This window comes from Sciurus vulgaris (genome assembly GCF_902686455.1).
Source record: "Sciurus vulgaris genome assembly, chromosome: 3".
NCBI classification, from domain to species: Eukaryota; Metazoa; Chordata; class Mammalia; order Rodentia; family Sciuridae; genus Sciurus; species Sciurus vulgaris.
The window spans coordinates 173,745,770-173,817,858 of record NC_136463.1 but is presented as its reverse complement, the minus strand read 5'-3'; the positions used below and the strand labels follow the sequence as shown (position 1 = coordinate 173,817,858).

The 72,089-nt window shown below is 38.5% G+C and overlaps 1 long non-coding RNA gene across 1 annotated transcript; it reads right to left on the bottom strand.

Moving 5' to 3' along the window:
- Nucleotides 1-38,596: 38,596 nt before the first annotated feature.
- Nucleotides 38,597-69,517, bottom strand: LOC306658330. The gene is made up of 3 exons (XR_013763028.1): nt 69,459-69,517; nt 40,930-41,095; nt 38,597-40,395 (listed from the first exon to the last, which is right to left on the bottom strand). It is a non-coding gene; the product is annotated as an uncharacterized lncRNA (long non-coding RNA).
- Nucleotides 69,518-72,089: the final 2,572 nt, after the last annotated feature.

Genomic DNA, 72,089 nt, shown 5'->3' with positions numbered 1-72,089 from the left:
TCCCTGATAAATTCCATTTTGTCCCATCATCCCTGATTTGGAATACCTATAAAACTTAAACACAATATATAGAACTATATTATGTATACTATATGTATTATAATTATTATATATTATTACATAATATAATATATGATGTATATATGTTATATATGTATAATATAATTATATAAAATAATCATAATTTTATCATATTGATTAATATTAATGTCTTATATATAAACTCTAGATTATCATTTCCAGCTTATTTTAATTCTCTGTGTTAATTTCATTGAACTTTGAAACACTGAAAACTGGGTTTCAAGTGGGTTTAAATTTTACTGGTAACATCCTGTCATTTCTGGCAGATGTCTCAAAGGGAGTTAGTCAGTTTATTTACTGGCTATTTTAATAAGGAAGTTTGCGTGACAAATAATTAACCAAATGGTGCTTTATAACCTTGCATTTGGTTCTTTCTCACTGCCTGTCACAGCTTCTTTATTGGGAACAATGCCCTATTACCAATAATGCTGAGGGGCAGAGTGATCTGGAAGGGTAGGTTTGAGTCAGGCACGCCCAGGTTCAAAGGCAGATCTTAGTCCTGGGTGACTCTCTTCTTTTCTCTGTGCTTCTGTTTACCCATCTGTAAAACTGGGGTAATATCATGCCTTACCCTGCTATGGCTAAAGTGATTATTGTGATCCTGCTCCTCCCCTTCCCTCCTTCTGCTCCTCCTCCTGTGCTAAGCAAGTGCTCTCCCACTGAGCTACATCCCTAATTTTCCCCAGCTCCCCCAACTTTTTTCCTTTCTGCATCATCATAGACAGTTTAACCCACATCATTAGGCTAATCTGCAGTTGAAGCTACTCTGCTGGGTGAGATAAAAAGCTTGTTCTGCATGCCACAAAACTGCTTATCACTGACATTTGTGGTCAGAGCATAATGAAGGAGCATTGTCAAAGCGTTAACAGGAGGTTAACAGGACAATCATACACACTCTGATTTCTGAGCTGCATATGTTCCCCCCAGGTTCCAGAGTTTTAAATGCTTACAGCTTTTACAATGTGTTTTATGGTAGACGTTATGCCCCACTAAAATACCACTATATTACTTGGTTAATAAATACCATGGAGCTTTATAAACTCACATTCTAGTCATGAACTGAGTTTGTTCACCATGGTGAATACCCTTTGCATACGTGTAGTAATCAGTATTTGGATTTGCTGCCTATCAGACCAAATGCTGGAGAATCCTTGTTGTTTTTTTCTCCTGGTTTCACATAAATGAGCTAGTAATTCATAAGAACCAGGAACTTGTTCCACTTCTCAGTGATTGCAAAATCTCGCTAGGCTAGTTTAAACTTTCAAAATTTTTCCCTCCTGGGTTAACCCTTGCCTTTGGTGGTTAGAGCCAGGGAAATAGCATAGTAAACCTATTCAAATGTCACTATCAATGGTAAATGTGACCCAGTTCACCAAAGGCCTGAGAAGCAGGAAAGCTGATGGAGTGGTACAGACGTGGAAATGCCACTAAACCAAAGGTCTGGGCTCCTGGAGCATAAAGACCCTTTGCAGAGTCAACAGGTCCCCATACCACCTGCTGGTATCATCACAGCTGAGACTGTGCTTCTCTGATGTGTGCAGGGAGAAGGGCATTTTCTTGTTTTTGTTATTCAGGCCAGTGGGATTTCATCCCATTGATTCATTTCTTTTATGCTTTCTTTATGATCATTCTAAATGTTCCCTTTTGTCACAGGGGTTGGTGGGCTAAAACTACATTTCCCAAACTCACCCTCCCTGGCGGAGTTACAGTTTGGATTCCTCCACTGGAGACACCGATGCGATGTCGGGGAGAGGATAGCCTAAGCCATCTGCCCTGCTGCACAGGCAGCCTACAGTGGGGGCTTCCGCAGACCCCAGACACAAGGCTTGGCCAGCAGCTTCCAGCATCTTGCTATGAGTCACCCACTTCCTGTGAATCATGCTGAGGTCCTGGAATTCCTTTATTTCCTGATTACCTAAATCTCAGCAGCTGATTCCATCATTTATGTTCTCCTAGTCATTCCAAAGGGTAATGAGCATCTAGTTCCTGTATTAAGCCCCTTTCTACTTCAAACATCCAGACTAGTGTGTTAGAGAAACAACCAACAGGCTGTACATAGAAAGATATTTATTTTAAGAAATTGGCTCATGCGATTATGGTGGCTGGCAGTCCCAGGGTCTGTAGGGTGAGCTGGTTAGTCGAAGACCCAGGAAAGCCAATGGTGTAGTGTCCACTGGAGTCCTGAGACCTCAAATCAGAACAGCCAGTGTCACAGTTCCAGTGTGAAAGGTTGGCAGGCTTGCGACCCAGGAAAGCATTGATGTTTCGAAGATAGGAAAAGCTGATATCCCAGTTTAAAGGTAAAGAGGCCAAGAGACTTCCTTCTCTCTTACTTGGGAGAGAGTCAGCCATTTTCTTCTGTAAAACTCTTTGGTTGCATCAAATGATAAAGAATATTACCTTTGATGGGGCGATCCAAGATGGCAGACTAGAGGGTGACTGCATCTCCAATCGCTCCAGAACCCAGGATTCAAGAAGGGGAGGCATTGAGAGACTCGGACTAAAATAGAGCCTCGGGGTGAGTCTCCCCCACCGGGTGAAGCGGTGAAGTGCTGCCCGGGCGGCAGGCCCCCATTTGGGTGGCTTATTAGAGTAGGGCAGAGCAGCTAGAGTTCTCCCCAGGCGGCCCTGCCCACTCTGGCGGTGGGCTCCTCCCACAGGGCCAGATTCTTCAGCATCTTGGAGCAGGCCCCCCAGTGAGAGCCTTTCTGCACAGAACCAAGCTTTAAGTCCCTGAACCAGGGCGGCGAGTTCCTGCCCAAGGGTTGCTTCAGGGACCAGGACAGGTCAGCTCAAGCAGCCCCCAGCCCAGCCCCCTCCAACGGGAAGCGCCTTTCCAGGCTAGCTTCTCGGAGCAGACCCCCCAGTGAGAGCCTTTCCACACAGAGCCAGCTCCAAGTCCTGGAACCAGTAGAGGACTAGGGGCAGCTTTCCTTGCAAGCACTGCATTATCAAGTTACTCCAAGATTTCAGGCTACTGAAGGCAGGAAGGTGATACACTGGAAATCTACAGGGACAATATAAGCCAATATAAGAATTATGAAATATCACAAAGTCCCACTGACATCTGACCAATATGAGAAAACAAGGGAGAAAATGTCCCAAACAAACCTAGATACTATATCAATAAAACCCAATGACAGCACAGCAGAAGAAATGTCAGAAAGGGAGTTCAGAATGTACATAATTAAAACAATCAGGGAAGCAAATGAGGAGATGAAAGAGAAAATGCAGGCATTAAATGATCGCACCAATCAACAGTTAAAGGAGCAAATACGGGAAGCAAGAGATCATTTCAATAAAGAGTTAGAGATACTCAAAAAAACACCAAACGGAAATCCTTGAAATGAAGGAAACAATAAACCAAGTTAAAAACTCCACAGAAAGCATAACCAATAGGATAGAATACCTGGAAGACAGAACCTCAGATATTGAAGACAAAATATTTAATCTTGAAAACAAAGTTGACCAAACAGAAAAGATGGTAAGAAATTATGAACAGAATCTACAAGAATTATGGGGTATCATGAAAAGGCCAAATTTAAGAATTATTGGGATTGAGGAAGGCTTAGAGAAACAAACCAAAGGAAAGGACAATCTATTCAATGAAATAATATCAGAAAATTTCCCAAATCTGACGAATGAAATGGAAAACCAAGTACAAGAGGCTTATAGGACTCCAAATATACAAAATTACAACAGACCTACACCAAGGCACATTATTATGAAAATACCTAACATACAAAATAAAGACAGAATTTTAAAGGCTGAGAGAGAAAAGAATCAAATTACATTCAGGGGGAAACCAATAAGAATATCAGCAGATTTTTCAGTCCAGACCCTAAGAGCTAGAAGGGCCTGGAACAACATTTACCAAGCCCTGAAAGAAAATGGATGCCAACCAAGAATCTTATACCCAGCAAAACTTACTTTCAGATTTGACGATGAAATAAGATCCTTCCATGATAAACAAAAGCTAAAGGAATTTACAAAAAGAAAGCCAGCATTGCAGAACATTCTCAGCAAAATATTCCATGAGGAAGAGATGAAAAACAACGATGCAAATCAGCAACGGGAGGAACTAGCCTAAAGGAATAGCCAAATAAAGGAGACACCAAATCATGTCAAAAAACAAAAATGAGTCAAATGACTGGGAATACAAATCATATCACAATAATAACCATGAATGTTAATGGCCTGAACTCATCAATCAAAAGACATAGACTGGCAGAATGGATTAAAAAGAAAAATCCAACAATTTGCTGCCTGCAAGAGACTCATCTCATAGAAAGAGATACCCATAGGCTAAAGGTGAAAGGATGGGAAAAAACATACCATGCACACGGACACAGCAAAAAAACTGGAGTATCCATCCTCATTTCAGATAATGTGGACTTCAAGCCAAAACTAGTCAGAAGGGATAAAGAAGGACATTACATACTGCTTAAGGGAAGCATAAATCAGCAAAACATAACAATCATAAACATCTATGCCCCGAACATTGGCTCATCCATGTACGTCAAACAAATCCTTCTCAATTCCAGAAATCAAATAGACCACAACACAATAATACTAGGCAATTTTAACACACCTCTCTCACCGCTGAATAGATTGTTCAAACAAAAATTGAATAAAGAAACCATAGATCTCAATAACACAATCAACAATTTAGACTTAACCGACTTATATAGAATATACCATCCAACAAAGAACGAATACACCTTCTTCTTAGCAGCACATGGATCCTTCTCTAAAATAGACCATGTCTTATGCCACAAAGCTACTGTTAGCAAATACAAGAAGATAGAGATACTACCTTGTACTCTATCAGATCATAATGGATTGAAATTAGAAATAAATGACAGAATAAAAAACAGAAACTTCTCCAATACCTGGAGATTAAATAATACACTATTATATGATGAATGAATAACAGAAGACATCAGGAGGGAAATAAAAAAATTCTTAGAAGTAAACGAGAACAAAGACACATCATATCAAAATCTCTGGGACACTATGAAAGCAGTACTTAGAGGAAGATTTATTTCATGGGGTGCATTCAACAAAAGAAGTAGAAATCAACAAATAAACGACTTAACACTACAGCTCAAAGCCCTAGAAAAAGAAGAGCAGACCAACACCAAAAGTAGTAGAAGACAGGAAATAGTTAAAATCAGAGCCGAAATCAACGAAATTGAAACAAAAGAAACAATCAGAAAAATTAACAAAATAAATAGTTGGTTCTTTGAAAAAATAAACAAAATTGATAGACCCTTAGCCACACTAACAAAGAGAAAGAGGGAGAAAACTCAAATTACTAAAATTCGGAATGAACAAGGAAATATCACAACAGACACGAGTGAAATACAAAACATAATTAGAAGTTATTTTGAAAATCTATACTCCAACAAAACAGAAAACCTCGAAGACATCAACAAGTTTTTAGAGACATATGAATTACCTAAACTGAACGAGGAGGACATACACAACTTAAATAAATCAATTTCAAGCAATGAAATAGAAGAGGTCATCAAACGCCTACCAACAAAGAAAAGTCCAGGACCAGATGGGTTCTCAGCCGAGTTCTACAAAACCTTTAAAGAAGAGCTCATTCCAATACTCCTCAAAGTATTCCATGAAATAGAAGAGGAGGGAACCCTCCCAAACTCATTCTATGAAGCCAATATCACCCTGATACCTAAACCAGAGACACATCAAGGAAAGAAAATTTCAGACCAATATCCTTAATGAACATCAATGCAAAAATTCTCAACAAAATTTTGGCAAATCGTATACAAAAATATGTTAAAAAGATAGTGCACCACGATCAAGGGGGTTTTATCCCAGGGATGCAAGGTTGGTTCAACATCCGGAAATCAATAAATGTCATTCACCTTATCAACAGACTAAAAGTTAAGAATTACATGATTATTTCAATAGATGCAGAAAAAGCATTTGATAAAATACAACATCCCTTCATGCTCAAAACACTAGAGAAAATTGGGGTAGTGGGAATTTTCCTTAACATTGTAAAGGCCATCTACGCTAAGCCCATGGCTAATATCATTCTAAATGGTGAAAAACTGAAAGCATTCCCCCTAAAAACTGGAACAAGGCAGGGATGCCCTCTTTCACCACTTCTATTCAATATTGTTCTTGAGACTCTAGCCAGAGCAATTAGACAAACCAAAGAAATTAAAGGGATACGAATTGAAAAAGAGGAACTCAAACTATCCCTGTTCACTGATGACATGATTATATATTTAGAGGAACCTGGAAATTCCACCAGAAAACTCTTAGAACTCATAAGTGAATTCAGTAAAGTAGCAGGTTACAAGATCAATGCTCATAAATCCAATGCTTTTTTATACATAAGTGATGAATCTTCAGAAAGAGAAATTAGGAAAACTACCCCATTCACAATAGCATCGAAAAAAATAAAATACTTGGGAATCAATCTCACAAAAGAGGTGAAAGACCTCTACAATGAGAACTACAGAACACTAAAGAAAGAAATTAAAGAAAACCTTAGAAGATGGAAAGATCTCCCATGTTCTTGGATAGGCAGAATTGATACTGTCAAAATGGCCATACTACCAAAAGTGCTATACAGATTCAATGCAATTCCAATTAAAATCCCAGTGGTGTTCCTTACAGAAATAGAGCAAGCAATTATGAAATTCATGTGGGAGAATAAGAAACCCAGAATAGCTAAAGCAATCCTCAGTAGAAAGAGCGAAGCAGGGGGTATCGCAATACCAGATCTTCAACTCTATTACAAAGCAATAGTAACAAAAACGGCATGGTATTAGTACCAAAATAGACAGGTAGATCAATGGTACAGAATAGAGGACATGAACACAAACCCAAATAAATACAATTTTCTCATACTAGACAAAGGTGCCAAAAATATGCAATGGAGAAAAGATAGCCTCTTCAGCAAATTGTGCTGGGAAAACTGGAAAACCATATGCAACAGAATGAAATTAAATCCCTATCTCTCACCCTGCAGAAAACTCAACTCAAAATGGATCAAGGACCTCGGAATCAGACCAGGGACCCTGCATCTTATAGAAGAAAAAGTAGATCCAAACCTTCAACTTGTTGGCTTAGGATCAGACTTCCTTAAGAGAACTCCCATAGCAGAAGAAATAAAGCTAGAATCAACCACTGGGATAGATTCACACTAAAAAAAAAGCTTTCTCTCAGCAAAGGAAACTATCAGTAATGTGAAGAGAGAGCCTACAGAGTGGGAGAATATCTTGGCCAATCATACTCAGATAGAGCGTTAATTTCCAGAATCTATAAAGAACTCAAAAAACTCTACACCAAGAATACAAATAATCCAATCAACAAATGGGCTAAGGAAATGAACAGACACTTCACAGAAGAAGATCTACAAGCAATCAACAGATATATGAAAAAATGTTCAACATCTCTAGTCATAAGAGAAATGCAAATCAAAACTACCCTAAGATTTCATCTCACCCCAATTAGAATGGCGATTATCAAGAACACAAGCAACAATAGGTGTTGGCGAGGATGCGGGGAAAAAGGTACACTCATACATTGCTGGTGTGGTTGCAAATTAGTGCAGCCACTCTGGAAAGCAGTGTGGAGATTCCTCAGAAATCTTGGAATGGAACCACCATTTGACCCAGCTATCCCACTCCTTGGCCTCTACCCAAAGGACTTAAAATCAGCATACTACAGAGATACAGCCACATCAATGTTCATAGCTGCTCAATTCACTATAGCCAGATTGTGGAACCAACCTAGATGCCCTTCAGTTGATGAATGGATAAAGAAACTGTGGCATATATATACAATGGAATATTACTCTGCCATGAAGAATGATAAAATTATGGCATTTGCAGGCAAATGGATGAAATTGGAGGATATCATGCTAAGTGAGATAAGCCAATCTCAAAAAACTAAAGGACGAATGATCTCGCTGATAAGTGGATGAGGACATATAAGGGGTGTAGGAGGGGTTAGTGTTAGTGTTAGGGTTAGGTTTAGGGTTAGGGATAAGGAGGGTGGTAAGAATGGAGGAAGGAAGGACTGTATAGAGGGAAAAGAGGAGTGGGAGGGATGGGGGGAGGGGGAAAATAACAGAATGAATCAAACAACATTGCCCTATGTAAATTTATGATTTTTAATTAAAATTAAAAAATTTAAAAAAAGAATATTACCTTCATTTAATCTACTAATTTAAGTGCTATCCTCATCCCAAAAATACCCATGCAGAAACACCCAGAATAATTTTTGACCAAATAGAAACACCCAGAATAATTTTTGACCAAATATCTGGGGACCCTGGGGCATAGTCAAGTTGGCACATAAAAGTAACCATCACAAGAAGTGTTGGGTTTTGGTCAACCTGTGATCGAAACATATAACCTGTGATGGATACATACATGCTTCTCCTAGAAGAATGTTTCTCCTCTTCTACCTAGAATCATCTTTTTTTTTAACCTACATTTTATTCCTGGTGAATTTTTATAATTGGTCCTATATAGAGGGTGGGGAATGAATGTATTCAAGAAAAAGTAAGCACTAGTGAATAGATCACTTCTTCCTCCTTTCTTCCTAAAGGACCATACAAATCTGTAAAAAACGTTCCTCATACGTGTCTCTCCTTTTCCTCACTGTCCCTCTCAACCTCAGTCAGAAGTTTCTATTATTATTATTTTTGTTCATTTTAGGTATACATGACAGTGGAGTGTATTTTGACATATTATACATACATGGGGTATACCTTATTCTAATTAGGATCCCATTCTTGTGGTTGTACATCATGTGGGGTTTTACTGGTCGTGTATGCATTCATGAACATAGGAAAGTTATGTCCTATTCATTCTAATGTCTTTCCTTTTCCTATGGCCCTCCCTTCCCTTCATTCTCCTTTGTCTAATCCAATGAACTTCTATTCTTCCCTCCCCACCCTGCTTATTGTGTGTTAGCATCGACATATCAGAGAGAACATTCCATCTTTGGTGTTTTGGTATTGGCTTATTTCACTTAGCATGATAGCCTCCTGTTTCATCTATGTACCAACAATTGCCATAATTTCATTCTCTGTGGCTGAGTAGAATATTCCACTGTGTATATAAACAACATTTTCTTTATCCATTCATCTGTTGAAGGACACCTAGGTTGGTTTCATAGTGCAGCTATTGTAAATTGAGCTGCTATAAACATTGATGTGGCTGTGTCACTGTAGTGTGCTGATTTTAAGTCCTTTGTGTATAAACCAAGGAGTGGGATAACTGGGAAATGGTGGTTGCATTCCAAGTTTTCTGAGAAATCTCTGTACTGCTTTCCAGAGTGGTCGCACCAATCTGCAGTCCCACCATCTATGTATGTGTAAACCTTTTTATCCTCATCCACCCCAACATTTATTGTTACTTGTATTCCTGATAATTGTCATTCTAACTGGAGTCAGATGAAATCTCAGTGTAGTTTTAATTTGCATTTCTCTAATTGCTAGAGATATTGAACATTTTTTAATTTGTCTATCGATCATATTTCTTCTTCTGTGAAATGCCAGTTCAATTCCTTTGCCCATTTATTGATTGGGTTATGTGTTTTTTGGTGTTAATTTTTTGAGTTCTTTGTGTATTCTAGAGATTAATTCTCTGAGGTGCAGGTGGCAAAGATTTTTTCCCATTCTGTAGGTTCTCTTCATGTTCTTGATTTTTTTCTTTGCTATGAAGAAGCTTTTTAGTTTGATACCATCCCATTTATTGGTTCTTGACTTTACTTCTTGTGCTTCAGGAATCTTGTTGAGGAATTTGGTTCATATTGCTCTATAGTATAGTTTAAGTTCAGGTATTGTGGTACCTCTGGCTTCATTCTTCCTGCTAAAGATTGCTCTGGCTATTCTGGGTCTCTTATTCTTCCAAATGAATTTCATGATTGCTTTCTCTATTTCTATGAGATACATCATTGGGATTTTAATTGGAATGGCATTGAATCTTACAATGCTTTTAGTAGTATGGCTATTTTGACAATATTAATTCTGCCTATCCAAGAACATGGGAGATCTTTCTATCTTCTAAGTTTTTTCTTTAGTGTTCTGTAGTTTTATTGTAGAAGGCTTTCACCTCTTTTGTTAGATTGATTCCCAAGTATTCTATTTTATTTTTTTGAGGCTATTGTGAATGGGGGTAGTTTTCCTAATTTTTCTTTCACAGGATTCATTACATATGAATAGAATGCATTAGATTTATGTGTGTTGACTTTATATCCTGCTACTTTGCTGAATTCATTTATTAGTTCTACAAGTTTTCTGGTGGAATTTTTTAGATCCTATAAGTATAGAATCAAGTCATTGGCAAATAGTGATAGTTTGAGTTCTCTTCCTGTTCATATCGTTTTAATCTCTTTGGTTTGTCTAATTGCTCTGGCCAGAGTTTCATGAACTATGTTGAATAGAAGTGGTGAAAGAAGGCATCCCTGTCTTGTTTCAGTTTTTAGAGGGAATGCTTTCAATTTTTTTTCAATTTAGAATGATGTTGGCCTTGGGCTTAGCATAGATAACTTTTACAATGTTGAGGTGTGTTCCTACTATCCCTATTTTTTCTAGTGCTTTGAGCATGAAGGGGTGCTGTATTTTATCAAATGTTTTTTCTGCGTGTATTGAAATGATCATATAATTCTTAACTTTAAGTCTATTGTCTTTGGTTTTGGTATCAAGGTGATACTAGCTTCATAGAATGAGTTTGAAAGGGTTCCCTCCTTTTCTCTTTCATGGAATACTTTGAGGAGTATTACTATTAGTTCTTCTTTTCATGTCTTGTAGAACTCGACTGGGAATCTGTCTTTTCCCAGGTTTTTCTTGGTTGGTAAGCCTTTCATGGCATCTTCTATTTCATTGCTTGAAATTGGTCTGTTTAAATTGTGTATGTCCTTCTTATTCAGTTTGGATAGATCATAAGTCTCTAGAAATTTCTCAATATCTTTGAGATTTTCTATTTTATTGGAGTATAGATTTTCAGAATAGCTTCTGATTGTTTTGTTTTTCAATAGTGTCTATTGTGATATTTCCTTTTTCATCACACATTTTAGTAATTTGAGTTTTGACTCTGCTTCTCTTCATTAGTGTGGCTAAGTGTTTATCAATTTTGTTTATTTTTTCAAAGAACCAACTTCTTGTTTTGTCAATTTTTTCAATTGTTTCTTTTGTTTCAAATTCATTGATTTCAGCTTTGATTTTAATTATTTCCTGTCTTCTACTTTTGGTAGAAGACCCTAGAAAACCTTTTTCTAGGGTTTTGAGATGTAATGTTAGGTCATTTATTTGTTGACATTTTATTCTTTTACTGAATAAGTTCATGCAATGAACTTTGCTCTTAATACTGCTTTCATAGTGTCCCAGAGATATCGATATGTTGTATCAGTGTTCTCATTTACCTCTAAGAATTTTTTTAATCTCCTCCCTGATGTCTTCTGCTATCCATGCATCATTCAATAGTGTATTATTTAGTCTCCAAATGTTGGAGTAGTTTCTATTTTTTATTTTATCGTTGATTTCTAATTTCATTCCTTTATGATGTGATAGAATGCAAGGTAGTATCTCTATTTTTATTTTTTTTGTATTTTCTAAGAGTTGCTTTATGGCATAACATATGGTCTATTTTAGAAACTGTATTCACTTGTTGATGGATGGTATATTCTATATATGTCTGTTAAGTCTAAATTATTGATTGTATTATTGAGTTCTATTGTTTCTTTGTTCAGTCTTTGTTTGGAAGATCTATCCAGTGGTGATGGAGGTGTGTTAAAATCACCCAGTATTATTGTGTTGTGGTCTATTTGATTCCCGAAATTGAGAAGGGTTTTTTTTTTTTTTTTTTTTTTTTTTGACGCATATAGATGCTCCAGTTTGGTGCATAAGTATTTATAATTGTTATATCTTGCTGATTTATGCTTCTTTAAGCATTATGAAATGTCCTTCTTTATCCTTTCTAAATAATTTTGACTTGAAGTCCACATTATCTGATATGAGGATGGAAACCCCTGCTTTCTTACTGGGTCCATGTGCATGGTATGTTTTTCATCCTCTCACCTTCAGTCTGTGGATGGCTTTTCCTATGAGATGAGTCTCTTGAAGGCAGCATATTGTTGGGTCTTGTTTTTCAAAAATCCAATCTGCCAGTCTATGTCTCTTGATTAATGAGTTTAGGCCATTAACATTCAGAGTTATTATTGAGATATGATTTATATTCCTAGTCATTTTGGCCTATTTTTGGTTTTTAACTAGGCTTGTTTTCTCCTTTGACTGACTTTTCCTTTAGTGTAATTCCTCCCTTTGCTGACCTACATTGTTGTTTTTTATTTCCTTCTCATGGAATATTTTGCTGAGAATGTTCTGTAGTGCAGGCTTTCTATTTGTAAATTCTTATAACTTTTGTCTATTGTGGAAGGATTTTATTTCATCATCAAATCTGAAGGTTAGTCTTGCTGGATATAAGATTCTTGGTTGGTATCCATTTTCTTTCAGAGCTTGGTATATATTATTCCAGGCCATTCTAGCTTTTAGGGTCTGGGCTGAGAAATCTGCTGATATCTGTATTGATTTCCCCCTATATGTAAGCTGGTACTATTCTCTCATGGCCTTTAAAATTCTATTTTTATTTTGTATGCTGGGCATTTTCATTATAATGTGACTTGGTGTGGATCTGTTGTGATTTTGTACATTTGATGTCCTATAAACCTCTTGTATTTGATCTTCCATTTCATTCTTCAGGTTTTGGAAATTTTCTGATATTATTTCATTGACTTGGTTGTTCATTCCTTTGTTTTGTATCTCTGTGCCTTCCTCAATGCCAATAATTCTTAAGTTTGATCTTTTCATATTATCCCATAATTCTTGGAGGTTATGTTCATGATTTCTTACCATCTTCTCTGTTTGGTCAACTTTATTTTCAAGATTAAATATTTTGTCTTCATTGTCTGTGCTTCTGTCTTTCAAGTGATCTAATCTGTTGGTGATGATTTCTATTGAGTTTTTAATTTGGTTTACTATTTCCTTCATTTCAAGGATTTCTTGGTTATTTTTTCAGAATCTCTATCTCTTTATTGAAATAAATTTTTGCTCCCTGCATTTGCTCTTTTAACTTTTTATTGAAGTGATATTTTGTTGCCTGCATTTTCTCTTTTAAATCATCCTTTACTTTGTGGATCATTTTGATTATGTACCTTCTGAACTCCTTTTCTGACATTTTTCCCTATGGCACTGTCAATGGATTCTATTAATGTAGCAACTTGGTTTGTTTGGGGCACTTTCTTCCCTTGTTTTTTCTCGTTGTTTGCGTATCTTCTCCTCTAGCAGTGCAGATCCAAGGTACAGTTGCCACCCTATAGATTTATAGTGTCCCTGCAAGTTTTTAATACCTTGCCTTTAAGGGGAGATCAATATTAACAGCACCCTATGGAAACAATATGCAGCCTTAAACCAAATAGCCCCTATTAAGATGTTAACAGTATTGTCATAATAAAGAGAGATGGTGTGTTCGATTATTATCTACAGTATAAACAATAGGTTTGCAATAAAGTCCATGATCTAATGGTGGACAAAGAGGTTGGGTGATGAGTATAGGGTATAATGTTAATGAAGTAAAAAGTGAGAATATAGAGGTACCAGATCATAGCAAGAATGAAAGCAGAATCAGAAGAAGTGGTTGTTAGCATGAGAAAGAGACTCCAAGGAAATAGATAAATAAGAGGAAAATAGAGACAGTGAGTGAAAAAAAAAAAAAAAAGGATACACAAAAAAACTGTAATATACCATTCAAACCTTCCAGTCTTCAGTAGCCTGATGTGTGAAAGGCACTTGATTTCAAAGATGATGGGGATGTGAGAGTAAGAAACAAAAAAAGCAAAATGAAAAAAGCATGGGGGAAAAAAGAAGAGAAAAAGAAGGAAAATTGAACAATTATTTCTATTGGAGTTCAAAATCTTCTCTGCTCCCTTCTCTTCTGATAGGTGGGGTTGTCTGGAGTTTGCTGGTAACTCTACCCTCAGGATGAAGACAGTTACTAAGTTGGGAGGATTAGATTTGGAGGTGGGACTCCTGGAGGCAGGGCATAGTGATTGCTAGTCCACCCGAAAGACTGCACCCCAGGGCTCTCCTTTGGGGTCCACGTGTGTGATGCAGGAGTCTGTCTTAGCCCCTTCCCTCACTTGTGGACCCCACAATTTCTGATCTAAAATTTAGTCTCTCAATTGTATCTCTCTTGTCCCTGCCCTTTCGACTTCCCAGTCAGGAACCTCTCTCCCCAGGAATCCTGAGGGCTGAGTGTCTGCCTTGGAAAGCTGTTCTGTATTGGGCAAATCAGGACCAGGTTTTGAAAGCTGTGGGTCAGACACATACCTGTAGGCACTGGGCCAGGTTGGTGGCTGGGGGATGGTTGGGAGACTGGGAATTGAGGAGCTGGAGGGCCCTGTTGATTGTCAAACTGGCAGGACCAGGTGATCAGTGGAGTCACAGACCAGGCTGATATTGGGACCCAGCAAGACCTGCCTGAGTTGTCTCTGAGGTCCAGGTGGGTGCCAGGCTGGTTGACTGTACAAGCCGGGATCAAGATGCCCTCACACCCTTTTTCACCTACCAACCCCTTGCAAGTTTCTCTCCTTCCTCTGCAGCAGGATGGTGGCTATTAGCACACCTAGCAGGGATACCTCAGATGTAACCAAGTCTGCAGGGCCCTTGGTAATGATCTTTCAGGTCCTGGCTATTATCTCTGGATGTAAGCAGCCACATCTGAAGTTAGTGGCAGCAACAGTAGTGGCTAATCTGCAGATATCTTGATAATGAGTTATTCTTTGGCAGGTGTCCCCAGATGAAAGCTACCTCAACTAAAGATGGTGGCAGCAGTGGCAGGGATAATCCAAGACGGCAGTGGAGGTGTCCCAATGTGTTGATAGATGGGAGGGCACAGTGCTGGTGATCTGCCTTTCTCTCTCTTTTTTTGTTAGCTTGGCTAAGGGTTTATCAATTTTATTATTTTTTTCAAAGAAACAACTTTTTGTTTCATTGATTTTGTGAAATTTTTTGTCTCAATTTCATTAATTTTTCCTCTGATTTTAATTAATTCCTGTGTTATACTGTGTTTGGTATTAATTCATTCTTCTTTTTCTAGGGCCTTGTGTGTAATATTAGGTTATTTATTTGTTGACTTTCTATTCTTTTAATGAATGAACTCAATGCAATAAACTTTCCTTTTAGAACCAACTTCATAGTATCCCAGAGATTTTGATATATTGTGTCACTATTGTCATTTACCTCTAAGTATTTTAAAATTTTATCCCTGATTTATGCAGCTATCCACTGGTCATTCAATAACATGTTATTTAGTCCCCAAGTGTTAAAGTAGCTTTTATTTTTTATTTTATCATTGATTTCTAATTTTATTCCATTATGATTTGATAGGATGCAAGGTAGTACCTCTATTTTTTTTTTATTTTCTAAGAGTTGCTTTGTGGCCTAAGATATGGTCTATTTTAGAGAAGAATCCACATGCTGCTGAGAAGAAAGTGTATTAGTCATTCATGGATAAATATTCTACATATGTCTGTTAAGACTAACTTACTCATTATATTTTTTAGTTCTATAGCTTCTTTATTTAGTTTTTGTTTGGAGAACCTATACAGTGATGAGAGGTGTGTGTTAAAGTAACCTAGTATTATTGTATTGTGGACTATTTGATTCTTGAAATTGAGAAGGGTTTGTTTGATGTATGTAGATAGTCCATTATTTGGGGCATAAATATTTATGATTGTTATGTCTTGTTTATGTGTAATTTCCTTAAGCAGGATAAAATGTCCTGTGTCCCTTCTGATTAGCTTTGGCTTGAAGTCCACTTTATCTGATATGAGAATAGAAACCTTTGCTTGTTTATGAGATCCATATGAATAATATGTTTTTTTCCCATTTTTTTACTTTCAGTCTGGAAGATGTCTTTGCCTATGAGGTAGTCTCTTGGAGACAGAATATTGTTGGGTCTTGTTTTTTAATCTAATCTGCCAGTCTCTGTCTTTGGATCGATGAGTTTAGACCATTTACATTCAATGTTGTTATTGAGATACGATTTTTATTCCTTGTCATTTTGAGTTATTTCTGATTTTTAATTTGAATTATTTTCTTCTTTGATAGACAATTCTTCTAGTGTAGCTCTTCCCTTAGTTGTTTTTCACTTTTATATTTCATTTCTTCTTCATGAAATATTTTATTGAGTATGTTTTGTAGTAGAGGCTTTCTAGTTGTGAATTCTTTTAACTTTTATAATGAAAGGTTTTTATTTCCTCACCAGTTTTGAAGTTTAATTTTTCTGGGGATAGTATTCTTGGTTGGCATCCATTTTCTTTCAGAGCTTGGTATATATTATTCTAAGATTTCTTAGCTTTGAGGGTCTGAGTTGAGAAATCAACTGAAATCCTGATTGGTGTCCCTCTAAATGTGACCTGTCATTTTTCTCTGGTATCCTTTAAAATTCTATCCTTATTCTGTATATTAGGCATTTTCCTAATAATGTGCCTTGGTGTGGGTCTGTTGTAATTTTGCATATTTGTATCCTGTAAGTGTCCTATATTTGATATTCCATTTCATGCTTAAGGTTTGGAGAATTTTCAGATATTATTTTATTGAAAAGATTGTGCATTCCTTTGGTTAGTATCTCCAAACCTTCATCTATTCTGATAAATTTTAAATTTGGTCTTTTCATGTTATCCCATATTTCTTGGAACTTCTGTTCATGGTCTCTTAACATCTTTTCTATATGGTCAACTTTATTTTCAAGATTACATATTTTGTCTTCACCACCTGAAACTCTATCTTCCAAATGGTCTAGTTTGCTGGTGAGGTTTTCCAGTGAATTTTTAATTTGGCTTATTGGTTCCTTTGTTTCAAGGATTTCTGACTGATTCTTCTTTAGGATCTCTATCTCCTTATTGAAGTGATCTTTCATTTCTTGTATTTTTTCTCTGATTTCATTTTTATGTCATTGTTTACTTTATAGATCAGTTTAACCATGAACTTTCTGAATTCCATCTCTAACATTTCCTCCACTGTGGCATCCAAGGAGGCTGTTGTTGAGGTATTCTGTGTTGTGTGGGATGGTTTGTTCCCTTGCTTTTTCATATTGTTTGCATGTGTACCCATCTGAAAGGATCTGAATCTGTAGAGTTTCTAACTTACAAGTTTATAGTGTCTCTCTGTATTATGAGTATCTCACAGATTAGAGGGGAACCCAATAGTAGCAATAATCTATGCAAATAACATATAGCAGTAGACCAGGTACTTAGTTCCTATTTTGATATCTATAGTGTGAATTCATACAATATACAGAAATAGAAAGATCAGCAATTTCCATCAATAAAAACAGAAAATAATCTTGAATTATGTCTGGCATAAAATCAAACAACAGTTGTTGTCTATGCCTTCTACCATATTAATTTTTTTTACATTAATTATTGCTGTGGCATTGGTGGTGGGGGCAGATGTTATATACATCAATTAGTATTAAGAGGTGTTAAGGATAGAGTTGAGTATGAGGAAAGAAGCAGAGATAAGAGATAGGAGGGTAGAAAGTGTTTGCAGTTTCAAAGGGTGAATAGGGAAGATATGGTGGTAACTTAGGATATGTTGTTAATGAAGAAGGGGAGAAAAAATAGAAGGAAGAATATAAGGTAGGAGAGAGAGAATGGAATTTGGCTGTCAGCAATAGAAAAAAGAGAGAAAAAGACTAGGGAGATAGAGTAGTAGTGGCAAAGACTATAGAAAAAAATCAGAATATGCTAATCAAAAACCCTAGCCCTCAAAAAACAGAGCATGGGAAAATAATGCCTTTTAAAAAGGTTAGAAACCAGGAGAGAGAAACAAATATGTATATGTATAGGTGTCCTTGAATCAATCACTACACATTCAAATAAAACAAAAACCAAATACAGAAAACCAAAACCAAAACCAAAATAAAACAACAACAGCAAAAAAAAAAAAAAAAAAAAAAAAAAAAAAAAAAAAAAAGGGGGGGGGGGAATCTTGGTGAAAAATTAAAAAATAAGGAGTCATTTCCACTATGGTGGACAAGAGTCAGTGAGCATGTGTGTTGGCTGGCTGTGCCCAACTGATTTCTTTTCATTTCTTCTTGAGGTATGAACTGAGCGAGGTAGTGTGAGCTGTGGCCTGTGGAGTCCCTCCTTTTTATTGTGTTGTTCACTGAGTTGAAGGTTGGGGTTTAAGACTTCCCAACTTCCCTGCTTGGGAGATAGATATGGGCGTGCCAGACTGTGACCCAGTGGCAAAGCCGCGGGCAGGGGCAGGTGGCCTGGCAGTGGAGTGACCCACCAGGCAGGCTGGGCTGCAGCTGGGCATCATCACAGGATAGTGGTTTGTCCAGTGGGCCTAGCTTAATGGAAGAAAAGCTGGTTTTTGTCCTATAGTACATGACTGTTCTTTACTAGTTAGACACTCTAGTGAGTTGGTAATTACTGATAATGGAGTGAAATCCTATTTTATAGTAAGTGGTCTAACTCTTGAAAAATCTCAGTTTTCTCATTTATCAAATTGGAAAATGGTAACTTTTCCTAACCTCTCAGTTGGTATGCTGATTAGAGATAATGTTTATATAAGGTCAACTCAGAATAGTACCTGGCATGCAGCAAGCACTCAATAAACAGTGGCTACCTACAGGTTGTATGAGGATGGAATTTACTATAGAATCATTTGATTTTATATTTTCCTTTATTATCTAAATTTTTCTATATTTATCTATATTATATATATTTGTCCACATATTTTATTTAGCAAAATTATTTATGAAGTGGGACTCTGATAACATTTTATTTAGTATGAATTTACAAAGAAAATTATTCAAATTAGCACAGACACTGAACTACATGTATTGCTTTCAAAAACATGAAAGTTAAAACCTTAAGAACTAGAGTAAGTTCCATGTACTAATGAAATACCTTAAAAATTGTCTTATACTTGACCCAAATCAAGGGCCAGTAACACTGCATGCTGATCACATTAACAAGGAGTTTTTAACATAATGATTATGTGCTTGGTTCATGTGACACCTCCAAATTGGATTAAGCTCCATTTTCTTCTCAGATGGTTTGGATCTAAATATGTTAATATTAAAGTATAAAAGAAAAAAAGCTTCAGAGTAACAACTTTAATTCGATTATCAAAGGTTAGACAAATAAATCTTTTACCTCAGCTATATTAGTTGGCGGAACTTGTATAGCTTGGAGAGAGGATATTTGCTCTAAAAATGATCGTAAGGAAGAAAAATGTGTCTAATGATAGGAGTGGAGCTCATATGGCAGCTGGTCGACTAATGGGTCCTGTAATTGGCAGAGATTGGCTTCTGCAGATAAAGGAAGGAGCCTAATGATGGTGCTAAAAATATACATCAGTGTTTGGCTCTTAGCAAATGGGCTGACCCAGGAGCATATGCATGAAGCTAAGAATACCTTGCAGAATAGCTGCAGCCAGGCGCCCGGGGACACAGTCATAATAATAGACCACTGTTTCTTGGCTCTCAGACCCCTACTTGACAAAGCTAAAATATCATGTATGGCTTTTGCATTTACCAGGAACATCAGAAGAATTAATACAAAATCATCAGCATGGCAATGGAAGAAACTGCTCATAAAAACGTGAGGCCTGAGGATCAAGAAATGCAGACGACTGTGTATCCTCAGAATGGCTCATTGTAGCAGGGACCAGGTATTTTGATATAGTAAGACCCGATTCACCTGATTGTAATTTAGTATCACTGGACACTTGATTTTCAATGATAGTATCTAAGTAGCTGTATTACCTGGAGATGAATCCACATCATTGTTTCAAAACGTAGCTTTTGCATCCACAAATGGGGTTAATAAAAACACTGGATGCTGTGAATGTGGATTAAGATAAAACAGAGTATCTGAAACTGTGCTCATCTTTTTATTTTGAGTTTAAATTGAGTTGAGAATAAAACTGAACTGATGGACACATGACATTATTTTTCTTATTCCAAAATAAAAGAAGCATTAAGAGAAATCTCTTTGCAACCCATCAGATGTCTTGGATGTTGTAACCTTGGTGATATTCTGAAGCGCTTTTGAGATTGCTGCTGCTGCTATTGCTCTAATTAATCCTCCAGGCTTTTTGGTGGATATGGTATCGCGGGCCCTGACAGCAACAGAAGATACTCCTAAGCAGTGGACCTGGTGGGTCTTCTCCTGAGTATATCTTCCACTCATCCTTCCTAATCAGACCCTGGATTTCCTGGTCATGTGACTTGATGTAATGCACCATATAATTCAGATCCAGCCAATCAACATATGACATTTTCCTGGTTTCAGTGATTCACTGAAGTATGTGATCAAAATGTGTTCAATTAGAGTGAAACTTAATTCTTTTGTTTGGTGGTCAGGGTATGAAAATCGCTTTCTCCCCCTGTATGTGAATAAGAAAGTGTGTATCATCAATACACAAAGCTTGTTACAGATACACAAACTTGAAACAAACATTTAGAAAATATATTTTTAAATATTTGTGTGTGTGAGTGTATGTGTGTGTGTGTGTGTGTGTATATGCAGATGTGTATATATATATATATATATATATATATATATGCAGATGTAGTAAAAGACAAGCTACCAAGAAAAAAAAAAACTGACAAAATATGTGCAATACTTTTAATGAGAAATTTAAAATCTTAATTGAAAGACATTAAAGACCTAAACAAATACAAGTCATATTAATAAATAATGAAAACTCATAAAAACATTTCACGTCTAAGTTGTTCCATACCATTAACCAATTTGCAATGAAAATTCCAGCAGATTTTTTCAAGGAACTTGGTAGGTTGGGTACTCTAGAAGCAGATGGTGAAACGGAGTTCGGGGTTTAAAGGTGTTGCTCCAGGAGTCTGTGAAGGGAACAGGGAGGAAGCAGAATTAGGCAGAGGAGAAGTCAAGCTGAGGAGGAGCCTGGGTACCAGGCAGCCAACCCTGTGGGGAACTCAGACGCATTTCGCTCCTCAGAGGGTCCTCCTTCAGACCGAATGGCCCTCATTCCACTCAGTCAGCAGACACACACTCATTAGTTTGGTTTAGCCATTTTATGTCTTAGTCTGTTCTTGCAGTATAACAAAATACCACAGAGTGAGTGACATATAAATTATAGAAATTTCTCACAGTTCTGGGGGCTTAGAAGTCTTGAATTAAGGTACTGGCAGAGTCTGTGTCTGATGAGGGCTTGCTCTCTGCTTCTAAGATGGTGCCTTGTTACTGTGTCTTCCAGATTGATGGAAGGAACAGAAAAGGCCCTGCTAGCTCCCCTGAGTCCTTTCTTAAAGGCACTAATCCCACTTATGAAGCAGAGTCCTCACGACACCATTACCTCCCGACGGCCTCGCTTCTTACTACTATGGCACTGTGAATTTTCAACATGAATTTTAGAGGGATGCAAACCTCAATCCACAGCATGCAGTGTATACATAGTTCAATACCACTGGTTGTACAAGATAAATGCATTCAATTTTTGTCAATTTTAAAACTAAATATACATAGTTCAATACCACTGGTTGTACAAGATAAATGCATTCAATTTTTGTCAATTTTAAAACTAAATAAATTATGTTAAAAGGTAAAAAACATGGATCTTAGAAATAGTCTTAGACATAGTCATAATCCTAAGAGAAACTCCCAAATAATTCTGAAGAGTTTGTCTGAGGTGACTTAGTGGAGAGACATTATCTATAGCTAAGTATAGCCCTAACTCTTATACTAATGTATAATTAAAAGGAATAACAAAATATCCACTTATAGTGAAAAAGAATTGTAAATCCTATGGGGGCAGAAACCCACAAGCTACTTCCAGTCCCCTCTTTCCTTGCTGACTTCTGTTAAAAATGCTTGCTTTCCACTTGGAATGGACCCACCATTTGACCCAGCTATCCTACTCCTTGGTCTATACCCAAAGGATTTAAAATCAGCATACTACAGAGATACAGTCACATCAATGTTCATAGCTGCACAATTCACAATAGCCATATTGTGGAACCAACCTAGATGCCCTTCAATGGATGAATGGATAAAGAAACTATGATATATATATATATATATATATATATATATATATATGCACACACACACACAATGGAATATTACTCAGCATAAAAAATAATAAAATTATAGCATTTGCAGGCAAATGGATGAAATTGGAGAATATCATGCTAAGTGAGATAAGCCAATCTCAAAAAACTAAAGGATGAATGATCTCGCTGGTAAGCGGATGATGACACATAATGGGGGGTGGGAGGGGGGCCAGAATGGAGGAAGGAAGGACTGTATAGAGGGATAAGAGGGGTGGGAGGGGTGGGGGAAGAAAAAAATAACAGAATGAATCAAAAACTATTATCCTAGGTAAATGTATGATTACAAAAATGGTATGCCTCTACTTCATGTACAAACTGAGAAACAAGATGTATCCTATTTGTTTACAATAAAAATGAATTAAAAAAAAATGCTTGCTTTCCCACTTTCCTGTGAAGCTGGGTGGCCATATGTCCCAGTCCTGACCAGTGAGATCTGAGAGGAAGCCTGCTGAGGCTCTCCAGGGAGTGCTTTTGCTCCCTAATAAAAATAAAAGTGGGGGGGTAGTCAGGGGGCTGCTCCATCTTAGCTCGTGGAATGCATTTTAAAGAGAATGTGACACCGGAGATTGTCTATCTACCCTGCTACCTAGAAGGGAAGATGAAGAGGGTCACAGAGAATGGATAAACAAAATGATTCCTGTATGTTATGGATGAAACCTTGCAAACCCTGTGCTAAGTGAAAAAAGCCAGAAATGTCCAGAAGAGTCAAAGCAAGAGAGACAGAGAACAGATCAGTGTCTCCTGGGGCTAGGGAAGGAGACAGGAATGAGGAAGCACTGCTAATGGGCATGGAGCTTCTTTTATGAATGATGAAAATGTTCTAAAATTAGATTACAGTAATGGTTGCAGTACTCTGTAAATATACTATAAATCAATGAATTGTACACTTTAAATAGGAAAACTTTGTGATATGTAAATTATATTTTGATAAAAATGCTTAAGAAAAAAGAAATAAAGAATCATAAACACATTGGTCCAGAGCCTGGGCATCCTCTGGCTACTGAGCCAGCATCTGCATTAATGAACTATAAACAGATTTTTTTTTTTTTTGTGGGCATGGGGTGGGGTTTGGGGGCAGCGTACTGGGGATTTAACTCAGGGACATTCTACCACTGAACTAAATAAATTCCCAGTCCTTTTTACTTCTTAATTTGAAAAGGGTCCTCCTAAGCTGGCCTTGAATCTGTGACCCTACTGTCTCAGTTTCCAAAGTCGCTGGTATTACAGGTTTGTGCCATTGTGCTAGAACTCTGGCCCTTTTTTTTTTTTTTTTTTTTTTTTGTGGTACTGGGGATCGAACCCAGGCCCTTGTGCTTGCAAGGCAAGCACTCTACCGACAGAGCGCTCTCCTCAGCCCGAACTCTAGCTTTTAAAAAACCATTATTAGTCAGTTTTTAAAAATTCCTCTAACCAAAATTATTCCCTCTCTCTCTCTCTCTTTTTTTTTTTTTTGGTACTGGGGATTGAAACCAAGGATGCTTAACCACTGAGTCACATTCCCAGTCCTTTTTATTTTTTATTTTGGGACAGGATTTCAAGTTGTTTAGGGCCTCACTAAATTGCTGCGGCTGCCTATGAACCTGTGGTCCTCCTGCCTCAGCCTCCTGAGTTGCTGGGATTACAGGCATGTGCCATTGCACCTGGCCAGCCAAAATTATTCAAACACTCACACTTTACCTTTTCTTTCAACGCTTATTTAATGTGCACTATATAACAGGCACACATGGGGACCAGCGTTCATTGCATTCCACTATGTACCCAGTGACTTGTACACTTTGCAGCCTCGAAGACTCACAGTGGCCCTGAAAAGAACGGCCTCTGTCTTGCAGAGTTCTTTACCTCCAGTGACCCTGGAACATCTACCTCACAACCCTCAAATTGCACTAGTTAAGAATACAGATTCTTGACTTCATCTTGGACTTGCCAGAGCTGATCCCCTGGTAATAAATATTCTACAAAGTTGACCCATAAACATACTGTGATGGGCTGACAGATCTGGCTCCATGAGAATGTTACAGGCCAGACTCTAAGGGAAATGACTAAACAGACTCCATTTTGCTCTGAGACTCCGTGTTATATAGGAAATAAGCTTCTCCCATGGGAACACCCCGCCTCTGTACCCATCCTCAGTTACTTAGTGTGACATGTTTAGCAATACAAAATGACAATTCTTATGTAATGAAAAAATTGCTCTCTTTTGATCTCTATTGCTCTTAACCAATGTACCTTGTGAACAGTGATTATGTGGATGTTAGTAACCATTCTTTAGTTTGTACCTAGGTAAGGGTCATTTTGACCCACCTCCTCCTCTGTCAATGATCTCATGATGTTAGCTTGTAATTTCAATGATAGCAACAGACACTTATGATTGATGTGATTTTTGGTATAAGAACCCCTATAACCCTGTGGTCAGGGCTGTTCTCCCAATAACCGTTTTTGGGGCATCGTGAGAGACAGTCAGCCAGCCGGCTTAATAAAGACTATCAAATTTGGACTTTTCAGTGGTGACCGATCTGTTCTTAAGTTGCGCCCATAACACATACCTGGGTCTCATGATGCGTTCAACATAAACCTGAAACCGTAGAGATAAATAAACACAATTAGAACTTCTGACAGCAGAACAAAGGCACCCCCTGGGCACTGAAGTAGGAAAGGGAGAAAGTTAAGAAACGTAAAGCCCCGTCTCTGCCCTCGAGAAGGTGTGGGAGGCAGAATTCTGAGATAGGCTCCAGATTCCTAGCCCTGTGTACCCATCCCTCTTACTGTTTATTTAATTAATGCTAACCTGGAACTGCTGTGAAGGGATTTTACAGACACAATTAAGGTACCTAATCTGGTGACCTTAAAACAGGGCAATTATCCTGGTGGGCCTGACTCAATCACGGGACTTTTTAAATCAGGCTCTGTAGGGAGAGGAGGTTTGAAGCGCAGGAGGGATCTGATGTTGCTGGCTTGAAGAGGAAGGTGGCAAGGAATGTGGTTTTTCCCTGGGAGATGAGAGGAAGCCCTGCTGGTGATCAACAAGGAAATGCGAGCCTCCGTCTCATGAGAGCTGAATTCTGCTGAACCACATGAACTTGAAAGAGGACCCTGGGCTCTGGAAAGGTATGCAGCCCAGTGATGCCTTGGCCTCACCCTGAGCAGAGGACTCAGCTCAGTGGTAAACTCCTACCCCATAGAACTGTGAGGTAATGAATTGGTGTTGTTTAAAACAGCTGAGTTTACAGTAATTTTTATGTGGTAGCAGAAAACTCATAGGGAAGGAAGCTTGGGAAGACAAGGAAAGTCATCAACTGATGGGCATAGAGAACAAGAAGGTGGGAGGAAGAGCCAGAAATGGGCTTTGCTGAACCTAAGTACAGGTGTGTCCTACTGCTCTTCACCTTCAAGGGTGCTACTGGTAAGAAGTGCTTTGGCTGCAAGTTGCAGAGTTCTCAACGCCCAGTTTAAGCAATGTTCCCCTCGAGCTGGTGCAGATGCTTAATCATGCTGTCTTGCATTCTTCCTGTTTTTCTGAATCTCTGCCAGTTTTCATGCATTGGCTTTTGTCTTCCTGCGTTGTGATCCTAAGATGGCTGTCTGCCCCAGACTTTCTGCATTCCAGTCAGAAGAAAAGGAGCGAGCAGAGTGTTTTGCCAGCGGAGTCTGATCTTTTTCTTGGGAAAAGGGAATGCTTTCCTGAAAACCCCACTTGGAGAGCTTACTCACTTCTCCAAGGTTAGAGTTGGATTTCATGGGCACCTTTAGACCAGTGTTGGCTGAGGAGAATTGAATTGCTGGGACTACTTGAGACAATCTCAGTTTGTTGCCTCAAGCATGGCTCTCTAACTGAGTGAATCAAGGTTTTCTGCACAGGGCACTGGGCACAACTGGATATTGGCTAGAGAAGAGATGGTGTCTGCTCCAGTTGGAAAAAACATTTTGTCATTGATCCAGTAAACATTTGTTAAGCACCTATTAGGGCATGACCCAAGGTTTAAAAGGAGTATGTGTGTGTGTTTTAGGGAGGGAGGAGGATCAGGCATGCAAGTGAAAATTACAGTGAGAATCACTCAAATTAAAATAAAATCTCTACTTTTGTATTGACCAGACTCTATCCTTACCATAGTTACATCAGGTGAGCCACAAAAGCAGCAATAAAGGCCCCAAGAAAGCATCCATCGATTTGTACTTTTGAAAAAAAAAATGTTTTAACTGGCAGAGAACATATTCTGAGTAAATTTTTAAGAACTATTAAATTAAATATTGATCAATATCTTGAACTAAATCCAGGCAAGAGACATAACTATCATTTAAAATTCAGAACTGATAGAAACACAGATATGAAGTACTCCAAATGAGGTGTTGCAACCTGTCTCCCTTTTATGGGAACAGCAATACTGAGTTTCAATATAATTTGTACAAGAGTCTTGGGGACTCCACCCATTTTAATATGCAGTTAAGTACTTGGGATACATATATATCCTTTCCAAATAGTTAGCTTTTGATTCACCAACTTCATTCTTGTGAAACATCTGCACGGAAGCAATCATTTTTTTCTCAAACTCTAATTTGATGGTATGGAATATGACACTTGGGCTTATTAATACAAGAAAAATTAATTCAGTAATTAATTGTTCTGATATGGACTAGGCTCAAAGCTTGCTAACCAGTTTCATTCTAACATAATTAACCAGGAATTTGCTCCCATGTGAAACAGATGTTGAAGAAAGGAGCAGCTTGCTGTAGATAATGTGAAGGAAGAGGTTTACAGTTTTTATTTTTAGGTATAAAGTTTTAAGAGTTGGAAGGAAATTTTCTGATAATTTTTTCAGGTCCTGTTCAAATGTATGAGTGTTGCCACATAGACAGTAACAAGTATGACCATGTCTTTTCCAATGAAAAGTTACTGGATTGGAAGATTGTAATATAAGACACTGATACCAGACATGACTACAGGGCAAGAACTCAAATGGATTTTGCTCTGACTTTCAAAACCCCCATGATGCCTAAAGACATAGCATGGTAAGAGTAATGCTAGAATGCTTTTCAACTCCATGATGCTTTCCAAAGATTGATTGATTGATTGATTGATTTTTGCAGTCTAGGGATTGAGCCCAGGGTCTCATGCATACTAGGAAAGTGCTCTACCACTTAGTCGCATCCCCAGTCCTAAAGAATTTTTCAAAAATGAAACTGCTTATTAAAATAGCTAAGCATAAGCTTTCGGTGATGTTGCACGGGTTCTAACTGATTTTTTTGCACGGGTCCTAACTGATTTTCCTGTTCCAGCAATTTTCCTCCTCAGCGCTGAGCTAAGCCCTGCTCCACTCTCTAGGAAACAACTGGGAAAGGAAGGGAATCCTCATAGATAATGGCCAGTGTGAAAGGTTCACACAAACCTTTCAGAGACTGATTCACAAGAACGCAGCTCTGGGCCCGGGTAGCCCCATCGCCACGTGGCTGGTTTTCCAATTTCGCACACCCCTGCGGTCCAACTACGTCTTTGAGTCAGGCTTCACTAGAGGCCAATTCATCTGAGCACTTGAACTTTCTCTTTTGCAAATGCAATAAACTAGGCTTTTATTTTTTATTTTTTTGACTTAGTAACATTATTGAGCTTTGATTTACATACCATAAAATGTACCTTTTTTCATTTTCTGTTTTATGGTGCTGGAGATCAAACTCTGGAGTTCATGTATGCCTGCCAAGCACTGTACCACTGAGCTACACTCTCAGTACCTATCATTTGCTTTTCTTAAAACCTAAAAAATTTTATTGGTTCTTTTTAGTTATACCTGGCAGTAGAAATTCATTTTGATATAATTATACAAGCATGGACTATACCTTATTCTAATTAGGAGCCCATTCTTGTGGATGTACATGTGGGGGGATTCACTATGGTGTATTCATATATGTACATAAGAAAATTATTTTGGATTCATTCCACTGTCTTTCCTTTTCCTGTTTCTCCTCTCTTCCCTTTATTCCTCTTTGTCTAATCTACCAAATATCCATTCTTCCTCTCTCCCCACTTATTGTGGGTTAGCTTCCATTTATCAGTGAAAATATTTGACCTTTCGCTTTGGGGGACTGGCTTATTTCACTTAGCATAATAATCTCAGATCCATCCATTTACTGGCAAATGTCATAAAGACATTCTTAATGGCTGAATTATACTCATTTTGTATACATACCATATTTTTTTTATTCACCTGTTGAAGGACACCTAGGCTGGCTCCATAGCTTAGCTATTGAGAATTGAGCAGCTATAAACATTGATGTGGCTGTGTCACTGTAGTATGCTGATTTTAAGTCCTTTGGGTATAGACTGAGGAGTGGGATAACTGGGTCAAATGGTGGTTCCATTCCAAGTTTTCTGAGGAATCTCCATACTGCTTTCCAGAGTGGTTTACCAATTTGCAGCCCCCCAGCAATGTATGAGTGTACCTTTCTCTCTCATTCACAACAACATTTATTGTATTTGTATTCCTGATAACTGCCATTGTGACTAGAGTGAGATGAAATCTCAGTGTAGTTTTAATTTGCATTTCTCTAATTGATAGCGATATTGAAAGTTTTTTCATTTATTTGTTGACCAATCGTATTTCTTCTTCTGTGAAGTACCAGTTCAATTACTTTGCTCATTTAATGATTGGATTATTTGTGTTTTTTGGTGTTAAGTTTTTTGAGTTCTTTGTGTATCCTAGAGATTAATTCTCTATCTGAGGTATGGGTGGCAAAGATTTTTTTCCCATTCTGTAGGCTCTCTCTTCAACTCCTATTTCCTTTGCTATGAAGAAGTTCTTTAGTTATACACCATCCTCTTATTGATTATTGATTTTACTGCTTGTGCTTTAAGAGTCTTGTTAAGGAAGTCAGTACCTGAGTTGATATGTTGGTATGTATTGGGTCATTTGCTTTTGATAGAGAAATTTTCTTGTATTTTTGGGAAATTTTTGGTATAACTAAGTAACATTCTTATAATCCAAACTTAAGTATTACTATCAACAGACTTTTTCTTAAGAATTAAACAGAGGAAAACATCTGAAAGTAGTGTTTCTTATTCCTTAAAAGAGTTCTACTAAATTTTTACTCATAAATATTGTGTTCTGAAAATAACATAACTTTATATAAAGCACTTGGAGGTAATTATTTTACTAAAGTAGCTCATATCTGGTCCTGCACATGATGAACCAAGTTTTGCAGGCTAGGTTTTCTTCCTTAGATACTCATGAACATAGGAAAAAGCAGCCCAGCTGGGCATGGTGGCACGAGTTCAACCCATCTCAGCAATTTAGCAAGGCCCTAAGCAACTATGAGACACTGTCTCTAAATAACAATATAAAAAAGGACTGGGGATGTAGCAGTTTTTTCCAGTTGTCCTTTGTCTTTTGATTTTAATGATCTCATTTTTGCTATGCAGAGTTTAAATTTTTTACATAGTCTTATTTAACATTTTTCTCTCTCTGTGGACTTTGGATTTTGTAATGTATTTTAAAAGATCCTCTAGGTGGACACATGCCTGTAATCCCAGTTACTTGGTAGACTGACCTCTCAAGCTCAAGACCAACCTCAGCCACTTAGCAAGACCTTTTCTCAAAATAAAAAATAAAGAGGACTGGGGCCATGAGTCAGTGGTAGAGCATCCCATGGTTCAGTCCCCAGCACCAATTAAAAAAAAAAGGAGAGAGAGAAAGAAAAAGATCCTTCATATGTCATACTAAAAAAGTCCTTAGGGAGAAGAAAAAAAAAAAAAAAACCTACCCACCTTTTTTCTCAATCTTCTTATGACTTCAGTTTTTAGGTTTCATATTGATCTATCTAGAGTCTATTTTGGTATAGGGAAGGCCTACAGATTATATTCCCACTGCCAAATTTGTACTCAATGCTACCTTTTTCTACTCTCAGGCCAACATCCACCTTCATTGCTGGCTTTCTGCCTTGGCCCTCTCCCCTTAACACCCTGCAGTCTGACTTCAGTATCCACTGCTGCACTGAATGTGTTTTCTTCTTTTTCACATGCTTCTTTATCTGTTTCTGACACCAGCTTCATGCCTTCTTTTCAAAATTTAACTTTTTTGCTATCTCAGACCCAAGTGGCTTTCAATGGGGAGGAGGTGGAGGTGGGATTTTTGCCCCAAGAGGACATGTGGCAATTATGGGCATGTTTTTGGTTATTGTGACTGGGGGAGGGGTGCTCTTGACTGACTGGAGGCCAGGGATGCTGCTGACTATCCTACAGACACAGCATGGCCACCCCAGCAAAGAAGCAGGACCCCAATGCCAGTGTTGCCGAGGACAGGGAGCCATGGCAGAATGCTTTTAGGGCATCTGGAAACGTAAGGACCAATGGGATTATTTCCGTGGTTACAATGACCAAGTGACCAGGGAGGTCATAGGCATTTATTTTTAATTACATTTAAATTTTTTTTTTTTAGTTGTAGATGGACACAATGCCTTCATTTTGTTTACTTATTTATTCTTGCATGGCACTGAGGATCACACCTAGTGCCTCATGCGTGCTAGGCAAACGCTCTACCACTGAGCCACAACCCCAGCCCCTTCGTTTACACTCTATATGGGTGCATTATAATTGCGCATCATAGCGGGATTTGAAGTTACACATTCCTGTACCTGCACAGTGCCATCAGCATTTACACTGGGGACGAAGGACACAGAACATCCTGTAGGGTTGCACAGGCCCGTGCAATGGGGTACTGCCCAGCCCGAGTCCAGCAGCATCCTTGCTGGGCAGCCCTGCGATTCTGTCACAGATCCACATGCCTTCTCCATTTCTTTCTTTTTCTTTTCTCTTTTTTCTTGGTTTCCCCGGCTCACCTAATTATAGTGTTATTCAAGCCCTCAGTTTCTGGCTCTGCTTCTGAGAGCCCATCCTATCTCTAAACACATGGGATGACAATGGTGTCATTGGGCATCTATAAAAGACTACACTACTTTGACAGCTGGATATGAAAGCTTGGAGTTACCCTTTCAGCCTTTTGTGGGGGGGTGACTGAGGGTTACACTGTGGGCCTCGTGCATGCTAAGCTTGCTCTCTACCACTAAGCGACAGGTCATCTATTATTTGTATTATAAACCCTGCATAAAAGGTTTCATTTTCTCTGGACCCTTTAACATTAACCTTGATCTTTGATCTGTACTGTTTAATTACGACGTGCCCGGGTGTGGTTTTCTTTGTAGTTAGCCCATTTTGGGTCAGTTGAATTTTGCTGGGGTTCAGATCTAGAATGTCCCCCAGAGCTTCGTGTGTACAAGGCTTGGTTTCGAGTGCAGCGGTGTTTGGAGGTGGGGCTTTTTTGAATTGATGGGCTCATGAGCAATGGATCCATCCATTCGTCATATGATGGCATTGTTGGGAGATGGTGGAAACTTTAGGAGGTGGTGGAGGAGGCGAGTCACTGGGGACATATTCTTGAAGGATTTGTCATGCCCCTGGCCCCTTCCTCACTCTTCTCTCTGATTCCCAGCCATTATGAGGTGAGCAGCTTTGATCTGCCATGCCCTTGCACCATGGTGTTCTACCTTGCCACAGGCTCAGAAAGGATGAAGCCAACCAACCATGGGCTGAAACCTCTGAAACTGTGAGCCAAAATAAACCCTTCCTTCCTTAGGTTTTTTCCTCAGGTATTTTGTCACAGTGATGGAACGCTGGCTAACACAGGCCTCTAAGATCTGTCCTTCATCAGTTTTGGAATGTTCTTAACATTATCTCTTCACGCATTTCTTTTGTCCCATTCTCTCTCTCTCTCCCTTATCTCTGGGAATCAAATTCCATATATGTCACCCAGATCTCAGGTGCTCTGTCCTGTACTTTTCCCTTCACTCTTTGTGTTTCATTTGGGATATGTTCTATTGACCTGTATTCAGGTTCATTAATCTTTTCCTCTGATGGATCTGGTCTGCTATGATGCTTTTCCAGTGAACTTTTTGTTTCTGGTATGATATTTTTCATTTTTAGCCTTTCTTTTGGTTCTTTTGTATTGAGTCTATTTCTCTGCTGAATCTCCCCATTTCTTCACATGTGTTTTCTGTCTTCTCCAATATATGCATCAGTATTTTTTCTTATAGTTAAAATCACTGTTAAAATTCCACATATGAGCCATCTGTACATTTACTTTTATTGATTATTTCCTCTCTTGATTATTTTGCTCTCTTGACCACTGGTTGCATTTCTTGCTCCTTTGTTGGAGCTTTTACTGTGTATAGTTATTTTAAAAACAAGAACAGTAAGCGGGCTGGGACATAGTTCAGTCGTTGATTAACTTACTATGTGAGAGGCCTTGGGTTCAATCCCTAAAACCACACACACACACACAAAGAGAGAGTAGAGTAAGTAGTGATTACCTTGAAAAGAGGGCATACTTCTTGTCTGGTAGACTGCTAGAGAGAGGTCTGAGTCCCTCTGATCTGTAGTGGAGCTGGGTCTGGGTTTGGTTCAGTGTTAGTTGGACTAACTTCACCCCTGGCCTCGGGTATTTTGAAAATGGGGTAAGGACTTCTTTCCCTTCTGCAGATCTTGGGACTGAATGCTGGGAGATGCCAGACATCTCTATACTTGACCTCAGCAAGGTGATCAGCACACGTTCAGCTTGACGACCGGTTGCCAGCTTTGTGGTTCATTGGGCAGTTCTTTTTGATCCCTAGCCACACCCTTTGATTTTGGGGGGTTTTGAAGAACCTCTTTCCTCCCAGCTTTTAGAGGGATGCTCCATTATACTTTGTAACATCCCTAAAATGCATCCAAGCAGTGTTGCTGGGTTGTTTTTTGGTCTTTCCCTGCTTTTCTGTCCTACCCTATCATCAGTTGCTACAACCCCAGTGCCTCTAATGCTGCTTTTCAACTTTCCTACCTTGTCGCCTGCCTTCAGCAGCTGGAAGTCCAGAGAGCCCTGCGTGGATTTCTCTTGTTTTGTCACCATCTTTAGAGAGACCCCCTTTATATCAGATAGGTTTTCTCTCAGTTCTCCTGCCTTGCCCCAAACCTTCCATAGTTTCCCACCACCCTTGATGAAGACCCCTGGGAAAGTGTGGGTAGATGGGAGCAGATTCCCTCTACACTGAGTTTCCTTGGAATTCCCATCTCTCACGATTGTTTCATATGCCATCTGAGTTTGTTAAAAATTCAGCCGCATTCCTTTTCCTTAGTCTTCCCTTAAGGATAAGAACATCTGTGGGTCTCTTCTCTCCCAAACAGTGCCTATCTCTTTCTGGAATTTGGTTCCTTTAGATTTCTTGGTTTTAGATCATTGGTTTTCTTGAAAGTTTTAAAATACATGATTTTATAGCTTTTCGAGCTTGATTGGGTCATTAGGATGACAGCTCTGATCTGCTGAGGCTTTCTGTTTCCTAATTGGAAGCAGACATCGAACTGCAATTATCTTGGGGGCATCCTTTCTCTTCATCTCTGGCCCTCAGTAATCAAGAAGTCTTCCTGGGGTTGGGGATGTAGATCAGTGGGAGAATGTATGCATTAGCACATGTGAGGCCCTGTGTTTGACCCCAGCATGGCCCAAAACAAGTAATTAAAAATGCATTAACACTTCCTATAACTCTATGAACCAGACCCTAATATCAATAAGCTGACCGGAAGCCTTGTCTACTTCCACATAACCTTAAGCGAAATGATTTTAAAGTAACTTTTAAAGAATTCCTGAAAAACATTCTGCAAGAAGAGACAAACCCTAGAGAGAAGCAAACAGGAAAATTCTAATTTTATATATATTTTATGGCAACTGGATCGTACATCAGTTGGCTCTCTTTTAGTTGTTATAGACCTTAAAAGTCAACCTAAAGAAGAGAAACTCAATTAATTTGAAATGATTCATATTTTAATATAAGTGGCATAAATAAACCTAATTTTCTGAGATTGGTAGTAGCTACCAGTCTGCTTCTCCTCATAGGAAAAATAAAACCAAAATCTTAGTTATAGATAGTTTCCTATAAGTAGGAAAATATCTGGCTCACTGATAAACTTTATAAAACCCAAGCAAGGTATTATTCCATCCCATAATACTACCAAAGGGAAGAGGCTTAGGCCTTATTCTATACAAAATATGTTAACAAGGGAGAACAGTATCAAGAAACCAAAGTAAAGAAATCCAAATATTCTTTTCAAGGACTAAAATAGAATGTCTCCAAAAGATGGAAAGTATTTCCCCATCTCATGTGAAAGCAGTGGTCCGTGGCATTACTTACCTTGTGGGGCTGAGGAAATAACTCTAGTTTATTTTAACGTACCATGCAATCTGGCTGGGTTCCCATATTGTTCTGTGATCTTAACTGTGCAATTCAAAGGAAGACTGGAGCCAGTGTTTCAATGTCATCTTGATACAAACTTTCACATTTCTAAGCTCACCTCAGTAATTTGCTTTCCTTCTCCCCACCCCGGCTCCCTTTTATAAAGTTGAACCAATGATAATAAAAGTCAGTGAAATGAACACCACTGTAAGAAACACTAACCACAGCACCAGAGTGCACTGGACCAGACTCCCGGCCCTGGAAGGCCTGACTTCCAATGTGCTGGCATGGCGGTGCCTCACTGGGATTATTTCTTGTGGCCATTACTCCATCTTTTTTTCTGTTACTCCCTGAATTGTCCAGACATCTTGCACCCCTTCTGTGTTGGCTTGGGGTTATTTTTCTTCCTTGCTTTTCTCAGCCCAAGTTTGCCTGTCACGTGAGCCTTCCCCACTGTGTGGTGCTCGGTTTGGGTACAATAAGTTTGGAAGGGCATCACAAAATGAAAAATGACTTCTAGGCATGGGGGAGTGATTGGCTGTGACCTGGCCACATGGCCTTATCTTTGTGACGAGAAAGGACTGAGATGATTTCTGAAGCCTTTGACCTGATCTTCTATTTTAGAGACCTTCCTCAGGCAGAAGGCCTGTCAAAAGAAGAAAATGAAATGATGTTTCCCTGGTGTGAAGATAATGGCTATGCCTAGCCCCATCCTCAACCTGCCCATACCTTTCCCCAAATATTGGCTGCAACTAAGCCAAAAAGTATTTTTCACTTTCATGATTGTCTGTTGTAGTATAATCATTGGGTTCATGTCTTTATAGAGGTGGTTGGACGATTTGAAAGAATTTCCAACCTCACACCAGGAAAGGTGGTGCATGCCTATGATCCCAATGAATAAAGAGACTGAAGCAGGATGCTCTCAAGTTTGAGGCCAGCCTCTACCACTTAGCAATACCCTGTCTCAACACAAAAAATAAAAAGGACTAGGGATGTAGCTCAGTGGTAAAGCACCCTGTGTTCAATAATCCCCAGTACCACCAAAAAGAATGAAATAGGAAAAAAAGAAGGAAAACAAGAAGAATTTCCAACCTCACTTTTAGTAGTTGAAAAAAATAAGTGACTTCTGGGGTCAATGTCATAGATCTATAGGATAGTCTCTCAGTAATACTAAAGAGTGCTCCTGTGAGTTTTAATTGGAAAAATGCATTATCCAAAGATCATTTTTCTCATTTCCTGGCCTTAGGAGGACCTACCATATCAAGAACTGAAAAATTTTGTGTGTACACGAATTAATTGAAGAAAAATTCCATGGTGAAGAAAAGAGCCCGCATTACATGTCTGTCTCTTCACCAACATAAGCTGCAGCCCGAAATCATTTCCCATATTCAATTACCAGAGTCAGGACCGCGTCCAGCTCTAATTGACTCCAGGAATATTTTATTTTTTATTTAAAAGATAATTTAATTCTCTGCCATGTGTTTACTGGGGTAGTCCTCTGTCCTTGGCCCTGATGTTCCCTCTCCTCACCACCAGGTGTGGTTTCCAAGGAACCCAGAGACTCCGCCTTTGCTCTCATCCCCACCATTTCCACTGGCTGAACCTTCTTTTTTGGAACAACATTTATTCTTCTGTGGTTTCCCCTCCAGTGTCTTTCTCTTTTTGTAATCATTGAAGTATTCACGCTTGAATTGAAATAGTGAAGTCAGCTTTTAATGCTAGATCAAAAATACCAGAGAGGAGCTCCAATTTCATGGTTCACAAAGTAATGGTATCAATCTGGGCTGCTTAAGAGATACCAGAATCTCCTGACCTAAATGTAAACTCCATTGGCCTTGAAATAATTTTACTCATATCTGATGACTCAGGAGCCATATAAGGTTTTGCTTAGCGTTTTCCAGGCCAATAACTTATGTTACTGACTTTCTTCCTTAAAAGAGTAGACTTTGGGGATTCTAAGAAGGCACTCACTTGAACATCAGAAATTCAGAATTCTATTTTCTGGGAAAACGAACACCCTCATCCTTCTTATGGGAGTTTGTGGAACTCTCCTTTATCCCTGTCATGTGAAAATAGAATGGCCCTCTTTAATTTAGATCTGAGATTCCCCCCACCCGCCCATATCTGAACTATTACTTGTGTAATAAGCTATCCCCAAACTGACAGCTTAAACCAACAACTACTTCTTGCTTCTCTTGAGTCTATGAGTTGGCTCAGGGGTTCTGTGGAACCCACTGAGGCTTGCTCAAGAGTCTGGGGCCAGTTGGCTGGTTGGTTGTAGGACTGGGTGCTCCCAGTCCCAGCTGAAGACCTGGTTCCCCTGCACGGCACACTATTCTTCCAGCGGGCTAGCTCCGGCATGCTCTTAAGGTGACAAAATCTGAGAAATGGGGCCCAATTGGGAAAGAGGGCAAGCAGAAAGATTCAGTCTTGAATCCTTGGTTTTGTTGCATTTCTCTCATCCTGTTTGCCAAAGCAAGTTCCAAGGCAAGCACGGGGGCATGGACACCGGCGGGGAGGCCTGGGAAGTCGCCGCCATCAGCACAATCCACCTGCCACCCTGCCCCACAGCTGGAGTAAGGCAGCCAGCAAGGCTGGAGCAAAGGGCTTTCAGCCATGTTTGGACGAAACTGCATGCCAAGTTTCCGTTAAGGACACATGAGATATAAATGATATTTAACTGCCTTTCCAAGAGTCCAGTACCTACAGGCAGTGCAGGTTCTCAAGTTTCTACACAAGGGAATTTGGCTTTTGTTTGTTTGAAGAAGGAGTCGCTTCTGAACCTTTCCTTTATGTCCTGAATGTCTTTGTTCCCCTGGACAAATTTCATCCAGAACCAAGCACTGGTAAAACCATTTGTTTCTTTGTGAATGAAGAGGCTTTCTTCTGTTAGTCTAGCTACAGAATTTCTTTAGCCCACTGTATTTTTTTCTCTCTCTGAGTTGTTAGAATTTCAGAGACAAGTTTTAGAGACCACTGATAGGACATTTTAGGTCAGGATCTTTGGAAGTAATTTACCCCTCTTATTTTCTTCTCAGTCTCCTGCCTTTTGTTTTGAATTCTGTCCAGTCTTATGTTTACAAAGAGAAACTGAGGAAATTGCTGCAAGATCCTGATGCCATTTTCAATGTAGGATCTCTTGGAATTCTGGTCTCTGACTGGTGTTTCTCAGAAAGAGAGTGTGCAGCAGAAATATTGTCATATTCCGCTTGAGTTTGGCTGATCCCTTCAACATTTCATTCATAGGAGCTTATGGGCAAATCAGGAACCCAGGCTCCCTGAGCAGCCAGCTGCAGAGCCCACAGACACAGGCGGCTACCTCAGAAAAGGGGCCAGGAGGGGGACAGGCTTCTCCCACAGTGTCCCACCCCAGCGTTCTACCCCGCCAGGACTTCCCCACCCCACCAGAGCAGAAATTTTGTCCATAGATTGTGAGATTGAGAAAGTAAAAATTCAACATTCCTAGATAAATTTTGGATTAAAAAACAAGTCATTTTTTAGCAGAAGTATGCCCCATGCAATATTGGGGAATATAGTGGGGCTAAAAATTATTCATTGTTTATCCAAAATTCAAATTTAATGGCACATCTTGTACTCTTTTTTTTTTTTTTTTTCCTGGAAATCCACAAATAGACAAAGAGCCAAAACACCTATCTTCTCAATTTTCAAGGACTTCTTTAAAACTTATTATTACTGGTAGTGTTGGGGGTTGCATGAACATAATAGAAGTGAAGACTTCTTCTATTTTTGCTGACTTTGCTACAGTTTCCAACTGATAAAGAACGCATTGGGATTCATACAAAGTATAAATAATATTTTTCTTAGTTACATTCTTTAAAAGTACTATTTTAAATGTTCTTCAAAAAGTCAAATACTCCATGAATATTTCATTCCAAATAACACTTACTTGTTCAGGAAAGGAAATGAAACTTATTCTATCCAATTACTTAGCTGTTCACTAAAGCAATGTCTTTGAAAAATAATCACTTGTTCATAGTTATCACTGATGGGGGTTTCATGTTTTGGAGATATTTAAGCAGGACAGTTTTAGAGAATCACAACTGCAATGTTTGACTTGTTTTTCTTTTATTTATTTTTATTGGTCCTTTTTAGTTATACATGACAGTAGAATCCACTTTGATATAATTATACAAGCATGGACTATATCTTATTCTAATCACAACCCCACTCTAGTGGATGTACATGATGGTGGGACTCACAGTGGTGTATTCATATATGTACATAGGAAACTTATGTCAGATTCATTCCACTATCTTTCTATTTCCCCTTCCTTTCCCTTCATGCCCACATGTCTAATCCATTCAACTTTTGCTCTTCCCCATCCCCCACTATTGTGGGTTAGCATCTACATATCAGTGAACACATTTGACCTTTGGTTTTTCTGGATTGGCATATTTCACTTAGCATGATAGTCTCCACACCCATCCATTTACCAGCAAATGTCATACAGTCATTCTTCTTTATGGCTGAGTAATACTCCATTGTGTATAAATACCACATTTCCTTTATCCATTCATTTGTTGAAGTACACCTAGGTTAGATTCATGTTTTTCTTTTTAGAAACACGTTTTCAGCAAAATCCATCATGTGGGCCATTTTACAGGACATTTGAGTAGGTGTCTTCAAGAAGTCAATGAACCAGAAACAGAAGAAAGAAGAGAATATTTCAGATTAAAGGTTAAGGCAGGGATAAGATTATTAGTAGCCAAATACAATGAGTGGAACTTGTTTGGATCTTGATATGTATAAACCAATATTTCTTTTTTTTTTTTTAAGTAAAGAGGGGAAATTTGATTATGGCCTTAGTGTTAGATGGAATTAGGAATTATCATTAGCTGTATTATATGTGATTACGCTTTGCAGTTATGTATGAAAATACTCTTTCTATTTTGAGATTCATGTAACATCATTAAGTAAACATTTAGTCCAGGTGAGGTTGTAGAGACTTTTTTGCCTATTTAAAAAGTACATATTAGAAAACTAGGTGGAGAGTATGGATTGAATGCTGTGTCTCTATAAAACTCACATGCTGAAGTCTAATGGCCTTACAGATGGGGAGGTGTTAGGTCATGAGGATGGGGCCCCCACGCATACAATTTGTGCCTTTGTTAGGGAGTAAAGAGCCCCCTTCACCATGAAAAAACACAACAAGAGGCTCAAAACTGAGCACTGTATCAGCTGGTGCCTTAATCTGGAACGTCCCATCCTCCAGAACTGTGAGAAATAAATTTCTGTTGTTTATAAGCCACCTCGTCTATATTTTGTTTTAGAAGCCCAGACAGACTGAGAGGGCAGAGCCTTCTAGAATGCCTTCCTTAGTCAACTGGCTCAGAGACACAATATAATCAACTGATGATAATGGCATTCTGAAACAGAGATTTAGATGCAACTTTGCTTAGAGAACAGAAGAGCATTTGGAAATTTGACAAGCTAAGTGAGAAAACTATTTCTCACCACACCAGCAGTTCCCGGGTTTCAGATTTCAGACCCTTTAGCTCGAGAGAGAGCCTTAGTGATATGATTAATTTGGAAAATTATTTTGTGTGACAGAATAAAAGGACAGTGTGACAATTGCCTTAAATTCTCACTAAGTAATTCTGAAACAGCAGTGGTGGTAGTTGGCCGATTTAGGGACATAATGATACAAATAAGGGACATCGATGCTGAATTATCCCATGGTGAAATAGCTCTGCCGAACTGTCAATAACTCATAAATATTTATTGATGAAGTTTAATTGCTTCTTTAGTAAACAACTTAGAGGCCTTGATCATTGGCCTTGACCTAAGCAAAAAAGCCGTTTATCTTGAACACTTGCCTATCCTTTTCTTTTCTTCTGCTCTTCCCAGCAATTGTCCAGACACCACATAGACCTGGATATTTCTCTTCTCTCTAGAATCAATGAGGCATAAAAAGAAACAGTTACATATTCAGATCTTATTATTTTCAAAAGTGCTTACATTTTTAAATGTCACCAAGATTCTAAGAGAGAGCCTCATGTATAATCAGCACATTAAGATCAACTGGGAAAATTTGAAGAAAACAAAATTTAAAGTGAAAACAATGATGCTGATATATATCCTTAAAAATTATGATTTAATTTGTCTTGAGGTAGGACCTTGGTATGAGTGTTTTTTTAAAAATTTTCCTAGGTAAAAGGTGCAGCCAGGCAAGAAGTGCCCTAACTTAAAATGCATTCCTAACAGGAAGAAACCCAGGTGCTTCTCAAGGGGCCCCAGAGAAGTTTTAAAAGGTTCTCTGTTCATCTCCAAGTTTTTTTCTTTGATTTTAAAATTCATAATGAAAAAAAGCATATAAGTATACTACTAAAGTATCATTTCATCCCAAAATTTTTGAGCAGTTTAAAAATAGCAAACCTTTATTATGACACAGTCTCTGCAGAACAGGAGTCCAGGTCCGACACACCTGAGTCCTTTCCTTCAGGGCTGCCCCGGCTGGAATCAAGGTGGCACCGAGAGCCGTCGGCACCACAGGGGCTCCGGGTCCTCTTCCAGTCTCCCTGGGTGTGGGCAGGATTCGTCTCTAGCCACTGCAGGACTGAGGTCCTGGAATGTCAGTCAGCTTTTCCCCACTGTGACAAAATACCCAACAACACCAACTTAGAGGAAGAAAGGTTCACTTTGGCTCAGGGTTCCCGAGGTTTGGTCCACAATCAGCCAAGTCCATTGCTCTGGGCCCAAGATGAGGCAGAACATCATATGGTGGAAGAGAACGGCAGAGGGAAGCTGCTCCCCTCTTGGCAGACAGGGAAGAGAGAGAAAGAGAGAGAGAGAGAGAGGGAGAGAGAGAGAGACACAAAGGGCAGAAGGGGCCACAGGCAGACAAACCCGTTCAGGGCATGGCCCAACGACCCACCTCCTGCAGCCACATCCCGCCTGCCTACACTTACCGCCCAGTCCATTCATTCAAACTAGGATGGACCATTGGGTTACTGCTATCATAATGTAATCATTTCATCTCTAAATGTTCCGACGTTAACAGGAGCTTTGGAGGACACCTCGTATCCAAACTATGACACTGGGCTCCTTGTTGGTTGCCAGCCAGGAATGTTCACAGCTTCTAGAGATTCCCCGCCACTCCTTGCTATGCGACTTTCTCACAAAATGATTTTTCAAGGCCAAAGAATCGCCTCCTGCGGCAGGCTTAGATAGAGTCTTTTTTCTAATTAGTGTGTTTTAATTATACAGAATAATGGGTTTCATTGTGGCATAACCATATGTGCAAACAACATACTTCAATCATATCCATCCCATTACCCTCCCCTCCCCCTCTACCCATGTCCTTTGTCTTCTCTAACAGTCTCCCTGCTACTTTCATGTTATTTTTTCCCCTCTAGATTTCATATATGAGGGAAAACATGCAATACTTGTCTTTGTGACTCTGACTTATTTTGCTATGATGTCCAGTTCCACTCCTTTTCCTACAAATAATATGATTTCATTCTATTTTATGGTCGAATAATACTTCATTGTTTTTGTTCCTTTGCTGTTTTGTTCATTTTTTCATTATCGAAGCATTGAACAATACTTCAATATTTTCTTTATCCACCCATCTGTGGATGGACACCTAGGCTAATTCCATAACTTGGCTAGAGTTAATTATGCCCTAATAAACATGGATATGCAGATATCTCTATAGTATACTGATTTAATTTCTTTGGGTGTATACCAAAGTCACTCATATTTTATTTTTGTAAAATGTGATTGCTGTGAATACTATAGTGCATAAGAAAGTACTATTAATGTCGTTGCTAGGCCATAATATCCAAAGTAGTTTTCCCCATAGAAAACTCAGTGTGGAATACCTCCAGTGCACAGACCTTCATTTTCTACTAAAGGGAATCAGGGCTGCTTGAACAAATGGACAGTTTAAGTCTGGAGCATGGAAAATACATGATAAGCTTTAAAGTAGCTGTTTACCCAAAATGATGATACTTGAAGTCTAATGGGGATGTTTCAAATAGACTTGAAAGTTAGAATGAAGGCCTTCTTATTGGCTAATATGGTACAGTTTGAGCACTGGAAGGAACAATAACTATAAATCGATTGCAACATAATAAATAAATAAAAATTCACAGTCCACAATGAGACTCAAAATTAAATAAAAACAGAAAAGAAGAAGAAACTCATTTGCTTAATGGAGTCAACTGTTACAACTTCTCATTTGGAAAGGAGGGGAAAAGTTAAACATTAATTCTGCCCTTGTAAAAGAAAGGAAACTCATCTCCAGTTGATGCAGAAAAATTCTTCTTTATAGATGGATCTTACCTAATAAAAACAAAAGTAAATCTTAAAAATAATCATTAAATCCCAATGAAATAATTGATTAATGCCACAATCCCTAATGGATGATGAAGACATTAGGTAGAAAGTTATTGGGACTTCTGCTTTTGTTAAGGGTGGAGTAACAGGCGAATGATAAACCCTTCCACCAGGCACACCTAAAACAACAGACAAAATACTGGCAACAATAACATTCGAGACTTTGAACACCAGGCAAAAAAGGACATTGATCCCTGAGAGGTAGAAATAAATGAGGTGAGCCCTCTGCATGCCCCAGCTTATTGCTTGGACTTAGATTCTAGGCTGAAGGTGAGTTCAGGCAGAGCTCAGAGGTCTCCCCAGGTTGAGGAGACGGAACTGGTAGTCCCAGGAAGCCAAGATACCCAGAGTTTGCAGGTCAGAAAAGAAGAGAGCACCTCAAAGAAAGCTCAGGAAAGGAATCTCGCTCCACTATTCAACTGAGTACTGATCAAGACATGCATGTGAGAAAACTACCCAAGACCCAGGAGAGAAACCTAACATGGTGAGAGGGATTTGAGTTTTACAGTTGAAAACAAAACAAAACAAAAGCTTCCAACAAAGGAAATTCTGGGTTGAGGGTGTCTTTATTTGTGAAATAACACCAATTTTACACAGTCTTCCAGAAAATTGGAGGAGGAAATACAACACATTCTATTACTAGCATTACCCTGATTAGAATTTTACTGCTTCCATTTGGTATTGTACTCGAGGTTATATCCAGTGCAGTAGGCAAGGAAAAGGAAAAGGAAAACATAAAACTGTTATCATAGGGTTATATTTGATCATTTCCATAGAGAATCTAAACAATCTACAGTAAGTTAGCTGGGCAAGGTGGTACACACCTATGATCCCAGTTACTTGGGAGACTGAGGCAGGAAGATCACAAGTTCGAGCTTAGCTCTAGCGACTTAGTGACACCTGTCTCAAAATTTAAATAAATAAGTAAACAAACAAAAAAGAAATAAATAAAAATGACTGGTGATAAAACATGCCTGGGTTCAATCCCTAGTGTCCCCCCCAAAACCCCAAATCTCCAGGAAAGCAATTAAAACTATCAAGTGAGTTAAACAGGCTTGTTTACATAAAAAATTATCTGACTTGTATATTTGAAACTATGAGAAATTAAAATTTAAAAAATTACCAATTGTAGAAGCATCAAAAATATTAAATACTCAGGGATACATATAATAAAACTGTGTGAGACCTGTACACTGAAGACTATAAAACATTGCTGAGATAAATTAAAGAGGAGCTAAATAAACTGAAGGAGATAATATTTCAACCGTATCTGCAAATTCCACAACCATGATTTCAACCAATCACAGATCAAAAATACTTGGAAAGAAAGAACATCGTTACATCTGTACTGACTGAACACGTACAGACTTTCCTCTTGACATTATTCCCCCAAACAATACAGTATACCAACTATTTATACATAATTTATATTTTATTAGATATTATAAGTGGTTGAGATGTTTTAATATATAAAGGAGGGTATGTGTCAGTTATATGCAAATACCATGATATTTTATATAAGGGACTTGAGTGATCATGGGTATTGGTACTCAGGGGTCTTGGATCCAATCCCCTGACAATACTACAGGGTGACTGTACTACCTTCCTAGATCTGAAGACACAATATTGTTAAAATGTTGATTCTCCCAAAATTTATGTAGAAACTCAATGTTATCTCAGTTAAAATCCCAGCAAGCTGTTTTGTAGAAATTTGCTCCAAGATTCATATGGAAAAGCAAAGGATATAAAATATAAAAAACAACTTTGAACAAAAACAATGAGTTACACTAACTTCGTCATTTTTTTAAAGCTGTAGTAATTGAGGTTGAGACATTGATATAAAAATAAATGAACAAATCAACAGAACAGAGGGTTCAGAAATAGACCTTCACACATAAGGTCCAATTTTTCAATGAAGATGCAAAAACAATTTAGTTGAAAAAGAATCATCTTTTCAATAGATGAAGCTATTACTATTTGATAAACATAGGTACAAAAATGAGTCATGATGCATACCTGTAATTACATCCCCAAATTAACTCAAATGGATCACAGATTAGAATGTAAAACACAAAACTGTGAAACTACTAGTGAAGAGCAAGAGAAAAACTTCATGACCTTGGATAAGGCAAAGATCCAATAGAAAAAGCATGATCAATTAAATTAAAAATTATAAATTGCATATGACAAAAATTAAGAGCTTTTGCTTGCTGAAGGACATCTTGAAAAAAATTAAGTCAAGTCACACACTGGAAAAAGATATCTATGACTCACACTTGTGACAAAGATCCTATGCCCAGAATGTATAAAGAACTCTCAAAGCTCAATAATAAGAAAAAAAGCACCTTCCCCTCAGCTTGTATGAGACCCTGTACTTGATCCCAGCACCAAATTAAAAAAAAAAAAAAAAAAAAAAAAGGCAGGGGCAAAACTTGAATAGACAATTTACAACACAAGATACATGGATAGCAAATAACTACAAGAAAAGATACTCAATATCATTAGTCATTAGAAAGATGCAAATTAAAATTGCAAAGATTCTACTTGCATTCATATTAGAATGGCAAAAATATAAAAAGGTTGGCCACAACTAGTGTCAACAAAGATGTGGCAGAAATGGGATTATTTTGACTGGGAAGATGTAAAATGGCAAAACCCCTTTGCACATTAGTTTGGTACTTTCTTAAAATTTGGTCAGGATTGGGGATGTAGCTCAATGGTAGAACAATTGCCTAGCATACATGAAGCCCTAGGTTCAATCCTCAGTACTGCACAAAAAATCGTGTATTCCATATGCAATCCAGTTAGATATTTGCCCAGGAGAAATGAAATCACATAGCCATACAAAAACATGTACCTAAATATTCACAGCAGCTATAGTTTAACAACCCCAATCAAAAACTGTTCCAACATTCAACATGTGAATGGATAAAGAACTATTATAATATCCAAACAATGGAATTTTTTCAGCAATAAAATGGAAGAAACTATAGATATACTCAACAAATTGGATATATCTCAGAATAATTATACTAAGTAAAAGAGACTAGACCAAACATTTTTTTAAAAGTATATACTGTGGGTCATTTATATAAAATCCTAGAAATCCTGAACTTATCTACAGTGACAGAAACAGATCTGTGATTGCCTTGGGATGAGTGAAGGGAGAAAAGCTAAGAGGAAATGTTTTGAAGGTGAGTCGTGAATGTGGTCCTGGCCTTCATCGCGTGATGATTTTGCAGGTCGATGCACCTTTCAAAATTCACCAAACTGTACACTTTAAATTACATGGTAATTACATGGCAAGAGGTTAACAAAAGTTGTTGGGATGTTTGCATGGTACCAAAGTATTAATCTTGACGGATGGATACCCCACAGATTAATCGTAAATTGAACATGAAAAAAGAGATCTTTACCAAAGAAAGGTCTGGCTTCCACCATGGTAACCAATTGACCAAATTTAATATCAGTGACAGTAGTACCAACTGACCTGAAGAGCTTCTTGCTGTCATCCAGCAAGTTCACAGCATCACCTGTTTTTATACAAAAGGTTTAACTTGAATCTTATTAAATCAATTGCACATATTTCAAGTTTATAGGATATTCCAGGGAGAAAAGAGGTTAAACAAGACTCCCACTGAAACAATTAGAAAAATGCAAAATGTGGGATATCCTACAGGACAATGTTCCCAACCTCTTCAAAAATATCAACACCAATGTGTGAAATTTTATAGGATCCTACATTAAAAAACAAAATACATTTTGGAGAAAATGGAATGATAATTCAATAAGGACTTAAACTGTCAAAATTTGTATTTGTGGCCAGGCTCAGTAGTGCCCGCATGTGATCCCAGCTACTCAGGAGGCCGAGGCAAAAGGATCACAAGTTGGAGGCCAGCCTCAGCAACTTAGGGAGGCCCTAAACAACATAGCAATATACTTTCTCAAAGTTTAAAATATAAAAAGGGCAGTGAATGTGACTCAGTGGTAAAGTGCACGCAAAAAAGTATTTCCTCTGGCACAAAATCTCTCTCCAAGTTTACTTACCACAAGCTGAATTAGAAAGAAAGTTGCCCACATATAATTGCAGAGATCTTATGAAGTCATATACTCTGGAAATGGTCAAGCTGGCTTGTGCCTTAAAGCAGAGGAAGAAAATTGAAGTGTTTCCCTTAATGGATGGATACCACCATTCTAGAGTTGCAGTCAATTCTTTTGATATTGTTTTAAAGATTACAGAGGGATTGTCATTGATATGTCATTGTCATTGATATATCAATGTTAGTATGACATGTTAGTACATTTGGGGCTTTGATTTCTTGTGTTGTACTGACACCATCAAAGACTCCTGACTTTGTGACACCCTTTTGGACACACAAGACCATTGATAACTTCAGAGTGGAATTCCCAGAATAGACCTTCCTCTAGAAAAGAAATCGATACTACTTGTTGAGTTGGAGCCTGTGATGCTTGACAAACATCTACACTTGCAGCTTTGGAGAAACAATATATGTGTTTTGTAGCTTTTGATGAGCAAACATTAATGACAAAGACAGCTGCCAACTTTTCTGCAATGAGTCACACTCATTTCCATGAACAACATTGACATAATCAGACTCAGGATCTCAAATCGCCATTATTTCAAGACGTTTTTTCTTTCAATTAAGAGAGGGCAGTAGAAGATAAAGTACTTTCTTATAGATAAAAGTGTGTTGGCCTTTTAGAAGACAAGTCTTGAGCATTTGAATGATCTTCAGACACATACCCACACCCCAAGAAAACAGGGAAGAACAAGGGACATTGCTTAGGACTGGGATGTGGATGAGTTTTTCCACTGATTTATTTATTTGTTGGATACTTTTGATCAACTGAATGAAGTGATTCTGTTCAAACCCTTACATGCTATTAGAAAGGCTTCAGAGCCACTATGAACCCTTCTGTCCAAACTGCCTCTCTGAAAAGGGAAGGGAAGGGAGTCATATTAACTTTTCAAAGCTAAAAGAAAAAAAATGTTTCTTTATGCTGAAATGGAGAGTAAATTTTTTTTTCCAAAAGTTTTACAAGTAAAAATCTGTGGACACTTGGAACCTTGCAGAATTCTTTTGATGGCTATTTCTGCTCCAGTGATCTTGAAATTAAATGTGTGTTCATGATCCTAATCTTGCTGACATCAAGTCTGCAGACTCTGCCAAAAATGACCTCACAAAGGAATCGATGCTACTTGGCTTCACCCAAAAGAGTCTTGGAGAAATCTGGGCAGACTCAAGTTTGTCCTTGTCTCACAAAGTGTGCTATGGGAGCTTTGATTCCATGACTATTTTGTGAACTGTTTGCAGAGGAGAGTGAACATCACATGTCAGTCAAAACAAAGATGACATCCATTGACCATCAAAGATGACATTTGTGTTTATTTGATCAAACAGCATTCCACAATTCCATCCTCTCAGTCAAGCTAAGCAATAGCAGCTTTCTGTTAAATTCACTTTGAGCAGATTAGAGTGTGCCTTTTATTCCTTTGTATTTACAGTTTGGTATATTTTTTGAAGAGTTAGGCAAGAATTTTGCATATTTTTCAAGAATGGCCACTAATTTCTTTTTAAAGTTTTTTTATTTGTTATTTTTAGTTATTCATGCAGTAGACTGCATTTTGACATATCATATATACATGGAGTGTAACTTTCCATTTTTGGAAAATGGAAATGATATGGAGTTACAGGGGTCATGTAATCATATGTGAACATAGGAAAGTTATATCCAATTCATTCTACCATCTTTCCCATTCCTATCCCTCCTTCCTTCCCCCTACTCACCCTGTCCAATTTGGTGAACCTCACCTTCTCCCTCCTCCACCCGCTACTGTCCACATATCAGAAAGAACATTCAGGCTTTGGTGCTTTGGTACTGGCTTATTTCACTTAGTATGATAGTCTCCAGTTCCATCCATTTATCAGCAAATGCCATAATTTCATTCTCCTTTAAGACTGAATAATATTCCATTGTGTATATTTACCACATTTTATTTATCCATTCGTCTATTGAAGGACACCTAGGTTGATCCCATCGTGTGGCTATTTTGAATTAAGCTGCTATAAACATTGATGTGGCCACATCACTATAGTATGCTGACTTAAGTCCTTTAGGTATATGCCGAGGAGTGGGATAACTGGGTCAAATGGTGGTACCATTCCAAGTTACTGAGGAATCTCCATGCTGCTTTCCAGAGTTGTTGCACCAATTTGCAGTCTCACCAGCAATGTATGAATATATCTTTACCCCTACATCCTTGCCAACATTTATTGCTAGTTGTATTCTTAATAATTGAAGAATGGACTTAATTTCTACTTTAAAAGATGGGAGTGAAGCAAGGCATAAAGATTGTTTTATATGCTATTTAAGTAGGAAAATGAATTTCCTTTCTTGCAAATGGTGTGAAATATAGTGGGTTGATGCTTATGTGCTTTTTCCTGGGATGCATACCATTACTTCCCTTAGCATCTCAGCGTGGTACTGTAACCTTAAAATGGTGAGAAACTATGCAAAGGAAATGAAGTTCTACCCATGGAAATTCAGGCATTCCTCAGTAGCTTGAGCAAGACTCAGTGTCCAGCTCTTCTGGAAGTTCCAAAACCTCACCAAGACGGTCTGTTCCACCATCTCTGCCCAAGCTCTTTCTTGAAGCCTACTTCAAGAAGTGAAAAATCAGATGTTGCCTAATCTTTACAAATTTATCTTTTCTAACCATGTTACTCAGCTGCCACACTACTCAGTTACTGAATGCAGCTCAGATTTTGACTTGTGCATAAGAAGCAGGAAGGGGAAGCCAAGACACACCTTCATCATATTTTTATACTTGAGGTTAATAATATCTTAGACTGTGTGTTATATTTTCAGTATAATTTCCTGGACATACTTTTTCCTTTTCACATTGCAAAATAAATATGATACAGAAAATATTTCCATCACAGCAGGGTTGATCCATGACCAGCAATAGACAGCGAAGTACAAAGAGAGGGCAGGACCGTTACTCATACATCGGTGCTGTATTATTGCACATATGTGGCATCTGCTTTCTATGAGTCAATGACATGTGAACAGAGGTGAATGTGCTGGAAAGATGAAAATTGCCTGAATTTGACTGAATACTTGTTAATAAAGGGCTAGACTTTTGATGAAATATGAAAATTCAAAACTGACAGCCATTGTAATGTTTCATTTTCAAGTAAAAGCAACTTTCTTATTAGTTCTATCCGCCCTTCTCATCAGCCTGTTTATTATTCCTCTTCCCCGTGTGTTGAGTAAAAAGGGAAACTTCTCCTTCTGGATACACTTAGTCTTTTTTGATTCTACAAGTTTCAATGTAGATTTCAGGGCAAATTAATAAGCTTCATGACTTTGACCTAGGTACTGTTTTCGCAAGTAGAAAACAAAATATGAACTTTTTTCTATTACATATAGAACACAAATAGAAGAGAGACTCAAAGTCTATTTAAACAACTTACTTTATAAGTATTGTACCTTTTAATTTCTCTCTAGTGTATGACCTTTTATAAGACGTGATTTTAAGGGCTGGGGATATAGTTCAGTTCATAGAGTGCTTGCCTTGCAAGCACAAGGCCCTGGGTTCAATCCCCAGTACAGCAGAAAAAAAAAAAAAAAAAAGAATAACCTTAAAACCTTTCATTTCATTGAAATGAAAATTATGATTTCTAAAAGCTTAAATATCCTTATTTCATAAGTAGTATTTGACTTTAAGATATTGATCAAATTAGTTTATTAAATAACACACTTAAAAGAGAAAAGAATGTCTATCAATATTCAAGCATTTTCAACAAAGACTCACTAGCAGCATAAAATAGAAGAAAATATGGTTGAGAACGTTGTAAGAATCCCATGACCAATGTATTAAACAATAACATACTAAATCAATTTCCATTAAAATTAGGATCAAGAACTGTACCTACAAACATAATTTTCAGTTTTACTTGACACAATGAGATAAGAATATAGTTAAAGTGATGGGAAAAAAGAGGCAGAGACAGAGGCACATGTTTATAATTCCAGCTTCTTCAGAAGCTGAGGCAGGGGGATTTCAAGTTTGAAGCCATCCTGGGCACCTTAGCAAGAACCTGTCTCAAAACAAAAATTTTTAAAGGGCTGGGATGTAGCTCATTGGTAGAGAATTTGCGTAGATGTGCAAGGCCCTGGATTCAGTCCCCAGTACTGAAAAAACAATTGAGAAGAAGATGCCAAAATACCTTATTTTTTCTTAATATTATTGCATATTCAGAAAAGCTGAGTCTAGTAAATATTTTCCAAAAATAATAAAAACTGTTAATGTGATTAAGTACAAGATAAAAATACAAAAAGCCACAATAATTTTATTTTCTAACAGCAATAATAAGTTAAAAGTAAATATACAAAAGTCATGATAATTTTATTTCTAACAGCAAGAAGTTAAAAGTAGAAATGGAAAAAATATTCCATTCATAATGGCCAAACCAAAAGCAAGTGAGCAGTCAGGCACAGTGGTACACTCCTGTAATTCCAGCAACTCGGAGGCTGAGACAGGACAATCAAGTTGGAGGCCAGCTTGGGCAACTTAGAGAAACCCTGTCTCAAAATAAAGATAAAATAGGGCGGGGAATGTAGCTCAGTGGTAAAGCGCCTCTGGATTCAATCTAAATTACCAAAATAAGAAAAAGAAAAAAAAAATTTATAACTCAAGATAGGCATAGGACCTTTATTTGGAAAACTAAATTTTTTATTGATGGATATAAAATAAAACCTCAGGTAATAGAGAACAATTTTTAGACTGTGGGAAGTCTTAATGTTAAAAATGCAAATCACTTCTAAACGGATGCAAAATTTCTTGCAAAATAATAATTTCAATGTTTAAAACTAAATCAAAATGAACATAAAGTTTATATGAAATATCAATAATCTAAGAAAAGTCAATAATTTCAGAAAAAGTGTGTGTGCGTGTGTGCATGTGGACATATGCAGCACATGGGAACCATCTTGCCTGGCTCCATATTAAAGTTTATTACAAAGCTATTACATAAAAGTTATTAAAATTTATTACATATTAAAATGACAAAGCCACTATGATAAGGTGTCATTACTGTACATTAGCTTAAAACACTTTATATTTTAATATAATACTGAAAGAATTTAAGAACGGTGTATTCATAGTCAACAGTGTAACAATTATTTTAATTATTCATTTTCTCCAATATAGAACACTCTACCCTAATATATCACAGCAGAAATGTTAACAGAGCAATGCAATAAAATAGAGAGGATAGGAACAAATGCAAAGATGTGGGGTAGCTTAATATATATAACCAAGCTGGCATTTCAACTCAGGGTAATGCATAATTAATTGAATCAGTGAAGTTGGTATTATTGTCTTTCCAACTGAAATCAGTCCCCAGACAATAGCATTTTATACTAACTTTGAAAAGTCAGGTGGGGAAAGATGTCATAAATGCAATTGAAAAGCAAATGGTATTTTGGAGCAAAATAACTGCATCATCTCACGGGCCAGGTGTCATTTCCCTTTATATGTACAGATTGCTCCTATTGGTCCTTAAGAAAAAGACAGACAACCCAGGGAAAGAATGGGCTGTTCATGGAACAAATCATCAAGAAACACTGGAAAATGTTCATAACCCACTGGTAGTATGGCAATATAAATTAAGCAAGACAATATTTCAACTTCAGATTATCAATTAAGAGCCCCAGGAGCTAATGTTATTGAGTGCGGGGCTCAAATGATAATTGTAAATAACTGACAAAAATACCTGCTGCCACAGTCTTTTACAAAATTAACTTGTAAATAGCTGCCCAAAATTACAATATCTATGTGCCTTAAGGATTCTACTTAGAAGAATGTGTCTTATAGAAATAACAACCTATAAGTAGGAGTACATCTTTAAGAAATTTTATTATGACATTATTTATAAAGGCAAAAAATCTACCTTTGAACAAATTATGATACACCCACTCCATGTGCCATTACATGAATATTAAAAAGAATGTTAAGTGTACATTATGGCTTTGGAGATGACCTTGACATATTACTAAGTGAAAAAGACTGTAGAGGAGTGTATGTGGTATCATAACCATTCAAAAACTCCGTAACTCCGTAGATGTTGATATAGGCTTTTTTTTTTTTTTTTTTTTTTTGGTATTGGAGATTGAATCCAGGGGTGCTTAACCACTGAGTCACATCCTCGATCCTTTTATATTTTTTTATTTTGATACAGAGTCTCACTAAGTTGCGGAGACTGGCTTTGAACTCAAGCTCCTTCTGCTGCAGCCTCCTGAGCTGCTGGGTACAGGCGGACACCACCAGCAAACCCATGTGTTTTAAAATGAGCACTTAGAAAGCTCTGGAGGCTGCGCAGCAAACTGTTAGCGCCAGTTATCCTGCAGAGACTGAGCAGCAGTACAGGCAGGTTATTAAGTTTTGTTAAGCATTTCTGTATTGTCTGACTTAAAACATACGTCACTTTTAGTATCATAAAGTTTAAACAAAGCACCAGTAAGTTAAAAATTCCAGATATTAGCACTGAATCACTTTTCTCAGATAGTCTAGGAGGATAGCGTCCCAAAACCAAAATACAATTAGCAACAATGACCAAGTCCAAAAGAACCGAATTATAGATTCTTTGACATGTTTTAGCAAATTCCTTTGCATCTTAAGTGGAAATATCTGAATCTCATATGAATTAAGAAGATTTATGGTGACTATTTAAACACCAAAGCATATTTAAAGGAGTAAAATACAGGTAATAGAAAAGAACCCCTACACTCGAATGAAGACTTACTCAAACACTAGCAAAGAATAAGCACAATAATTATTTAGAAAAAATTTAAATTTCGAGAGAGAAATGGTAGATTTGATTTCATACAATAAAATATTGTGTTGTGATTAAAATTATATTTGCGAAAATTTTATAGAAACTTGGAAATACTATAGTATTCTTGAAAGTAGTATACAATATTCTATATTCTTTTTTTTTTCTTTTTTGATCTTGGGTATTGAACCCAGGGCACTTAACCACTGAGCCACATCCCCAGCTCTTTTTTTATGTTTTATTTTGAGACAGGGTCTTGCTAAGCTGCTTAGGGGCTCACTAAATTGCTGAGGTTGGCTTTGAACTCATGATTCTCTGGCTTCAGCCTCCCAAGTTGTTGGAATTACAGGCATGGGTCACCACACCTGGCTATATTCTTGTTTTAATGACTTAGAAAAATGATCACAGTAACAACAGAGCTTTAGTATAGAAAAAAGACCAAAAGGAAATAGACTAAAATGTCAACAGAGCCCTGCGAGGTGGCTCATGCCTATAATCCCAGCAGCCTGGGAGGCTGAGGCAGGAGGATCACAAGTTCACTGTTAACCTCAGCAATTTAGCAAGACCCTGTCTCTAAATTTAAAAATATTTTTTTTTAAAAGGCTGGGATGTGGCTCAGTGCTTAAGCACCCCTGGGTTCAATCCCTGGGACAAAAAAACGAAAGTCATAATCAGCAACAAAGCATGATTGTGTTAATCCAGGATATACTATCTACCTTGATGGGTCATGCTAGAGAGGGCAAATAAATACCACATAACTAACATAATACAAGAAGTAGGAGTATAAACAAGAATACAGCCATCCCCTGATATCCCCAAAGGGATTGATTCCTGTCCCTCACCCCCACAGGCAGGTACGAAATCTGCAAATGCCCAAGTACCTTCTATAAAGGGGCACAGTACCTGCAAACAACCTGCACACACCCTCCTGGACACTAAAACCTCTAGGGATTGCTTAATGCCTAATACAATATAAATTCTATGTAAATATGTGCAATATTGTTTAGGGAACACTCACAAGAAGTATAGACACAATCTAAAAAAATATTTCCATCTGGTGTTGATTGAATCTGTGAATACAGAATCTATGAACATAGAGTTTATGCCAAATTGTGTTAATGAAATCTTATAGAACTATCACTTGACATTCTTGACATTTCTTCATTGCCCAAACTTAAAAGTAGGGTACAAACAGAGAAACAACATGTATCTCATTTGTTTACAATAAAAAAAAAAAAAGAAAAAAAAAGTAGAAATGATCTCTCAAATGGTACTTTATTTAGAAAAATAATTAATAACAAGTCAATTAAAAAACCTTTTTTTGCAGTACTGGGGATTGAATCCAGGGCCTTGGGCATGCTAAGTAAGTACTCTACCACTGAGCTACGTCCCCAGGCCCTTCATTTTGACAGGATTTCATTGCCGGGGGTTGGCCTCCTTACAGTAGCTGGGGTTACAGGTATGCACCACACCCAACTTGATCCTTCTGATCTTGTTGAATGTTGAATGTTGGTGCTTCTTCATCATGTCCATGTGCAAAGCAGCCATGTCTGCAATAAGGAGACAAGTGAACTAATTATACCAAGGACCGAGTCCCTTTTAGGTATCTCTGCCAGAAGTGTTTCCTTATCTTCCTCCTTCCTTTTTTTTTTAATCCTTCTAATTCACTGGAAGAGACATTATATTAATATAATATTGTATCTGCCACCAGTCTCCAAGAAAGAGATTCCACCTTGAGTCAACAGGAAACCCGGTAAATTTGTCAGGTCCAAAAGGAGCAATTTTTTTTAGCATCCACTCTGTGGCAAACTCTGAGTTGTAAGGCACAGAAACCTCCTCAAAACCAGAGGGAAGTAGGATGGGAGAGGTAGGGCAGCAATTTAGGGCATCAGGGAACTCTTCCAAGGCTGGGATCAAAAGTGACCTAGGCCAAGATCTGTCCTCATCAGTCTGGGCCTGGCCAACTGTCTCTGCCCGTGCCTCTGTGTCTCACCTCGTGGGTTCTTGGGTTCACCCACGCATGCCTTCTGCTACCTGCTTCTGCATCTTCATTTCCCCCTTGGTCCAATTTAGCCAAGACCTTGGCCTTGATTTAAATGACTTTTCAGTTCAAGGGCTTTCCACAGACAAGAATTTCCCTCTGGGTTTTTCAGTTCAGATTCTAGACAGTGAGAACGTGATTGCTGAATACATGGCTGAATGTATACATGAACATCAATCAATCAATCAATTGATCGATCAATCAATCCAGCATTATTCTTCTGTAAGAATTTTTATTTAAAGTGAAATAAAACTATTAAACTCACATATTTGCCAAACAATGTCCATGGGTAGTAATGTGCAAAAATAGAAATAATTTTCACAATGTCCTAGGCAAAGAAAGGACTCATAGGACTCCACGGCTCATCTGCGTAGGCATGGGACTATGTTCCCTGCTTTGCACTGCTCGGTGAAATGGCTTTAAAGTTCCACAAGAGATAGTTCTATTTAACACATTTTGTTGAAGTTTTAGCAATCTTATCTGATTGTGACTGTTTAGCAATCAACTTGAAAATATCGCAGAGTTGACAAAGTGAAGAAATCATGTTTGCCATCTTTAAAGTTTCTTTTAAGCACTTCCGATGTTTAGATAACTTACAACTGATTCAGAACTCTGTGTTTTGCAAGGAGGTGTTTCCATCAGTCAATGCAATTAGCAGTTCTGGTGTTAACAGAGCAGAGAAGTTAAGGTCTACCTTACTCACATGGAAAGCAACTTGTGGAATTGTTCCTGACTTGCAAAGCTTAAAAACAGCATTTCTGTATTTCAATCACAACTACCATATCATTGCAAATATTTTATCCACTACTGTAAATTTTACATAAATTCACATAATTTGAAAAATAAAATTCAATTTATAATCTTAATGTGTGTTACTTTCCATAGGACTGTTGGCGATTATTATTTATTTTTATATTCTTGAGTCTATTACCCTGCTAATTATCACAAATAAAATACTGTTTTGCTGATAGTTCATTTGTATTTTATAAAACGTGACTCCCGAGGCCTTATGATATGACATCATGGTAGCTGTCCTCTTATACATCTTCTCCATATAGCCCTTTTACCCATTTCTGTCTGATGATTATCTTTGTAGTCTTTTAACTCTCCAATAATGAAAGATATTTCTTCATTATCTACATAATGGCCTCAATTCTCCATTTCCCTGGGTATGGTCTGAAATCGCATTACATCATTTATGATTCCATGTTATGTGTTTTGAGGGAAGGGAGCTCTGATTTCCATAGGGAGGTGATTGACAGCTTCTACTAAATTGCAGTAAAATTTTTTTGTCCTCTTTAATTGCTGGGATTTTAACTATAAGGGATATAGTTCAGGAATAGCATCTCGTATCATCGTAGTTTCTTACATTGCAAAGCTTTTCTCTGATGAAAATTATTTCAGTGGACAATAGCATCTGACCTTGGTGCAACTAAGAGCTTTCCCAGGCCTGCAGGCTCTTTTACTGACCCTACTCAAATTTCAAGTATATCTTGAATTTGTAGAGGTATTAATATTTGAGTGTAGGGCAGAAATTTTGACCAATTTATGCCTGGCTTTTCTTTAAAACAAAATTAGGGTGAAGATTGTTAGGATTCAGCTGAATTCCTCTTTCAAGCCTTTCCTTCATAACTAACCACAACAAAAATATCCTAGTTTGCCAGGAACATTTCTTCCTTTCTTTGACTATCACAAGCAAATACCAATTTGTAACCTATGAAGTACAAAAACTGAGTGTCCTGAAAATTTATGGAATTAATAATGGGGGAGATGTATTAAGGAAAGGACTATTAGCTTATTAGCTAATAACATTTGCCCGGCATTGTTTCTGGCAACCTGAAGAATTGTCAGACTGGGGCTTTGAGTTTGGTCAGGTCCCTGCATTTCCTTACCAGTGTGCCTATATGGAGTTTTCTAGTGACCACAATTTCATTTCTGTCAATTAATTGAGTCACTAATTAAAGGAACAAGAAAAGATACATCCCCTGTTTCTCGCTCCCTTGAAAATTACACTACTTGAAGCAGAAGTTTATTGCTTCTGCCTAAACCTGCTTTGATTCCTGGCATTATGTCAGTCATTTTGTAAATTAGAAGTCAGCTATAATCAGCAAGGGCTGCGTCATTAGCCCTTATTTGGATGAATATCTGTCTCTTCCTCCAGAGTACACATCTGGAGAACGGCATCTGTTCTGCATAGCTTCCATCTGGAAACCCACAGTTCTCATTTTTTCATTTGCATATGTAATAGTCATTGTCATGAAGTAGGTTTTAAGAACAGTAATATATTTTCGATGTTAACTAATGCACAGAAAGTGTTAAATGTTAAATGTTTCAAACTTCAAACTGAGGAAACATGAGATCAATGTAAGTGAAGAAGTGGCATCTTTTTAAAAAAAAAAAGTCTCATAACTAATATCATTTGTCAGTATGGTTTGGATTTGTAGCCATAATTGATTAATGGATTGTCCATTTACTGCTGTTCCTATCGTAGAATCCTACATGTATACCGTGATCATTCAGTGCTGTACATTTTAATTAATGATTTCTTTTCTCTGAAACTGAAATGCCAATATGATTATAAGTGTGTTTGCTGAGGACAGAGTTCAGCAGAACATCTCAATAGCAGAACTAAAATAGAAGACATCAGGCTGTCTGCCACATGACACCTGTGGTCAATTAAACCAGCTCCCTGGGAATGTTCAGCCTTAGGGAGCGAGAACTGTCAAAAGTCCATTCTGCTAACAAATAAGTTTCTGAGTAACTATGTTGTGCATGTTGAAGATGGCTATGATCCGTTTAACTGGAGACTGAGATCTTTATCTTATCTCAGATCTTGCAGCTGTTGGCATCTTTTGTCCATCATCCATCATAGTAGGTTTGCTGCCTCTAGGTAACATGTGTGGTGTGGGAATCAGATGATTCTGTGTTTGAAACTGAATTACTAATTACTAGATGAACTGAGCCTCAGGTTCTCCATCTGTAAAATGGATATTGAAGGATGCAAGATCTCTAAAGTACTAGGCAATAAATAAGAACCATTCTTTTCTCTTAGGGCACCCAGACCCAGTCTGGTTCAATATCTGCCTTATCCTGCATTTAAAAGACCAAGCAGAACTTTGTCCTTGTATATTCCTCTGGGAGAAATGTGTCATAAACTTCCTAGATTTTCTCTAATGAGTCTGAGTACATTTTTAAGCCAAGGACAGGGAGGAAAATCTTTACTTCTTTTTATTCAAGATGGCATCCATATACAGAAAACAGATGTTTGACTTACTCCGCCCCCCAAATCCCATTAAAATCGTAGTATGGGAATAAAAGGGGAATAAAAGTTAAGCTGCTCAGAAAAGACTTTTGCAGATGAGAGTATTCAACAAATCTCACCTTTGAGCCAAGAGTGCCAATGCAAAAGCTCTCCTGGGCAGCAAGGGTCACTTTGCTTTATGTTCAAGAACTCACAGTTTGCTTTACATCATTTATTTCCCAAGTATTTACTCAAAGAAGAACACCAAGAGAAGGGTGACATGCAATATAGGAAGCGAATGAGAACAAACATCAAGATGACAGCTGAGCCACTGTTCTGAAAAAATCAGACCAAATCAGACTGTGAAATTGGAGGAATCCAGGAAGACACTCAGGAAGAACAGGGGACGGGGAAGAGAATGGACAAAAGTGGATCAGCAGAATGAATAAGATACTCAGAATATAGTGCAGAAAGCGTATTATTGTTCATTCAACAGCAACAATAACAATAGGGAAGGCAATCAGGAAGTTGGAAAAACAAGAAATCAATCAAAAATCATAATTCAAATGCTCAACAACAACTAAATTGCATGTGGTTTTAAGTATTTGATAGAATATGAAAAAACAGAAGAGATTTGGCCTTGATGCCTAGGTCATTTCCCTTTGAGAGGTACGATGTTCATTGCAGTGAAACCCCAGAGAAGGGTGGATATTCATAGCACCCTGCATGGCTCTGCAGTTATCCCCAGGCACCTCAATAAAACAAAGGCATGGAAACAAAATTTCTTTATAAAAGATAAAGACCATTTTTTAGATATTAATTCATGGAATCAACCTACAGACAAAGCTCAGGAGGCTTAATTATGGTTAAAAAATAATGTAAATTTATCAACATTGACAGTGGAATGATTGAAGAATAGCTAACAGAGGCAAGGAACTCAGGGAGGGAAGAGCTGAAGAGAGGGTAGGGCGCTAATGTCTTCACTGTAGAAGGTGAGCAACCAGGAGAGACTCGAAGGAGCCAGGCATGGACACACTGTAATCCTAGCTCCTGGGAGGCTGAGCCCAGAGGATCTTCAGTTCTAGGTCAGTCTAGATAACTTAGTGAAAGCCTGTCTCAAAATAAAGACTAAAAAGGACTGGGGATGTAGCTCAGTGGTAGAGCACCCCTGGATTCTGTCCCCAGTACACATGCACCACACACGTACACACACACACACACACACACACACACACACACACATGCACACACATGCACACCAATGGAATAAGAGAGTTTTCTGTCTACTATTTACAATTATAAAGAAACCAAAAATAAAAATTCAAAAATAAAGACTAGAAAGATGTGAGAGCTGAATCTTCACCCATTATGGCAAAAAGTCTATATTTAATACCCAAACTCAGTGAATCAAGAAGTAGTGATGTAAGTATACAATTTAGAGATACATTAGGTAATCACCAATGTAAATTAAAATGTAAATGATTAACAAATTACTGCATATAAGGAGTGAGGATGTGGGGGCTGGTTCTTTCTCATGGTTTCTTTTTTCTGAACTATTTGAGTTCTTTCAACTATGTCCCTTATTATTGGAATAAAACCGTATCAAATTTTTTTAAAAGTCTAAGGACATTGTATCCCATTCATAGAAAATAAATTAACAAAGACCTCTGATGATTGACCATTTTCTACAACTGCAATCAAAGGAGATAGGAGTTTAAACTGACTGTACAGATACATTTAGAAATACTGATGTGCTTTTATTGCTGAAAATAATACTGTGTTTTTAGAAGTTTGGACCAAGTTCAAGTTATTTTAATTTTTTCAATGTTGAGTTAAAAAATGGTGAAAACAATGATTCCTTACTACTCCTTACTACTCAAATATTTAAATTAGATCTTCTTCTCAGCACAACTTTTTTATTTACAAGACTCTCTAAATTTGGTGAAATCAAAGAAAAATCTCTACTTTGATTCTTACGAGAAGTGACTAAAAAGAAATGAAGGGATAATTCTGAACTGTATGAAAATTAATATAGAAACTGCATCCCTGCTTAGATTAAATTCCTCTGTTATATTTGATCATTATGCAAATAAATGATTTAAAATTTTCAATTTCATGCACTTTATTTTTTTAAGGAAAAAGCCAGGCACAGTGGCTCACACCTGCAATCCCAGTGACTTGGGAGGCTGAGGCAAGAGGATTGCAAGTTTGAGACCAGTCTCAGCAACCTAGTGAAGCTCTAAGCAGCTTTGTGAGACCCTGTCCAAAATAAAAAATAAAAGGGGCTGGGGATCTGGTAGAGCACCCCTGGGTTCAATTCCTACAACCAAAAAAAAAAAAAGAAAAGAAAAGAAAAAGAATTGAGAAAGGCTTATTATGTCTTTTTCACTAATTAAAAAATAGTTTGCATGCTTAATGCTTCCTTTCCTTTTACTTTTAATAGGGCAATTATACCACAAGCTAATGATACTTATCACAGGCTGACTTTTCGGAAGCATGTGCTGAAACAAAGTTTATTAGTTTACCTATGAGAGGATGCACGAAGAAGTCAAACTTGGCAGAAGGAAAAGATCAATTCCAATACATTCCCTGGAGCCCCTGGACAGGAAGGGAGTCCTGGATTAAATATGATTTGTTAGAATTGTCCCACATTGGACTGAAATGGCCAAACCTTTATACTCCGCCTCTAGATGCAGGCCACCCCACAAAGGGCATGACAGCAGCCCAGGGCAGGAGCCGTCACCTGGGGAATGCTGACTGCCCTCCCCACACCCGAGCAGAGAGCCACCCTTGAATGGGAGTTGGGGTGCTACTACATCACTACACCACTAATCTGTGATATTTAAGTGAAAAAAAGAACAAAACGTGAAGCATATTTCATTATGAAGAACATGTTGGTCAACTGAGCATGCAGTTGGCTGGCTGTGCACCACGGCATTCAGGAGAAATGGCTCTGTGGATAGTTTCTACCATTCCTGCTTCTGCTCAAAAATTCTGGCATCTGCATCCCACCACGCGCTTGGGAATATTCTCTTGTCACGTCCTATTGGTTCTGCCTCCCTGGCTTTGGCTCTTGATGCCAACTCTCTACCCAGCCTCATCTGATTGGCTACCTGACTTTGGGCCGGTAGATTGGTTAGGCATGATCTGCAGACACTGCTGGTAGAAGCCTCACCCACACAGTAAGTAGAAAGCTGCAGATCACCAGACGAGTTCCATAGCACCCCTCCCCTGGCCCCATGAACAAAAGCGAGGCCTCTGGCATGCAGGATTCCAGAAGCTGGGCAAGTCAGAGAACTCAGCAAAGACAAAGCAAGTCCACTCTTGGAAGAGGCCCCAGAGATCGCTCAATCCAGGCAGCTGTTCATCAGTGGTTTCTGCCTATAATCCCAGTTTCCTTTAGGGGAACTACCTTCCCTTCCTTGAGTCACATTTTTCCATAAGGCTGACCCCACTCCTGTGTGCCAGGTGCCCAATGTGGATGTGTGGTTGGGTCAGAAAGGGACATTTGACCAGCCCGCCCACTTCTTTCAGAAATTATTGAAAGGGTGCTTTCTTTCCTTGGGAAATGCTCAGTGTAAGGGTGTTCTAATCCTGATTCTTCCATGCCTGAAATGGATATTTTAGTCACAGGAGCCAATAAACTATTTTCTATGCCTAAACTAACCTGAATTTTTTTTTTTTCTATTTGTGCTTAACAAAGTTGGGATGATACAACTCCATCTCCTCCATCTCACAAAGTTCTTACTAGTTTCTGGTCTAGTCAGTTTGATGGTGAACTTACTTCTCCTTACACCAAGTCAAAATCTTTCTCTTGGGTTCACCCTTGTTCTAACCTGCAGAGCTGAGGTGGACATCCGCATTTGTCCAAATATTTACTTATATCTGTGATTCTCAAACTTGGTGGCACCTCAGAATCAACAGAGAAATTTTAACATGAAAAATTCCAGGGCTACCCTGCGCCTATAGAATCAAAATTCCTAGGTTTATAGCCAAGGAATGCATACTTTTTAAAGTCACATAGATGTCTGAACCCACCACCAGATTTAAGAGCCCTGATTCACATAATTTCAAGTAATTGTTTTATTAGATTTAATAACAATTTGGTCAGTGGGGATGCAGGCATGGATTTGTGCCCTGTGTATTTGCATCACATCTTCTACGAATCTGGTCATTAAGTTCAAGAAGCAAATGTAAATCCTTCCAAGAGAAACAGGAGCAAGTCTTGGGGAAGAAAATCTGAACTTAAATTAGAAGCGGATTTACCATGACACTAACGGAACTTGTTTCAAGGTCCCTGGTTGAACTTGTCAGTGTTCCCGTGGCTGCATGTCCTTGCGAGGTTTATAGGAATAGGAGAGTTTAACTAGAAATGCATGAGTCCACTGTCTCTCTCCGCTTCAACTTCCACCTGGCCTGATTTCTCATTGTGTTGGGTGGCATGGGAATAGTCACGGGCATTTTGGGACCATTACTAAGGAAATTAATGGTGACACATAGTTTTGGTTTAGTGGATATTTAGGTGGTTCAGCCTCTTCTTCATGGTTCAGTTTTGGTGGTTTTCTTGCTGCCAAGACAATTTCCAGTAATAATCTTACCACTGCAATAGCTGCAAACTCAACCCTGTGAAAGGAAAGCACCGGGTTCAACATGACCCTCATCATGTGCCACGACATTAGGGGTGACAAAGGTGAGCTGGTGGGGGATTTCATCACTTCAGAGCATTTAGTACTACTCTCTGCAACAGACCTTGAAATCTTCCAGATCATATATGAAGGACCCTAGAGAGACATTTTCTTAAAAGTTGTAAGAGTGCTAAAAGTTTATGTGCCGATACCAAAAATAAGTCCTGAACCAAGAGGACCTTTTCCACACCAAAAAATAAGAAACAACATTTGATTCTGTGGTAGAGCACTCTCCTAGCGTGCATGAAATCCAAGGTTTGATCCCAGTACCACAAAGAAGACAAAACAGAAAGAAGTATCATTTGATCCACCATACTAAGATTGATTTTTTCCTTTCAGTCTCTCTATGTAAAAAAATGATAAAATCACCAGGTATGGTGGCTCACATCATAATCTGAGTGGCTTGGGAGGAAGAGGCAGGAGGATTATGCATTCAAAGCCAGCCTCAGCAGCTTAGCAAAGCTCTAAGCAGCTCAGCAAGACCCTGTCTCTAAATAAATATAAAAAACAGGGGCTGGGGATGTGGCTCATTGGTTAGGCAGCCCTGGTTTCAATCCCTAGTAGCAAAAAAATAAATAAATAAATAAAAATAAAATAAAATCATTGTTGTATGACTAGGCAATCAAATAGTATGCAAATAATTTTATTAAGGGGTACATCAAATAGCTAATTAAAAATAAGATATTTTTTTCTGAATTTTGAGATCTTTTTAAAACTTGTCAACTTCATATGTTTTGTGGTGGTGGTGATTTAGTCTATACTTCTAAATAAGTATTTAGCATTTCTTCTTACCTAGTAATTTGAATGATTTTTCTTAAAAATATGTCTCCAAAACTGTAGCGGCTTTAGGCCCAGAGCTTTGCCCTGTTGGAAATAAGTACCTCGCCCCTGCACTCTGATAATGGATGTGAAAGACCCTAATGGCTTTGTCCTTTTCAGCAGCCTCAGCCTCCTGAAAACCAAATCTGCTTATGATTAAGTCAGCAAATGCACAGTTGATGGATTGTAATGACTCTGAAGAAATCTGTGTGGCCAGAAAAATAAATAATACATTGTTTAAAGGTTTTTGAACTCTTATGATGTTTTGGAAGAAGACAGTCTTTAAAATACAATTAGGAGGGAGAATATACAATGGTCAGGGAGGAAAATAATTTAAAAATATATACACATATACACATACACCAATTAGTTGTGCTTAACCATGGTAGATGAAGGGCTATTTCCCATTTATAGGAAATATTACAAAATCATCATCATGTGAAGAGTCAGTGAAACATACCATGCAGGAGAGCCAGGCTTGGCTAAGTGTACCCTTGGAATGGGTTTGCTCTTTTCCAGCAAGGGTACTGCTTCAAGTAGGGATGGCGTAGGGCACCACGGAGATGATGCAAATAGCACATGGAGAGATGGCCCCATTTCTTTATTGCAAACACACCCAGGTTTCCATGCATGCTCCCAGTTTTAGCCCTTTATAACAGAGTAAAGGCAGAAATCAATTCCACCTTCTTTCCTGCACCCCTTTGAACAATTTCAGTCCTTACAGTCTGGTATCTAAAAGATGTTCATTTAAAACTCTTGATTGAGGCTGGGGATGTGGCTCAGTGAGAGACCCTTTGCCTAGCATGCATGAGGCTCTGGGTTTGATCCCCAGCACAATAAATAAATAAATAAAGTAAAATTCTTTCCTTCAAGTTCCTTTAGTCATCCTACAGATTCATAAATAGACTTACTAAAAAAATGTGTGGCCATTAAAGTTTGGTGTATTCTATGTTACACAAAATAGAACTTTACATCTCTGCAACAGTACTTCTCAGAACACTTAATAATCAATCTTTAAGTGCAGACTATAGAATGTGGTTTGGAATGTTTCCCAAAATATTTAATCACAAACCCCCTTTTTGAGGAATTAATATTTCAGGGACTATAACATTGGGAAACCATTCCAGACCAAAATAGAATGAGACAACGGAATGTAAATGCTTTATAAAATAAAAACTAAACAAATTGTCTGATACTGGGATAATAGCCATCATCATTATTATTAAGGCTGCTCTGATTCAAGGAATCAATTGTTCTCTCACTTTTTCCCAGTGGGGTCCATTTATACTGTCTATAGATATGAGGAAAAAAATAAGATAAGTGTTTACTTGCATAATTTTCTGCTATGATAGTGTTACTTCACAAAGAGGCTGAGAAAAATTATATATGTTCTTAACAATCAAGCATTTGTCTGCTGCCTCAGTAGATTTTGCTACTTTATTATTAGAGTCTCCATTGCATTTACTAAAGAACAGGCTGTCAGCATCCTCTTTCTCAAAATCCCAATGGTATTTTTTGCAAAAATAGAAAAATTCATCCTAAAATTCATATGGAATCTCAAGGGACCCCAAATAGCCAAAACTATTTTGAAAACAAGAAAAACTAGAACACTCATACTCCCTGATTCCAAAACATATTACAGAGCTGCAGTAATCCAAATGATGTGGTACTGGGAAGTAGTTCAGGGGAAGAGCTCTTACTTAGCATGTTGGAGGCCCTGGGTTCAATCCCCAGCACCACCCCCATACCCGACATACACACCAAAACACAATGTGGTACTGTCATAAAGACAGACAACAGACCTATGGAACAGAATACAGAGCCCAGAAACATCTCTCATGTGGGCAATCAAATGATCTTTGACATGGATGCCATGATCATTTGGTGACAGTCTCTTCAAGTACTATTGAAAAAGCTTGATAAAAGTTCAAAAGAATGAAGTTGGACTATAATTTTATACCACATAGAGAAATGAAATCCAAATGGATTCAAAAACAAGTCTATCAAACTCCTAGAAGAAAATATAGGGGGAAAACTTCATGACATTAATCGTGGCAACAATTTCTTGGATACAATTGCAAAAGACTCATAACAAAAGTAAAATAGATAAATGGGACTACATCAAATTGAGAAACTTTTGTGAGTCAAAAGTCATATTCAACATAGTGAAATGCAAGGGAGAAAGCATTTCCAAATCACATATCTGATAAGGAGTTAAGATTCAGAATATGCTGGGTGTGATGGCACATGCCTATAATCCCAGTGACTTGGGAAGCTGAGGCAGGAGGATTGCAAGTTCAAAGCCAGCCTTAGTAACTTAGTGAGGCCCTAAGCAGCTCAGTGAGACTCTGTTTCTAAATAAAATACAAAAAAGACTGGGGATGTGGCTTAGTGGTTAAGTGCCCCTGAGTTCAATCCCCAGTACAAAAAAATAAAATAAAAAAATAAGATCCAGAATATATCAAGAACTACTATAATTCAACAACAACAAATCAAATAACCCAATTTAAATATGGGCAAAGTTCTTGAATAGATATTTCTCCAAATAAAATACACTAATAGTCAATAAGAATATGAAAAGGTATACAATGTCACAAATAATCAGATAAACAAAAATCAGATCCACAGTGAGATGTCACTTCATATCCACTAGAATTAGAGTACTATTTTTAAAGATACAGAAAAAAAAAAAAAAAAAACAAGTGTTACCAAGGATTTGGAGAAATTAGAACCCTTATATACTATTGGGATTCTAACATGGTGCATTTGCTATGGAAAACAGTGTGGAGTTTCCTCAAAAAATTACGAATAGAAGTATCACATGCTCTAACAACCCCACTCCTGGGTATAAAGGCAAAGGAACTGAAATCAGTATTTTGAAGAGATATGTGCACTCTCATATGCAGATAATATTATTCATCATAGCTAAGAGATTGAAGCAATCCAAAATGTCCATCAATAGATGAGTGGATAAACAAAATATGGCATTACACATTCAATAAAATATTACTCAGACTTTAATTGGAAGGAAATTTTGACACATATTACAACATAGATGAACCTCGAGGACATTATACTAAGTGAACTAAACCAGCCACAGACAGACCAAAAACTCTATGATAGCGGCACACACCTGCTATCCCAGCAACTGGGGAGGCTGAGGTAAAAGGGTCCCAAGTTCAAAGTCAGCCTGGGCAACAATAAAACCCTGTCTCAAAATGAAATTAAAAAGGGCTGAGGCTATAGCTCAATGATAGAGTGACCCTGGGTTCATTCTCCAATACCAGAAAAAGTAATCTTGCATGATTCCATATATATGAGATATTTAAGGTGGTGTTAGAAACAGAAGATGGAATGGTCAGGAGCTGGAGATAGGTCAGGGAGGGAATTTCTGTTTAGTGGGTACAGTTTCAGAGTTGCAAGATGAAAAAGTTCTGAAGATCCGTTGCATAACAATATGAATAAACTTAGCTTAAAAGGTTTACCATTGCTTAAAAATGGCTACAATGGTAAATTTTGTGGTATATGCTTTTTACCATAAACACACATACTCAAAAACTGAAGCTTCTCAAAGATGAGTCCAGGTCACTTACATCTGGATTTTCTTAGTACTTCTTTCTTTTGTTTACTTTTGTTCTGATCAAATGTTGAAGCCAGAATACTTGAGATTATAAGTAGATGCATACATGAACAAAATCACAGAACTCAAGAGTGAGAAGTTGATAATATCCTGAAATGTTTTCATGCGAAATTTTCTTTTCCTTTAAATTTTGCAGGTGATGATCACACAGAGGAGAAACTTACACGGGCATCCGGTCTGTGAAGCACTTTGCCACTTAGATCTTTGCACAAATGTCAGAGAGAAGAAGAGTCTCAGAAGCTGGGTCTCAACTCCCACAGCCCATGAGAACCCATGATGCCTCTTCTTTCAGTCCAAGCTGGGGTTAAATAATGCATGTATAGACTTGCACCGTCTTTGGCTTTCTTTGTCCCTAGAGGTCAAGACAATCCCTGGTGTGAGGCTGGAACTTGAGAACTTTAATATTTCTCAGCACTCTGGCAGCCTTTAGCTTTGAGATTCTTGGCTGTGCTAGAAGCATCAGAACAAATAATGATAAGGAAGGCAATTTAATTACAGCCTTGTTTACTCTTATTTGTGGCATCCGTGAAACTGCTTTTCTTTTCACTAAAAGTCTGTGCCTTACTTTCATCTCTCAGAGAAGATCCATAGCTCAAAGAGAAAGCACTTTTATAACTTTCACATAACTTTTCTACCTAATTACATATTTTATAGCATCTAATAAGAAGGCAAACTTATAAGAGCGGGGGAAAGTTTCTGACAATACGGATTTGATTCAAGGAATCCCAGGCTGCAGAAAGCTTTTTTTTTTTGAAGAAAAGTACATGGCATGTCTGGCCAACTGATCTTACCTCTGCAAGAAGGCCACAGTGACATGAGGGCAAGAAGCTGTTTTAGAATTGAACCTGAAGTTGGTTGGCATATAAAGTCCGAGCTCTTGAAAGGCTCTCAGAGATGGTGGTGACAATCTGAGCCCATAGATTTTCCCAGGTGAGAACGGCCAAGTCCCCCAGACCTGCATCTCTTTAAACTTCAGAAAGACCTGGAGTGCTGGTTTGAAGAAAAAGGAAATTTCACATGAAAACATTAAGGAATATTTTCAACATTCAACAAATAAAAATAATGTCTGGGTAGCAAAAAGCTTCACAGACCATGTGAAGAAGAGACACAGGTATTTAACTCTACTGCAGAGGAAGCTCCTCTCTTTTCCATTCTGCCCTTGTAGCATTGGCACGCCTCTGCATTTCCTTTTCACCTCCCTTGATCCCCTCATTCCAGGATTTAGATCAACGGATCTGTAGAACTGTCAGGGCCAGACTCCAGGCTCTGAGGCTGAGCAGCACCCAGAGAGAAAAGACAGAGGAAGGAGGACTCCTAGAACTTACCCTGGGCAGGAGCTCTGCACGCCTCCATCTTCCTCCCTGTTTCCATGGGGACGCCCGCACTTCTTAAAGGAGGCAGAGAAAAAGAAAAGAGCAAAGTGAAAAAGTAAAGCTGGATCCAAGATCATTGTCTCTAATCCTTCCAAACTGAAGTGCTTAGTGAGGTCTTACAAACAAACAAGCATTATTAATACTATTTTTACGAAAATGATGTCAATTTGGGGTCTGTCTCTAAGATTGGTGATTGACAGGAGCATCTTTAACTATCACAATAAGCACCTACATACCTACCTCCCAATTTCAACCATTTTCATACACTGTGACAATCTGATTTCTTTTATCCCCAGGTTTGTAAAATGTATTTATCTATTTCTTTTGGCTGGAATATTTGGAAGCAAATTCAAAATATCACATCCCCTTCCCTGTGATATTTCAGTATGCAGACACAGAAGGGCATATTCACGTTTTTCTGTAGTCACAATGTTGTTATTATAATGAAAAAAATCAACAATAATTCCTTCATATCACATAATAAGTTTTGAGGCTCCACCTCACTTCTCTGGGTTCATTGGTCCAAAGGAGGGAGCCAGGACAGGTCTCCCAAATTCCTTCCTTTCCGCTCTTTCTTCTTCCTGCAGACCCTTCCCCCAGCTTTACCCATATCCTGACGTGGAGCCTCCAGTCTCTTTTCTGGGATGGCTCCCACATTTCTCACTTCCTTAAGAGCAGAGCAACTCAGGAGAGTGTTGGAGGTGTGTGTGTGTGGGTGTGTGTGTGTGTGTGTGTGTGTGTGTGTGTGTGTGTAGATGGAGAAATATAGTGTTTGGGTTTAATATATTTGTTTTAATTCCACATTATCTGATAAACCTGCTGTTCCCTGGAGCTAAGATGAAAGGGTCACAGTTCAAATAACGGGAAACAAAATACCTTCCCTAGTGACAAGTGCAATGTTTTATCTTCAGATTTATAAACCCTCCATTTCTCTTAAATAATAGTGAAAGGACAAACTTAATTTTGTCAACAGCTCAGTCACTTCCCTGCCAGCTTGAGAGCCACCTTTTCTGGAGGTAACTGCTCAGTCAGATCAGGATGAGATCCTCCTTCTCTTTGGCTTCCTTTCTCTCTGGAGGGCACCTGGCCTTCAGGAAGGCAGAGATGGCAGGTGAGGAGGACTGAGTGGGCCCTTGCTGGCCTCTGCTCCAATGATCCTCACACACCTTGTTCCCGGACTCCTGGCTCTGAGGGTAAGCAGCACCCGGAGAGAAAAGACAGAGGAGGAAGGACAGCTATCTCCTGTAGCTTCTGGCTCTTGGATTCCTCTGTTTCTGCCATAACCCCGTTCAGAATGCTCTTAGATGTTTCCTCCCTGCTCAGGTTTAGGAAGGTTAGCGTGGCCTGCTGGAGTGCTCTGGAGATCAGGAGACTAGCCACAAGGTGGTGGAATGAGCTGGTCCCACTCTCTCTGTGGGGTCTCGCTCTGTCCCCATCAGTACACCCAGCCCTAGCTTTTTCAAGTGCAGCTTCTCCGAGGGCCTTGGAATCTACCCAGGGTACACTCTGGAAAGGAGACACCAACTTCACAGCTGGAACCACGTAGGATGTGTCAAGGTCTCACTATCCCACCTGCCCTGCCTGGTTGGTCTTTCAGAGGGGTTTAACAAGAAGCTTCTGCAGATGCATCTACACGTTCTTTGCTCAGAGCTTTCTCCCAGGTCTTAGCTTGGCTTCCCTCTGAAGAAGGGATCATAACATAGAGGGTATCTCAAGGAAACACCTGGAGGGGATAAGAACATAAAGCAGAGAAAGACAGCCACCCACTAACAGGTGTTCTGTCAAACAGCCAGCCACCATTGTACGTCTGGGGCTTCATTCTTCTGGGCAAGCTCTGAGGGGACAGCACAGGCCCTTCAGGTCTGATCACCTGTGAGGTGAGGTTGCTGGGCTACCTATACCCTCCTCCCACCTGTCATCAGTGGAGGGCTGACCCTGGGGATGTTAATCCTCTGCTATAGGTTGGATCTGGAGTGTTCCCCAAGGCCCATGTGCTGAAGGCTTGGTCACCAGCCTATGGTGCTATTAGGAGGCGGTGGAGCCTTTAAGAGGTGGAGCCAAGTGGAAGGAGGTTAGGTCATTGTGGGGGCATGCCATTGAAGAGGATATTGGGGGACCCTGGTCTCCTCTCTCTCTCTCTTCCTGGCTACCACGAGGAGAGAGCACATGCTCCCGCCGCAATGCACTGTGCCATCCAAAGCACAGAACCCAGAGACCATGGAGTGGAATCCCTGAACCATGAGCCAAGAGGAACCTTTCCTCCTTAAGGTTAAGCTCAGACTCCTCGTCACAGCATCAGGAAGCGGACCAACACATCCTCAGAGCTCCAGGCTGCCCAGGAGACTGACTGCAGGAAGAAGTTCTTACAGGAAGAAACGCAGGTGCTGGCCGTGGGAGGTTGCAATGGCTGCAGGCAGGAAGGGCAGGGGCATGTGCGAGGAGCCTGGGGTGCTTGCTCTGTCCAGGACTCAGAGGCTTCTTTTCTCCCTTCCCATGGCAAACACCTGCTCCTGTGTCATTCCACATCTACGGCAGACGTTTCCTCGTGGGCCACACAGAGGCTTGGAGATGCCGATCCCCTCC